Source organism: Notamacropus eugenii, assembly GCF_028372415.1.
Source record: "Notamacropus eugenii isolate mMacEug1 chromosome Y unlocalized genomic scaffold, mMacEug1.pri_v2 SUPER_Y_unloc_2, whole genome shotgun sequence".
NCBI classification, from domain to species: Eukaryota; Metazoa; Chordata; class Mammalia; order Diprotodontia; family Macropodidae; genus Notamacropus; species Notamacropus eugenii.
The window spans coordinates 242,825-314,913 of record NW_027325120.1 but is presented as its reverse complement, the minus strand read 5'-3'; the positions used below and the strand labels follow the sequence as shown (position 1 = coordinate 314,913).

The window sequence follows — 72,089 nt, the reverse complement described above, 5'->3', positions numbered from 1 at the left end:
ATGATTATCTCAAGAGATGTGGAAAAAGCTTTTGAGAAAATACGACACCCATTCCTATTAAAAACACTGGGGAACATAGGAATAAAGGGAACTTTCCATAAAATAATAAGCAGTATCTACCTAAAACCTTCAGGAAGCATTATATGCAATGGAGATGAGCTAGATATATTTCCAGTAAAATAAGGGGTGAAACAATGATGTCCATTATCACCACTATTACTCAGTATGGTAGTAGAAATGTTAGCTGTAGCAATTAGAAAAGATAAAGAAATTGAAGGAATAAGAATAGCCAAAGAAGAAACTAAGTTATCACTCTTTGCAGATGATATGATGATATACTAAGAGAATCCCAGAGATTCAAGTAAAAAACTACTTGAAATAAGAAACAACTTTGGCAAAGTTGCAGGTTAAAAAATAAACCCTCATAAACCTTCTGCATGCCTATACATTAAAGTACAACAGCAAGAGATAGAAAGAGAAATCCCATTTAAAGCTACGGTAGGCACTATAAAATACTTGAAAGTTTACACGCCAAAAAAAAAACAAACCCAGGGATTATATGAGCACAATTACAAGACACGTTTTGCACAAATAAAGTCATATTTAAGTAAGTGGAAAAACATCAGTTGTTCATGGGTAGGCTGACCTAATATACTTAAAATGATAATTCTACCTAAATTAATTGACTTATTTAGTGCCATACCAATTAAACTATCAGATACTTATTTTTTCTGGAGCTGAATAAAATAATATCAAGATTCATCTAAAAGAACAAAATATCCAGAACACCAAAGGGACTCATGAAAAGAAATGCGAGGGAAGGTGGCCTAGCGCTACCAGATCTCAAATTGTATTATAAAGCAAATTATCAGAACCACTTGGTACTGGCTAAGAAACAAAAGGGTAGACAAGCGGAATAGACTAGGCACTCAAGACACAGTAGGCAGGGAACATAGGAACCTTCTGTTTGATAAACCCAAGGACCCCAGCTTCTGGGATAAGAACTCACTGTTCGACAAAAATTGCTGGGAAAACTAGATAACAGTGTGGCGGAAACAAGGCATAGACCCATGCCTGAAAGCATACACAAGGATGAAGTCCAAGTCGGTACATGATCTAGGTATAAAGATTGATACTGTGAACAAACTGGAGGAGCAAGGAATAGTGTACTTATCAGATTTATGGAGAAGGGAAAAATTTTTGACTAAAGAAGAGATAGAAAGCTATTATGAAATGAAAGATGAATAATTTTGATTACGTTAAACTGAAAAGTTTTTGCACAACCAAACCCAATGCAACCAAAATTCAGGATGCAGTAAATTGGGAAAGAATTTTTACAATAATCTCGGGGATAAAGGCCTCATTTTTAGGATATATAGAGAACTGAGTGAAATGTACAACAACACAAGTCATTCCCCAATTGGTAAATGGTCAAAAGATATGAACAGGCAGTTTTCAGAGGAACAAATTAAAGTTATGAAAAAATTTCATTCATATGAAAAAATGCTCTAAAGTACTTAGAGATGCAAATCAAAACCACTCTGAGGTGCCACATCACACCTATTAGATTGGTAAACATGACAGAACAGGAAAATGATAAATGTTGGAGAGGATGTGGGAGAGTTGGAACACTAATTCATTGTTGGTGGAGCTGTGAGCTCATCCAACCATTATGGAGAGCTGTTTTAAACTATGTCCAAAGGAGTACAATAATGTTCATAGCCTTTGACCCAGAAATATCACTTCTAGGACTCTACACCCAAGAGATCATAAAAAAGAGAAAGGGTCCCATATGTACAAAAATATTTATAGCAGCACACTTTGTACTTGCCAAGAACTGGAAATCAAGGGGATGCCCATCAATTGGAGAATGGCTGAATAAATTATGGTATATGAATATAACGGAGTACTATTGCACCACAAGAAAATGATGGACAACAAGATTTCAGAGAGGCCTGGAGGGATTTATATTCTCTGATGCTGAGAGAAAGGAGCCGAACACGGAGAACTTTGTGCACAGCAACGACTCCAGTGTGCGACAGTTTTTTTCTGGTAGACTTGGAACTTTGTAACAACGCAAGAACTTAAAAAATTCGCAATTGTCTTCTAAGGCAAAATGCCTTCGACACTCAAAGAAAGAACTATGGAATTCATTAGCAGAGTGTAGCAGATCGTGTGTGTGTGTGTGTGTGTGTGTGTGTGTGTGTGTGTATTATGTTTTGATTTGTGATTTGATTTCTTCCATTTATTTTAGTTCATCTACATAGCATGACTATAGTGAAAATGTTTTCAATAGGAAAGTGTGCGTAGATCCTGTGTAGAATCGTATACCATCTTGCAGAGGGAGGGGGGTGGAGGGGATAGGTAGGGGGGAAAATATCTAAGTTTTATGGTAGTGATTATAGAGTGTCAATATAAATAAATAAATAAATTTTAAAAAATCAGCAATTCTTTTGCAGTCAGCATCCACAAACCTCTTTTCAGTTACCTTCAAGTGCTGATTCACTGGCCCCTTCTGACTCTCACTAAATGCTTGAGCTTCTTGACATGGCTCCCTGGTTACTCACAGTTGTTCTTCTGACCCTTAATAGATTTCCAAGAGGGTCCATTCAACTTCGTCTGTGACTCTCATGAAGTTTTCATTTTAACTAAAACGTTCCCCTTCACTCTTTTCCTAACCAGGCTTTAGTATTTGATTTAGTCAAAATAATAATTAGACCAATGAATATGACATTTTCTGACACAGCCTGTCACATTGCAAAATATGGACAAATTTGATAGTATTTCAAAGTTTCGTTGTCAGTCCTTGAATGTGCATGCTATGAAATAGGTAACAACTGTTCATATTAGGGAAATGAATTTCTGACAAGAAAGTATTTAACACAAGGCAGCATAATGGTAAATAAAATTGTAACATAATAATTTCAGAAATTCATAAACTTTTGTTCGTCTCAGAAAGTACTAGGAGTTTTATCTGAAAATAAGCCAAAACTCAAAGGTTATTCTCAAAGGTTTAATTGGTATTTTGCTATCAGAATGGAATGAAATATGAAGAGAATTGAAGTCTGTGATTTATCTTTAGAAGAGTTTGTCTGGTTACATGTCCAATAATTATATTGAACCTAGATACAACCTTAGCTACACAGCTAAAAAACTTCTGTTTCACCCACCCCCAGAAAAAATTAAACAGGCATAATTTCACTATAATGTAGGAAAATAAAATTCATGGAGAACAAAAGATTCACAAAAGGACTCAAGAAAAATTTAATTGACATTTTAGGTATTCTTATTCATTGAAACAAAAGAGTTGTGGAAGATAATAAAATGTGTTGTCTCTGTCAAAACACATGACTATGATCACCAAGGTAGGAATTTTTAGTGATTCCTAGGGAACCACTTTCTTCCCCCAAAAAACTAAAGACAAGGGTTTATGGAAATGGTTTTGTATTTCATGCCAAAGCTTGAAGGTATGGCTTGGTTGCAAAGAAACAATTGAACTAATTTTGGAGAGCACTTTGGAACTCTATTAGATACTACCTTGGTATTCCTGTGACCATTTTGAGCTAGAAATTTTGACTGTCCAGGCCACTCATTAATCTCTTTACTCCAGACAGTGGGAAGAGAAGTAAAGCAATTAAAATGAATAATTTCTAAAAAGTGTTATAATAGTTATTGTCAAAAAAACCTAGGAATTTTTTAAAAAATAAAATAATGCTATATCTCTGATCATAGGCAAGTCACTTAATTTTAAGGTTTTAATCAGTCACTTTAATATATTTTTAAAAAATCATTGGACTGGCAGAACCAAGATGTATCACCACAGACTTGCTAGAGCTTTGCCCCCAAGCCCCGTCTAATACATGTAAAAATCACTCTAAACAAATTCTGTAGCTGAGGAACCCACCAAATGACAGAGTGTAGCAAATCACCAGCCCAAGACAGCTTGAAAGTTCTCTAAGAAGTGTCTATCATGCCACGGTGGGACCAGAGCATACCGCAGTGTGAGTCATGGCAGCACAGACAGAACTTGAGCAGGACTTGGGGGGACTGAATCTTTGCCGTAGTGACAGTTTCCAGACTTCACGACCCCAAAACACTAAGAACAAATTGGAAAGTCTATGGGAAAAAAAAAACCTGCGGGACCAGTGTGACCGTGTAGAATATATTGCAAGCAGCCAGAAACAATTCAGGTATTATGGAAATGCAATCAGGATAACACAAGATCTATCAGATTCTACATTAAGGGATCGTAGGTCTGGGAATATGACATTCCAGGGGTCAAAGGAGCTAGGTTTTAAACCAAGAATCAGCTACCCAGCAAAACTGAGTATAATACTTCAGGGGGAAAAATGATCATTCAATGAAATAGAGAACTTTCAAGAATTGTTGATGAAGAGACCATTGGTGAATAAAAAAAAAATGACTTACAAACACAAGAAACAAGAGAAGCATGAAAAGGTAAACAGGAAATAGAAATCATAAGGAACTTACTGAAGTTGCTCTGTTTACATTCTTAGAATGAAAAATTATATTTGAAACTCTTAAAATTTTCACAGTATATAAATTACTGAAGGGATTAGACACATATTGCCAGAGGGCACAGGGTAAGTTGAGATGATATCTAAAAAAATAAAATTAAGGAATGGGAGAGGAATATATTGGGAGAAGAAAGAGAGAAATAGAATGTGGCAAATTATGTCACATAAAAGACACAAGAAAAAACATTTACACTGAAGGAGAAAAGGGGCAAGTGAGAGAGAAAGAGTGAACCTTACTCTCATCACTTTTGGTTTAAGGAGGGAATAACATGCAAACTTAATTTGGTATGAAATCTATCTTGTACTACAGGAGAGTAAGGGAGGAGATAAATGAGGTGTAGGGATGTTATAGAATGGAGGGCAAAAGGAAGAAAGGGGTAATTAGTATTAAACACTTTAGAGGTGGGATAGGGTCAAAAGAGAGAATAGAATAAATGGGGGCAGAACAGAGTGGAGGGAAACATAGTTATTCTTTCAAAATATGACTGTAAGGTATAACTTATATTGAATTGCTTGTCTTCTCAATGAGAGTGCGTAGAGAGGGAGGAAAGGAGAGTAGTTGGAATTCAAAGTTTTAAAAACAAATGGTAAAGATTGTCTTTACATGCAAGTGGGAACTCAGACACACAGGTAGTGAGGTATAGAAATTTATCTAGTCCTACAAGAAAATAGAGGGGATAGGGATAGAAGAAGGGAAGAAGGGAAAGCAGACAATGGGAAGTGCTAATCAGAATGCACACTGTCTTGGGGTGGACGAGGGGAGAGATGGGGAGAAAATTTGGAACTCAAAATCTTGTGGAAGTATTGGTTGAAGATTAAAATAGGTAAATAATACTTTAAAAGGCATCCATAAATTAACATGAAATAAAAGAGTATTAAAAATAAATCATTGGGATTGCAGCCAGGATGGCAGTGTGGAAGGACGGACCTACTCTTAACTGCACCCTGAAAGCCCATAAAATACCTGTAAAAATGATTCTAAATAAATTCTAGAACAGTAGAAACCATAAAATGACAGAGTGAAAGAGATTTCCAGCTCAAGGCAGCCTGGGAGACCGACAGGAAAGGTCTATGACACTGGGCTCGGAGCAGAGTGCAGCTCAACCTTGGCCCCGTGGTGTAGCAGGAAAGGGAGAAGTGCAAGCTTCAGGGCATCAACACCAGCTGCTGCAGTTCCCAGATCCCTCAACCCCCAAATGTCAGAGACAGCTTCAAAGGTCAATGAGTAAGTTCTTTCCCTGAGTGAGAAGGGAGAAAGATCCAGTTCTAGCCTTGGGCCCAGGGCAGCAGAAGTCATTGCATCCATTTTTGGAGCCCTCAGCCTAAAGAACCTGGGGGAATTGAATCGCTTATCTGGATCTCCACATTGAGTGGTGGCCTGAGGGGAAGAAGAGTGCTGGCATGCTGGAGGTTGAGGCAATTGTGGAAATGGAACCCTGCTAGCAGATCCTGGGCAGAAAAGCCTGTGATTGTTCTCAGACCAGAGCCCAGGCCAGTAGAAGAGTCAACTGATATCCCTTGATTCTGTCACCTTGGAGGAACTAAAAATTTACCCTTCACTTGACAAAGAACTCAATAGTCAAGTAACTGGCCGGGAAAATACTCATGAAAAGGGAAAAATAAGATTGTAGGAGGGTACTTTCTTAGTGAACAGCTATTTTTCTCCATCCTTTCAGTTAAGAAAGAACAAAACATACTATTAGAGGAAGGTATCAAAGTCAAGACTTCTTTATCCAAATCCTTCAAAATAAATTTGCAAGGCTCTCGGGCCATGGAAGAGCTCAAAAATATTTTGAAAATCAAATAAGAGCGTTGGAGGAAAAATTGGGAAGAGAAAGGAGAGTGATTCAAGAAAATCATGAAAAGCGAGTCAACAGCTTGGTAAAGGAGAAAAAAAGTTCTGAAGAACAGAATACCTTTAACAATAGACTAACTCAAATGATAAAAAAGGTTGAGAAAGCCAATGAGGAGAAAAATGGTTTAAAAAACAGAATTATCCAAATGGATAAGGAAGTTCAAAAACCCACTGAAGAGAGTAGTTCTTTGAAAATTAGAATGGAGAAGAGGGGAGCTAATGACTTTATAAGAAACAAAGAAATTACAAAAAAAAAAACCCGAAAAGACCGAAAAAATTGAAGACAATGTGAAATATCTCACTGGAGAAACAACTGACCTGGAAAGTAGATCCAGGAGACAAAATTTAAAAATTATGGAGCTACATGAAAAGTATGATGAAAAAAAGAGCCCAGACATCGCCTTTCATGAAATTATCAAGTAAAACTGCCCTGTTATTGTAGAAGCAGAGAATAAGATAAATATTGAAAGAATCCACCAATCATCTCCTCCAAGACATCCAAAAAGAAAAACTACTAGGAATGTTGTAGCGATACTCCAGAATTGCCAGGTCAAGGAGTAAATATTACAAGAAGCCAGAAATCAACAATTCGAGTATTGTGGAAATACAACCAGGATAACAGAAGATCTAATATCTTATACATTAAGGGATCAAAGGGCTTAGAATATGATATTCCAAAAGTCAAAGAAAGTAGGATCAAATCTAAGAATTACCTACGCAGCAAAACTAAACATAATACTTCAGGGGGAAAAAAGATCATTCAATGAAATAGAGGACTTTCATGCCTTTTTGGTGAAAAGACCAGAGGTGAATAGAAAATTTGACTTTCAGATACAAGAATCAAGAGAAGCAAGAAGAGGCAATCAGGAAAGAGAAGTCATAAGGGGCTTACTAAAGTCGAACTGTTTACATTCCTACGTGGAAAAATCATATTTGTAACTCTGGAGACTTTGCCAGTATTTGTGTAGTTGGAGTGATTAGAAACATATAAGCAGAGGGCACAGGTTGAGTTGAATAAGAAGGAATGATATCTGAAAAATAAAATGAAGGTGTGAGAGAGGACTATATTGGGAGGAGGAAGGGAGAAATGGAATGGGGTAAATTATCTCTCACAAAAGAGGCGAGAAAAAGCTTTTCCAATGGAAAAGAAAAGGGGGGAGGTGAGAGGGAAAGAGTGAACCTTACTCTCTTCCTATTTGGTTTAAGGAGGGAATAACATGCACACTTAATCTGGTATGAAAATCTATCTTGCACTACAGGAAAGTAAGGGACAAGGAGATAAGTGGGGTATAGGGGGGATGGTAGAAAGAGGGGCAGATTGGGGGAAGGGGTATTGAGAATGCATGGTGTCTTGGGTTGGGAGGTGGGGAGAGATGGGGAAAAATTTGAACTCAAAATCTTGTGGAAATGAATGTTGAAAACTAAAATAAATTAATTTAAATTAAACAAAAGAAAAATAACACTAATTAGGTATTTGGATCTTTATAGGGCTTAAACAACACCACAAATGCTTAAGATTGATTTGGGCTAAGAAATCTTTATTGTCAAGGGCAAGTGGACAAGAAATTTTAAGCACTTACTGTATTTCAGGCAATATGACAGTATTTTTATGACAATAACTTTACAAATTTTAAATCATTTTGACCATAGCAAATGTAGTGATTGGGTGCTATCATTATCCATATTTGATAGATGAGGAAACTAAGGATGATATATGTTAACTGATTGTCCCAGGGTGATACAGATAATAAATGTCTTGGGCCACATTTGAACTCACACGTTTCTAGCTTCAGATACTGCATTAAACACCCACAAAATCAGCAGTTTTGATTTTCGTTCAGCATTCCTATTTTGTTAATATTTTCTTTATTTCCATTAATAATTTTGACATAAGATGTCATATATTTTTATATTTTGCTATTCCTATTTGTAATTTTGGCATAAAGTAGGCAACTAGGTGGAACACTGGAAAGAGTAACATACCTGATGTCAGGAAGATCTGAACTAAAATCTTGTCTCTGACATTTACTAACTGTGTGATTCTGGAAAGTCACATAATGGCTGTTTCCCACAGTTGTCATAGTTGTAAAAAGGAAATAATAATAATAGTATCACCTAACTCCTAGGTTTTTCATTATAATGATATAATACTTGAAAAGCACTTAGTTCAATGTCTTCCTCTTAGTATTATACAAAATATTATTGCTGTTTAATTATAGTCATAATTGTTGTTACTATAATTGTGTATTATAATTTTTATTATTTTCTGTAATTTTATTAAGCAACTAATCATGACTTGTGGCTTTCTTTAACTGAACAACGTAAATAGTTCATTTTTATTTTATAGCTATTTTTTTCCTTTCCTTGTTAACTGTATTTAAGATAAAATTAATGACATTTAATAAAGGTAGGACTCATGACAAATTGATTAATGAATTAGAAAGATGTTGTCATTGTAATGTTATAATTCTTATAAAAAATAAGAAAATATCAAAATATAACCCTTCATTGAGGTAGAATCTGGAATGTGAATCAATAGGGAAAAATAGTAGCTCATGGAGAGTTGAATGATGATCCCATCTACATATAAGAAAGGTCAGGTTTCCGATTGCACTTTATGATTTGAGAGCAGTCTGTACACAACAGGAGTTCTTGATCATGAAGGAGATGTTTTCTATTTCTGATAGATGTACCTGAAACTTCCATTTTCCTCAAAACACATCTGACTGATTATCTCATTCTTTCCTATAGTCCTTTAAACACTGAAGTTTGCCCCCTTACAAAGTACATAATAAAACTAAATAAGAAAGCATCCTTGACCTCTATTTTTGTAACACAATTCCCTACTCTTGGGACTTGGAGGAGATAGCAGAGCAAAGTCCCAAGATCTCTTGTAACTGTATAGTGAAAGAACACCATGCCGACATTCTAAAGTAGGCAAAAAGAACTCCTGTTCGATATTTTTCCTGACCCACTGAGTCCAGTTGAATGTGGCTTCTCACAGTCCTTGCAATCAAAGTTTAAATAAATATTGAGAAAACACTTACATGCTTCACATGTATAGTTTTATGCCATCCCCCCTTTTTGCATTCTCCACTCCACTATTTCACCCAAGTAAATTCTTGGTTGACATGAATTTCTTAGTATGAGTCTTTTTTGGATATTTTTTCCTCATTTCCTGTTTATTTGGGGGTTTGGGAGCGTCTCCTTTTCGATATGAAAAAGGCAGCAAGTTCAACACAAAACACAAACCTAGGAAGTGGGAGGGGGAAGAGCCCAAGGTAGAAATTGCAGAAGTGGAAAAGATGAGAGAAACTGAAGGAAAGATTTTATGATGAGAAAGGAAATGTCCTGTTGCAGCTTCTCCCTTCTTTTGGAGGGAATTGACTTTTGGGGGGAGTGGAAGAAAAGTCAAATCCTCCCCAAATGAGGGAGTTTTGAGAGTTTAAACAAGTCTCACTTCTCAGACTGGGAAGGGTGAGTGGATCCCAAAATGAGGGGAGGAAAAAGAGTTGAGGGGGGAAGCCCACCTGGCAGAGTGAGGCACAGACCCCTCCAAAGAAAAATGACCACTTGGTAGAGAAACCAAAACTGGCGGGGGGAATAATACTGTCAACACTTCCCTCAGAACTGGGGTAGAGAGGGAGAGAAATAAAGGGAGGGGGCACCTGGAGATGTGACAAGTTGGGGAGTATCTGGAGATGGTAGTTACACTAGAAAGCCTGGCTCCCCCAAAGGGACTTTCATGAAATGGAACACTCCATTTCCTCCCTTCCCCTCTAACACCCACCAAGAGAACTCTCTCCACTAGGAATATAACATTTTGCTCCCATTCTTCATCAATGGAAGCCAAATAGTCCTGGACCTTTCCTCTTGGTCATCATTTTAGTTCAGGGCACTTAGTGGGCACAAAGGCCCCTAAACTGAAGCTCTGGGTTGGAGACATTTTGCTTCTTGGAGAGAAATCTGACAGTGGGGAGGAAAGAGTATATTACTGGGGTGACAAGTCATAAGGAACGAAAAACAGGACAGAGAGCTCAGCACCCACAAAGAAGAGAAAAATAGGATGGAGGCAAAAAAATGCAAACCTTAGAGGAAAAGAGTGATGGGGAAAGAATATTGGGAGAAATGAGAAGACTTGAGGTGGCAGAGTATATCCCATAGGCCTCCTCCTCTGCCTCCTCACCGAAATCCTCCTCCTCTTCAGCAGTGGCATCCTGGTACTGTTGGCACTTAGAAACGAGATCATTCATCTTGCTCTCAGCCTCGGTGAACTCAATCTCGTCCATCCCTTGCCCTGTGTACTAGTGGAGGAAGGCGTTCCAGTGGAACATGGAAGAGAACTGCTCTGAGATGCGCTTGAAGAGCTTCTGGATGGCAGTGCTGTTGCCAATGAAGGTGACAGACATCTTGAGCCCACGGGGTGGGATATCACAGAGCGCAGTCTTGACGTTGTTGGGGATCCACTCAACATAATAGCTACTATTTTTGCTTTACACATTGAGCATTTGTTCGTCCACCTCCTTCATGGACATTCAACCACGGAAAACATCAGCAATGGTGAGATATCGCCCATGACGAGGATCGCATGCTGCCTTCATGTTCTTGGCATCAAAGACTTGCTGGGTGGGATCAGGCACAGTTAGGGTACGGTACCGCTGGCTCCCACGACTGGTGAGGGGGACAAAACTAGGCATGAAGAAGTGGAGTCGAGGGAAAGGACCATGTTTACGGCCAGCTTGTGGAGGTCAGCATTGAGTTGGCCATGAAAGCAAAAGCGAAGTTTACCACTCATGGTAGTAGACACTAGATGTTTAAGGTCACCAGAGGTTGGTGTGGTCAGCTTGAGGGTTTGGAAGCAGATATCATAGAGTGCTTCATTATCAATGCACTAGGTTTCATCTGTGTTTTCTACGAACTGGTGGACAGAGAGTGTGGCATTGTAGGGCTCAACCACGGTATCTGAGACTTTGGGTGTTTGAACCACACTAAAGGTATTCATGATTTGGTCAGGGAACTCTTTTCGGATCTTGCTGATGAGTAGGGTACCCATTCCTGAGCCTGTGAGTGGGTTAGCTGAAAGCCTTGCAGGCAATCACAGCCCTCTGCCTCCTTTCGTACCACGTCCGAGACTGAATCCACTGGCTCTGCCCCCTCAGTACAGTGGTCTTTGACCCAATTATTGCCTGTCCCGTATTGGCCAAAACCTAAGTTGTCTGGCCTGACTATCTGGCCAAAAGGTACAGAACGAACAGAATATATTAACATGCTAAGAAGATTGCCTCTATCCTAAAGATCTCATAGTCTCATCGTGTAAAGAGCGAAGAAGCAAGTAAAAATGGGATAAAACTTTACAGTTAAATGATCCAATCGGTTGAGTGGTACACAGGACAAACCTTAGGCAATAGGGTGCTGGACTTAGATCCAGAAAGAGAAGACAGAGAAACTGCCTCAGACACCTACTAGCGTCATTTCACCTCCCTCAGTCTCAGTTTCCTCATCTCTGAAATGGATATTATCACACCTAGTTATCAAGATTTTCCTCCAACTTCAATGAGATAATATATAAAAAAATTTTATAAGGTTTGAAGTGCTATGTAAGTATTATCATGAATGGTGTTGCTGCTATTTGTTATTAAATAAGCCAAAACGCTAAGGAAGACTTACCAAAGCAATAGCTACCAAGTCATCATTACAGCCCAGAACACCTTCACAAGCATGGAAAGTTGTCCCTTTTACCATAAGACTCATCTACACTGTGTATACTGTGATGAGGACGCACATGTAGCAAGGAACAAAAGTAATGAGGACCTGCCCCCCCATATAACACAAGGGTATCATTATGTGGTACAAAGGTAGGAAGAAGAGATATCTCTAGTTTTTCTTCTCCCCACACTTCTCTGCAGGAGACTCTAATTCCTGGAAGGAAGTTGTGTCTCGATACTACTCTGCTCTTTTCAGAGAGAATGAATATTGGACTAGAATTATATATCTTTGCTCCCTCTAGGTCCTCAAGAATGACCTTTGACTGAATTCAAACCTCACAAAACAAATAGCCTTAAGAAAGAATGTGTTCTGTAAAACTTGGACTCAGTCCAAAGGCAACACCCAAGGACCTAGAAGATTGCGTGTGAATTTGAAGCCATATATTACCCACCCCTAGTCTAGGGGATGTAACCTTGTGGAAGCTAACCTCTAATCACTATGTCATTATTTTGTTGAAAGAAGCTCTGTATCCAAGTTCTGTATCTTTATCTTTTGTCCTTTTCTTTCTAAATACCAGCTTTAAAATGAACACACATATAACATTTGACAAAGAAAATCATTCATAGAAATCAATAGCAAAAGAGAAATCAGAAAAAGTAGCATAGGAGAATGAATATGCAGAGTGAATGAGTTCTCTCATTCGGAATGAAGTAACTCAACTTGACCGAGAGAGTTCTAGATTACACCCAGAAGGGTGTTGACTAAAGTCTCTAGAGTAGCAAGCTGGGGAGAGAAGGAGGATGGAGCATGCCGGCTCCTCTCATGTCTTCCCAGAGTCTTTTCCTGAAGCAGCCTAAAGTGAGGTTGATGTTATCCATCTTCCCTCTCAAAGGTGGAAGCCAGAAGTTCTCAAAGCCTGAAGTGACTTTAAACTTTAAGAGACCTCAAGGAAGATTCTTGAGCTTAAAGAAGGGCTGTTCAAGCCTGGAGAGCTCTTCCTCTCTCCTGTTCTTGCCTACTCAGCCCCACTGCTCACTCAGTGTAGGGTATTCAGGTCCCTCACTGAGAAGAAAGTCTCCAACCAATGAGCTTTGGCACTGAAGTTACAAGTTAACCTTGCCACATGGAGAGTCTAAATGGCTTCCCCAAGGATGAGTAGATAATCATTAAAAGGGATGAGTTTAAATTCATTTCTCTGACGCCAGAACCATCAATCATTATTGTATAACATTGCCTCTGCAGTTGTAATTGTCCCTTGTCCTATGTTCCTTAGACTTTTCAAAATGCTATTTGCCCTCCTTTAGATGCTCTGAAGGATATCAATGCCATTCTAAAAATGACTATAGAAATTAATACAATACTCAAGCTGTGGTGTGACCAGGGAAGAAAATATTGGACCTCTTACCTTCTTGGTCCTGGCCACTTCTCCTCTTTCAATATAGTTCAATAGTTACTTAGTGACGCTGTGTGTGTGTATGTGTGTGTGCATATAATATATAAGTGTGTAATTCTTATACATATTATACATATATTTGCACACATATTATGTAGCATATACATGGGACATGTAGATATAGCATATATATGTGTGTATGTGTGTGTATGATATTTCCCCATGTGAGAATGCAGAAGAAAAAAATGGCAAGCAACAGGGGAACTTCTTGTTTGGCAATATCTGCCACATTCTGTCAAGAGAAGAGACAGATCACCTTATATATTATTTGAAATTTAATTTTACATTCATATCCTTGTGCATCTCACAATGGATCTTTGCTTCCTTGACATCAATGTCTTAGCAATACTGTATCTTCTCCGACCCTCTTCCCCAGGACCTTATGCAAACCTAAAAGTACTAGACACAGAAGAAAGAGAACTGAGATTCATTCCATTTTCAGTTCTATCTCCAAGACTTATTAACTGTGTGAACTGTGAGAGCCAGGTAGCATTTTGGAGATTCGGCCTCCTTGAAACTATAATTTTTTTGAAATATCTACAATATAGGGGACGTAATATTTGCTTCACTGACTTCCCAAAAGTTTTAGAAGGAAAGTATTTTCTAAAATGCCTCATAGCCAACTTAACTTGGAAGAATTTTTGCTTCTTACGGGAAAAATAGGGAAATTATGAAATCTCTTCAGGAAGTTTAGGCTGGGACAGTCAGGATTCCATTTTTTTCCTCCTCAGATCTCGCTGAATTGGATAGCAGTTCTACTAACCAAATGATCTAAGGAATGAATTTCAGTGATGAAATACTGGGAATTGTCCACCTAGTGCAGATCATAATTGGAATTCTGGGAAACATTTTCTTCATTTACCATTACTCTTTTCATTTCATCACTCAGAAGAGGTGCAGAAGCATAAACCTAATTTTTACCCAAATATCCTTTGCTAATATCATGTTTATTCTTTCCAGGGAATCCCCACAGTAATATTTTCTTAGGAGGTCAATATTTTCCTGAATGAGGCTGAGTGTAAATCCTAAGGTATCTACAGAGAGTATTTAGGGGCCTTTCTCTCTGCAGTACCTGCCTCCTTAGTTGTTTCTAAGCCATTGGCATCAGGCCCAGTAGCCCAAAGTGGGCATTCCTCAAACTTAAATCCCCAGAATGCATGATTCTCTGCTGTGTTTTCTGTTGAATCTTCAATCTATTAATGGATATTGCTCTTCTTGTGTCTATAACTGATCTAAGACCGAATAGCACGAAGATGAAAGGCCAAGACAAACAAGGGTTTTTCTCTGTCCACCTACATGTCATAAATTCACTAAAACTAAAAATCTGGAAGCCTTTTTTATGATTTCATGTTAGTGATTTTAATGGTTTTTAACAGTAGATATGTGGTGTTTCTTCTCTACAGACACCACCAGCGAGTCCAGCACATTTATAGTATCAAAGTCTCCCCTAGGGTCTTCCCTGAAATGAGAGACATTAAAACCATTCTGATGTTGGTGAGCACTTATTTCTTCTTCAACTCAGCATGCTTGGCTCTTGCTATTTATGCATCTTTTCCTGGAGCAACTAGGCCCTGCCTGTTCTATCTCGCTATGTTTCTGTCCATGACTTTTCAAGCAATCAGTCCTTAGTATTGATCAGTAGTGAGACGTGAGTTTCTTGGGAATGCTGTTCCTTTCTTCAGGAAATGAAAGACTCATGTGCTACACCCATATCATGTCAAACACATATAGAACCACAAAACCAAAGATTTTGGAAGTAGGAGACCATCTAGTACAATCCCCTAGTGCTTCTGGAGACCAGGTTCAAGATTATTTTAAATAAGAAGGATTCTTCCCCTCACCAATAGATACATTATGAATGAGTAATTCAAACAAGAGCCACTGTGACTTTAGAAAGTAGGTAAGTGAATACACACTGAAAAGTGGTGACTCCTTCAGGTTGAGATCTTGAAAACTTTGATTAATGGCTAAAGATATCAAGTCATTCCCCTTCTCCCATGGGATCTTTTTAACCAGCATCCACACAACTGCCCACAAAGAGGGAGTGTCCTATGAAGATGATAAGACTGGTTCTCTTTCTAGAAATGCTATCTTAAATTTAAACTTAAATTTGGTCTCCTTAGTGAACTTGACCCTTCCTGGTCACAGTCATGTTGTGGCAAAAGGGTTTGCATAGCTGAATGAAACTATAAGTGGTACTATGCAGGGTTTTGCAGGACATACAGGTAAAAACTTGCTGGATTACAGAGAAATCGAAGGAGTTTCATAAAAACACCAATTTTGGCTTAATTGACTGTAGTAAAACATTTGACTGTGTGGATTACAACAAAATGTGTCAAGTCTTCAAAGAGATAGGAATTGCTTATCCTAATTGTTTCCTGAGGAACCAGTATGTGAGTCAAGAAGCAACAGTAAGAATTTAATATGGAACAACTCACTGGTTGAAGACTGGGGAAGTCTGTCTATTGTCATCTTATTTATTTTACTTATATGCGGAGGACATCATATGAAATATCAGGACAGATGAACCAAAAGCCATAATTAAGGTTCTTGGGAGGAATCTCAATCATCTCAGATATGCAAGTGATATCACGTTGATAGCAGAGAATGATGAAGAATTAAAAAATCTCTTGATGATGATAAAAGAGGAGAGTGTTAATGCCAGACAGAAGCTTAACATTAAAAAAAAAAACAACTAAGATTAAAGTAACCGGTGCAATCATTTTCTGGCAAGTGGAAGGATAATAAATCAAAGAAACGTCAGATTTTATAGTCAAACATTTCTTGATAGAGACTACAACCATGAAAGTAAGACACGGATTCTTTGGAAGGAAAGGTATGGCAAATCTGGACAGTATGCTAAAAAGTAGAGGCCTCACCTTGCCAAAAAAAGTCCCTATAGGGAAAGCCATGCTTTTTCCAATAGTAACGTATAGTTGTGAGAGTTAGACTATAACAAAAACAAACAAACAAACAAACTGAGCACTAGATCAATTTCCAAATTGTAGTGCTGAGGGAGCATTTTAAGAATTCCTGAGAAAGTAAGGAGACCAAATAACTCACAACTTCAAGAATTAATTCAGACTGTTAATCGTAAAGACAAATACTGAAGCTTAAATACTTAGGCCGCCTAATGAAAAGACAGGACTCATGGAAAAGCACTGTGATTCTGGGATAAATTCAGGGCATAAGGAAAAACGGACAGCAGAGGATGAGATGGATAAAGAGTGTCAAACAATGAACATGAGGTTGGACAGACGTCAGAAGATAGTGAATGATAAAAGGGGTTGGCATATTCTGGTCCATAGACTCACAAAGAGTCAGACATTACTGAGTGACTGAACAAAAGCAACAAAAAGCAGGTTTTATAAGACTGTCAATATCTTCTAACCTGAGAATAGCCGAGAAGGAAGTATGTTCATATTGAATTGGGAAAAATTGCTTTCTTAATATGGATTGATACCTGCTTCTCTGGTTGATTTAACTATATAGTTAAATTTATGGTTATTTCAATAGTCATGATTCATACTTAACTTACACTTAGAAAAATCTCAAAAAACGTTCTTCAGAAGAAATGTTACTAAACCACACTTACCCAAAATTCTCTGCTTCTCAATTTTGGACAAAAATTTACTTTTACATCTATCACTTAGAAATGTTATCTTATTACATCTAACCAATCATTCCAATTTGTCAATACTTGAATCACTCTTTTGTCATACTATATCATAAACGCCCTTCATAATGCCATGTCATCTTTAAACTTAGTGGACTGTGCATTTGTATTTCATCCAAATGCAGTTTCAGACACCAGCTGTATGACTCTCAGCAAGTTACTCACTGGCCGATTGTCTCAGTTTCTACAAATATAAATGGAAATGGAATGGAACATGAAAAATAAATAACATAACTTAACTTGCAGAACTGTGAGAGTCAAATGAGGTGATATACGTAAAACACTTAGCACAGTTGTTAGAGTATAACAGGTGGTGGAGAAATGCTTATTCGCTTCCCTTCAGTCAAAAAACTAATGAAAATTCTGGTAGCGCAAGTGCCATGCAACACCCGCTCTCAAGGTGAACATCAATTACTTCACTGAAAATCAATGATTCAAAAAGTTCCGTATTCGTCCAATTATATTCTCCTCTATTCTCCAGATACTCTATTGTGCTACTCAATGTTTTGCTGAAAGATTTTTATCAAATGTATGAATAAATTCAAGTTAAATTATTTAATTAATCACTGGATCTATTAGGACAATACTACTTTACTCCAACAATATATGTGTATATTTATTCAACTCATTCAGATCCTAATATTGCTACACTTCTTGAGTTTCTATAGCCCCAAAATTTACTATTTTGTGAATAACATTTTTTTATAATGAGGAGTTCTGTATTTCATAAGGTTGGTCCAACAGTATATTAATGGATCTGTTACTTACCTTGCTAGGACTTGCCAAAGTATATATATATATACAAGAAGTCATTGATGAAACATTGATGTAGGATAAAAATGAAGGGAAGACATACATTAAAACCAAGCAGGACCTTTCAGAGCTGTGGATAAGGGAAAATCTATCAGATCTGTGCATAAGGGAACAATTTATGACCAAACAAGAGATAGAAAGGATCACAGAATAAATAATGGATAATTTTGATTGCAATTAATTAAAAGATTTTGCACAAAGAAATCGAATGCAGCCGAGATAAGAAAGAAAGCAACAAACTGAGGGAAATGCTGCAGCTAATTTCTCTAGGAAAGGTCTTAGTTTTCAAATATATATGGAATGTAATTAAATTTATAAAAATATAGGTCATTCCCCAGAAGAAAAATGGTCAACAGATATGAACAGGCAGTTTTCAGAAGAAGAAATCAAAACTATCTGTAGACAAATGAAAAATGATCTAAAATTACTATTGATTGGAGAAACACAAATTCAAATAACTGAGTTACAACCTCATATCTGTCAGATTGGCTAATATAACCAAAAAGGAAAATGACAAATGTTGATGTGGATATGGAATAAATGGGAAACTAATGCACTGTTGATGGAGTTATATACTGATCCAGTCATTCTGGAGAAAAACTCAGAACAATGCCTAACAGGCTATAAAACTGTGTGTTTTACAAAAATATGGGATATTTGATATATTTGACCAACAAATAACATCGCGCGCACGCATGCACGCACACACACACACACACACACACACATACACACACACACACACACACCCCTAGTTGTCTGCATCAATTGCCCCTGTTCCTTTCCTTAGCACTATGATTGAGCAATGCGTACACTGCCACCACAAGTATAACAGACTTCCTGCTTTCCTCTCCACATCTTCTGGGAAGGGTGAGGAGGTTACAGTTGTGTGCTATTGCTTATTGCCATAGATTACTGATGTGAGTCTAGATGCGGGTGGTGGGTTCTCAGCTTGCAAAGATTGCAACAGCAGCAGCAAGGAAATTTCTGAGGGGATGCCAGAATACAAGCCTTGTCAGCTTTCTATTATTCAAAAATTTGATTATTCTTCTATATGTAATAAGACTTTGCTTTGTGCATATCTAGATAACTTAACACCAATGATCAAAACAAAAGGAAATGGGTCATAATGCAAAAGCAAATATGTAGAATATCCTTCTGATTTGAAGGGGGTAAATATTTCTTAAAGTGTTCACTTTACCACTTACAGAAGGCTAATCCTACTCATGTCTTTATTTGTATTTTTTTCAGTGTCCTGGAGGAGAGGAAATGGAGGCAAATCAGACGAGTTATGGCACAGTTGTTTTAGAGAGCAGGAGACCAGAAGGTTAACTGATACTTTTGCCTTATGTTACCTCTGACCAGCAAAGCAAAGTGACTAGGTTACCTATGGATATGATGCAAAGAAGCCATTGGTAGCCACAGAATGTCTCATAAAAAATAGGAGATTCTAAACTGTCCTAAAGCCCAAAATCCATTGTATAGTCTCTGGGAGAATTGAACTATGGAACATAATTTAAGGTGAGTTAGGAAACTCTCTTTCCACTACAGTACTCTGCCTCTCCAGGATGATGTGTCCTCTAGCTTTTTATGACTCTATTGACCCCTGGTTCTTCTACCTGTCTGACTGTTTTCTTCGTTTCCTGTGATGGCTCCTCAATAATATGCCCACCAATACGACAAAGAATTTCATCTTAGGCTTTTCCTTTTCTCTCTGCTTTTTCACTTGATGAATATATCGGTTCCATTAAATTCCCTTATCCTGTCTCCAAGCAAAAACAACAGTAATGATAGTAATAATCACTCACATTAGCATAAGGTTTCGCAGTTTAGAAAATGAGTTCATCACAAAACTATGTGCAGGGGTAGAAAAAGAATTAGGACATCGCTATTACCACCGGAAAAACTAAAACTGAGTGATTTGTTTGTTGTATTATTTTGTTTTATTTATCTCACAACATGGACATTATTCCTTCCATCTTCCTAGTACTTTCATATCTCACTCACAGAAACTCAGCAACCACACTGGTCGAATCTTTCAGTACCTGAGAATATATTTATCCTGGGCCAAATCATGTGAATTCATCAAGATGAATTATGTTCTTTCTTACTATAATTCATTATTTATCTTTCATATCAACTCCCTGTTTGCATGGGGTCTTATTTTTCTTCTGTCATTTCTAATGAAAATGTCCTTCCATTTAGCTAAGAAAAAGTAAACCAGTTAAGAAACCCTGCCTCCTCTGATGATGTCCATCATCGTTGTCCTTGCTACTTCAAAGAAAAATTTACTGATTTACCTTTTGAAACTTTTAGCACCAATACAAATTTTAAAAGCCTTTTACCATATTTTATTGTCACTTGCCTATCTTGGATCTATTGCATGCAGAAAACCTAGATGCCTAGGCTTCCTTTCCCTCCAGGTCCTGCTTTTTGTTTGCTAACTTTTATTTTACTTTCTCCTGGATTCCAAAACCATGTCCCTTATGCCAACAAGCTGTAATTGAATGTGTTTTTCCATCACTTTTCAAAGGGAATAATTGTTCACATCAACCCATTACACCCCAGGAAGTCTTCACATGCTCAGGGTAGTTACTCACCTAAAATATTAATGTATTCAAGCACTACAAATTATCTTCAATATGCTATAACCACTCTGCCAGAATTGGTTGCGAAGTTGTGAATTCTATGCATGCCATAGCTTCTTGGAGCAACAGGTTAGAGCTGGGAGGCAGGTGGACACTAAAAGTGGAAAGCAACCCTCACACCAAAGGTATTTGTCTTCCTTCACAACTATAAAGTCGCCCAAAATAAACTACAGGGTCTCCATCACCCTGTAATGCAGATCAACACAGAAGACCTGGATAGGCATAGAGACTTGCAGTATTGCAGTTGGAAGGGACATTCAAGGACACCTAAACCAGTAATTAAACAGATTCCTGAAAGTGAACTTCACGATCAGTGGATTATGAAGAAAAATTTGCTTTTGTCCACTCTAACCTCCTTTCCATATTTGGTAGTTCCATGAAAAATTTCAAACAATCACCCTTCTCAGCAGGAATTACGGGAACGTTCTTAGCCTTCTCTGATATTAATTTCTTTCTCTTTTAACTCCATTTCATTTATCCCTTTGAAACCTTATTTCAAACGTGCCTTGGCAGGAAGCACCTGTGCTTGCGATCTGTGTTGCTCTTTAACTTAGTATACCTCCCCATGTAATCTTGGCAATTTAACCTTCTGAATTTGCTAGTCAGAAACTTATCTTTGTTGAGATAGGATATACAGTATAGCTTTATTATTAATTAGCAGATGGACCAACAGTTTCAGGTGATATTCATCTTGAGGTTTCATGGTGTTAATAGATTTTTTCATAAAATGAACTAGTAATGGAAAGTAATAAAATTCCACGGGAAAGTGAGGACCAATCCAGGACTGTGGTGGCTCTAAAAATACTGCTTGAAAATAGGCTCAATTTAGAAAGGCAATAAGAATAAATATATTTCTTAAGTGTCTTAGAAATCTAATTTAAGACATTTTAATGTAAAAGGAATGAGTGGAGGTGATTGTAGATATATATATGTGTGTTTGTGTGTGTGTGTGTGTGTCCTCAAAGGTACGTACCAACAAATAAAACTACGAACAATAATGAGAAGTGAAACACGTAAGATTTCACAGGAGATAAATTCGTTGAAAACAATAAATAATAAAGCCTATTGTCTCACATATTTGTGCAGATAGACCCACAGGTTGGTCAGCATAGAAGAGAAACTGGAGGATCTAATGCACGGATATAAATTTAAACACATAGGCATTATTGAGACCAGTGCAACAGCAAGCCAAGTAGGATCTTTTGCTCTTTCAATTTTAGTCAAGTGCCTTTGTTTGAGTCTTGCTTTTGTTTGAATCAAATAAGAACCTGTGATTAGGAAAAATATGTGTATATATATATATGTATGTGTGTATTTTTTCATGCATATGTGTATATATATGTATGTGTATATTTAAATATATACGTATATATGTTTTGTGTATATATACAAACATATATATATGTACGTATGTGTGCACCTATATAGCAGAGAGAACAGTTTAAACAGAGCTGAGAGAAAAAAAGAGAAGTAGAGCAGAGAGAAAAGTGATCATGAATGGGCTAGGGGAACTTGCTTGTGGGGAGGGCTTGCAGAAAGCATGTTTGTGATGTTGGTACTCTGTCTATTGATCTGTGTTAACTCCTCAGACAAAAGCTCTGTTTGTAGTTCTGTATAAATTTCTCAGAAAGAAGTTCTATTTGTTGGTGTTTATGAGTTAATTCAAATGATGGTGCTGGTCCTGTGTATAAATATAATTCTAGCTCTGTTACGTTTTGTTTTCCTAGAAAGAGGGAAGAGTTTGGAGTGGAACAGTCCCCATAAGATGAGACAAGGAGCAGAAGCAGATAGTTGGCTGCCAGGAAAGAGCGAAGAGTGGTAGGACCATGGAGGAGGAGCCCACTGAGGAAGAACCATGGGGTTTGGAAGTCAGTCTCCAGTCAAAGTAAAAGAAAACTTTACTTGGACACTGTGTATTTAATAAGATTGTTTTTTACAGGGACCCAGGGGAGGATAGTGTGGTATTTTGAAAAAAGACTTTACTTGGATATTTGGTATTGATAAAGGATATTGCTGTTTTTATGGTACACACACACACACATATACCTACATATATATATGTGTGTGTGTATACATATATATGTATATAGAGTTTCAAAGACTCTTGAATATATATATGGGTCTGTGTGTGTCTGTGTGTTTGTATTGTAAAAGCAAGGACCCTGACCTACAGAGCATAGCCTCGTGTACAAGTTCTTTGATCTGTTTTGTTGAAAGGAAAGGCAACTTTTGAGGGGTCAAAAATCACTTTCAGCAAGAACATATATTATTCATTGAGCTCAGGGGGGAAAATCAACACTCTGATCTTTAGAGAAAATACAGAGAAAGCAAAATCAACAGACAGTGCTTCCAACTGCCTGACATAAACAATGCATACATCACAGATCAACAGACAGATCCAACTATCTCACTATTACTTACATACATAATTACCAGAGAGAGAAGCACTAACATTTGGGTTTTCAAAGTAGGGAGGAGAGCTCCTTAGTGGTTTCCTACACTCTCTTCTGGCCAAACAAATACTTCCAATGAGTAAGCCCTGAAGTAAAACATCACATCAGAATATTTATACATGTTTTCAGAGCCAGAGGGCATCACAACCTTTTAGAATCAGTGCCTCATTAAAAAAAGGTGTTGAACTTCCTGTAACTCTTCCCAGACCCATTAATGGTTAGGGAAGATCTTCTCTAACCACATTATTCACTCAGAGGAACTTGATTATGCTAAAACAAAAGGAACCAAAGATCCTACTTTGCTTGCCACTACATACATACATATATACATACATGCATATGTATATACGTTTGTTTTACTTAAGGGTGGTTAAATGAATGTTATGCTTTACTTTGTTGAACAATGTAAAATTATTTTTTGTTAAATATAGACGTCATTATACTGTCAGATTGGACACTTGAAATCATTGACAGCAACAGTCTTCAATTGTCAGACTGTGATTGACTTTACAACCAGGAAGGATAAAACCTAGGTGGGCCCACTTTGTCTCCTCTCACTCTCTTTTGAAGCCCTTACAATACGATATCTTATCTAATTCCACTAAATTAATTGTCTCCAAAGTTAAGAATGATCCCTTCGCTGACAAATGAAATGGCCTTTCCTCAGTGCTCAATCCCTTTGACCTCTCTGCAGTCCTCGATAGTGTTTATTATGTTCTCCTTGATACGCCCTTACTCTCTACTCTCTATGTTTTCAGGAAACCATTCTCTCCTAATTTTCCTGCTACTTTTCTGCTTGATCCTTTTCTCTCTTCTTTGAGGAATTCTATTCCAGATCATCTCCTCTAAGTGAATATGTGCCTAAGGGTTCTGACCTAGACCCTCTTCTCTTCTTCTTTAATACTTGATAATCTTATTAGTTCTCAGGAGTTTCACTACCTTCCCTCTGCTAATGTTTCTCAAAACTACCTATCCTGATCCCATCACTCTGCCCATCTCCAATCTTCTATTTTCCAGGGCCATTCAGGCATCTCAAACTTGATGTCCAATACACTCTTTAAACACAATATGTGCAAAATAGAAGGTGTTCTCTTTCTCCTAAAACCGCTGACTTTACCTTTAACAGAAGAGAGCATCACCATCTTCCCAGTCATTCAACATCAAAATTTCAGTCATCCTGGATTTTTCACTATCATTTATACTCCTATACCCAAAATGTTTCAAAGATCTTTCCAAATCATTTTTACAATACCTTTGGAATATACTCCTTCTTTCTTTTGACACAACCACCATTCAAGTGTAGGACGTCCTCCCTTCATGTATGGATTACCCAAATAACCTACTTTTGAATCAGTCAAGTCTCTTCCTGTTCCAAGTCATCCTCCATTTAGCCACTAAAGGGATATTCTAAAAATTAGTCTTTTATATCATGCTCCCTACTCAATACATGCTTTTGACTTCCTACTGCCTCCATGAATAGCTGGACTGCCTCAAGGATATTCATATCCTAGTTCCCCCCAATTTGTGGTTTTATTACACCTTACTCCCTGACACAGACTCTCCAATCCAGGTATAATGGTCTCCCAGCTTTCCACAAATGAGGCTCCCAAGAAATCCATAACTCTGCTATGGCCATTTCCTTCAGTTGTCTTACATATCTAGAATGCTCTTCATTCTCTTCTTGAACTACTGATGTTTCTGGATTCCTTTAAGGCCCAATTAAAATCTCACCCTCTTAACATAGAAGTACCATATTTCAATCTGTATAACAAAACAGTAATGAAAACAATCTGGATTTGGCTAAGAAAGAGTGTGGTGGGTCAGTTGAATAGATTAGGTAGACAATGCAAAGCATTTAATAAACATAGCAACCTAGTGTTGGGCAGCAAGGTGCCTCAGCGAATAGAGAGTGCAGACAGGAAGACTCATCTTCCTGAGTTCAAATAATCTAGCCTCAGATACTAACTGTGTGAATCTGAATGTCACTTAACCCATTTTGCTTCAGTTTCCTTATCCATTAAATGAGGTGAAGAATAAAATGGCAAACCATTTCTGTATCTTTGACAAGAGCCCATTATTTGACAAAATTTGCTGGCAAAAGCAGAAAGCAGTTTGGAGGAAATGAGGTATAGACCAGCATCTCACATTCTATGCCAACATTAGATCAAAATGGGCTTCATTTCCTTCTTTGGAAACTATTTGCATAGTCATACTTCAAGTTTGTTTCTTTTCAACATATTATTTGACTCAATGTTGATTCCTTCTGATGTCCTCATCTACCTTACTGATGTGGTCTTCCCCTTAACTTTCACCTCTGCATTTATTTAAGACAATTATTTGCATTTTCCCTTCATAATATGTTCTACCAGTCATTTCTTAGAGAAGAGAAAAGAGATCATGATAATGATAGCATTTGAACAGCCTTTTAGTTTTTGCAAAGGGCTTTATAAATATCAGAGGCTCAGCAATATAAATGACTTGATGAGTTTTTATCGAGGTATTATGTGTCTAAGGCTACATTTAAACTCAAGTTTTCCCGATTTTATGCCCAGTCGTCCGTGCATTTAGTCATCAAGTGTCTTATAGGTATCTGAATGTAATCTGACTTTACTTTCTTACAGAGCAGTATATCAAGTTCCCAAATGATATACACCACTTTATTGTCAGCTCCTTCGTATAACATTTTGTAGCTAAGGCCTGCTTGCATTTAGAAATGTTTATTGTCTAGGGTTAAAAAGATTGTCTAGAATCTAGTTTCTGCCAGATTGCTTTTCAGTTTTCCCAGAAGCTGCAAATAATGTGTCCTTACCTGTTAATTTTTGGACCTAGACTCAGGAAAGTTTGAGTAAAAATCAGAGTCAGACACTTATTAGATGTGTATCCATGGATAAATCCCTTAACTTGTTTCTCTTAGCTTCTTTATTTATAAAATGGGAATACTAATGCCACCTTCCCATTAGAGTTGCCACGATCATAAAATAAGATAATATTTCAAAGTTCTTCACATGCACTAAAATTCTGCAGAATTTCTAGATAACAACAATAAACAATAACAACCACAGCGAATTACCATTTATTATTAACCACAGCAAACAATAACCATAATAAGAAATTAACTAAATTGCTGTGCTCAATTTCTTCTGGATGTTATGCATCTAATATGTTCTTCTAATCAACTATTACATTGCTGTATCAATACCAAATAAATTGAATGGTTACTACTGTTGCTCTTCCTCCTTTTAATTTTCTTTTTCGATTATTTCCCTTGAAATCTCTCACCAAATTTCTTCTTCCAAATAAAGGATGTTATTTTTGTAGTTATTTAAAATAATTATTTTTTAATTTAACTCACATGGCACTAAATAAATCTGTTTATGCAGTACGACAATTTAATTATTCTGTTTTGCAAGGTCAAACATAAGCAATATCCCTTCACTTATGTATCGTTAATACTATAATAATGTCCATACAATTTATGTAGATGTCTGAGGAAACTGAATCTTAAATATTTTTATATATTCTCTAATGACTCTAAATGAAAGTTATCCTTCCCCTTCTTCCTTGCATAAGAACAAATTAAATGTAATACACTCGTATCTACTAAGGGCATGGACTCTCAAGGTAATTGCTGACTTTCTCACAAATACTTTATATCCCTAATCTTTAAGTTATACCAAATGCTGAGTAGATTGTCTGATCTTTCTAGACAAAAAGGGGGGGGGGGAGAAGCTTTCTCAGATAATAAGAGGTCATGGAACTTGACTAGCCCAAATAGCAGTACTAAAAATTCTGCCGAACATTTGGGGAATTGTAATTGAAATTTAAATGGGATGATCTTTCCCATTCATTAACAGACCCATGTGATCTGTTTCAGTCAAATGAAAGCCTAAGTTACATGAGCTTGAGTCACATGAAGCCAGTGGTCGGAGAAGTTTGCTCATGGGTTGGAGCAGGAATGATGGAACAGGAAATCTTGGAGCTAGAGGAGAGATGAGAGGAAATTTAGTCAAAGAGCAATCAGAGTTAGGAAAGATGCACTTAAGTAGGCTGCTGGCTAGCATGGGTGAAAGACCTTGTTTGTGATTTTGTTTAAGGGAACCTGCTTGTGATTTGTTAAATGGAACTGGTTTGTGGAGAGACTAGCAGGGGGAAGTCTTGGAGATGGTTTTGTCCTCTACATTGTTACTGCATATTTGGCTTTCTGCTATCTGAAAAAATATTTTGATTCAGTCTTTCTTGTGGAGAGTTTGTTGTGTTTTTAGATTCAGAATTGTGTCGGGATATTCATGTCCACCACAGTTACTGTAAAAATATTGCACTGATAACAGCGATGGAATCATGAAATATCAGAACTCTATTTAGAGGCAGGAAGGCTTTGGAGGAAGAAATTGATCTCCCAGGGTGGGAGAATTTGCTTTATACCTCTCTAGCTAGAGAATGAATGGGCTAAAAGCACAGGGCTCTGTAAAAACAGTGAACCAAGGCTACAGAAGGAAGAACCCAGAGACCTAGAAAGATGTTTGCAAAGAAGAACAATATAACCAGGGAAAGAAATGGCAGAGGTACGTAGAAGAGAATGGGCATTGTTAACAAACTATAGAATAATATGTAAAAGCAGGTGCAAGTGGCTAGAGAAGAATACTCAGAAGGAAAGTGAATTGGCTAGTTTGCATAAAAAGTTTTGATGCTGAAGCATTCTAAATTTCCTATAAAAGAGCAAGCTAGAAAGTCTCAGATCATAGAAGTAATAGCTGTTGTTAATTTAGCTTATGAAAAGAAGAAAAAATGTATCAAGAGAATGAATCTGTGGGTGGCTTCTCAGGCAGAATCAGAACAGGAGAATCAAGCGTGTCGATGAAACTCCAGATACCAGGGGAGAAATTGATCCCTGTAATGGGACCTCTTGGGACAGAGACAGCTCTATTTCCAATTCTAGCAGAAAGTCGCTATGGAAGAAGAGAAATTTGTCCCTTATCTCAAGATTTTGGGCCCCATTTCTTTGAGGGGGACTGATGGAGTGCTTGTGCTCAAGCCCTACCCTGAGATATTGTTTTAAATTCTTATCTTCTGTTATTCCTGTTAATGTTTTGTTGATACCAGTTGCCTAACCAACCTATTCAATTAATACAAAAGATCTTGGGGCCCCATATAATAATCTTTTTTTTCAGTAATAGAACAGCTGTTTATTTCCTCTACACAAAAAGAATATTAAACACACCCAAGACGCACAAGCATGTACTGAGATCAAAACATAAAATAATCAAAAATCTTTTTCCAATTATATGTTTGAAACAAATTTAAAAATTTTTAAAATAACTTTTGAGTTACAGATTTCCTCCTCTATCCCTCCTCTTCTCTCCCCACATTGAGCAAGCAGGCAATTTGAAATAGGGTATACATGTGCAGTCATGCAAAACATATTTCAAGGTCATTCGTGTTATGAAAGAAAACAGACAAAAAACCCCAAGAAAAATAAAGTAGAAGAAAAGTATGCTTTGATTTGGATTTAGACTCCATCCGTTTTTTTCTGCAGAGATGGACGGCATTTTCCATCATGAGTCCTTCAGAACTGTCTTAGATCATTGTAATGCTAAGAATAGTCAAGCTATTCAAAGATGATTATCATACAATATTGCTGTTGCTATACGCAATGTTCACTTGGTTCCACTCATTTCACTTTGTATCAATTCATGTAAGTCTTTCCAGTTTAGAAAAACATAAAGTAAGTATTAGCAATAATATAGTTACTGCTATCAGGTCTGGGGAGGTGATACTTGAAGCACCATGGCATGGTGCTGTTTGAAGGAGTCCTGAATGATAATTTTACATTTCTTTTTTTTTTCATTCGTCCAAATATTTTCTCTGGGATGTTTCTTTTAAATTAATTAATTAATTTAACTTTTAACATACATTTTCACAAAATCTTGGGTTCCGAATTTTTCCCGCATTTCTCCCCTTCCCGTACCTCAAAACACCGAGCATTCTAATTGCCCCTATCACCAGTCTGCCCTCTCTTCTGTCATCAATCCCTTCCCTTGTCCCCATCTTCTCTTTTGTCCAGTAGGGCCAGATAACATTCTATACCCCATTGCCTGTATTTATTATTTCCTAGTAGTATGCAAGAACAATACTCTACAGTTGTTCCTAAAACTTTGAGTTCCAACTTCTCCTCATCCCTCCCTCCCCACCCCTTCTCTTTGGAAGGCAAGCAATTCAATATAGGCCATATCTGTGTAGTTTTGCAAAGGACTTCAATAACATTCGTGTTGTATAAGACTAACTATATTTCCCTCCATCCTGTCCTGCCCCTCATTGTTTCTATTCTCTCTTTTGATCCTATCCCTCCCCAAGAGTGTTGACTTCAAATTGCTCCCTCCTCCCGTTGCCCTACCTTCCATCATCCACTCCACCCTGCTTATCCCCTTCTCCCCCACTTTCCTGTATTGTAAGAAAGGCTTTCATACCAAAATGAGTGTGCATTTTATTCCTTCCTTTACTCGAATGTGATAAGAGTAAATTTCATGTTTTCTCTCACCTCCCCTCTTTTTCCCTCCACTAAAAAGTCTTATGCTTGGTTCTTCTTTGAGAGATAATTTGACCAATTCCATTTCTCCCTTTCTCCTCCCATATATTTCTTTCTCACCACTGAATTTCATTTTTTTAAGATATGATCCCATCCTATTCAATTCACCCTGTGATCTGCCTCTATGTGTGTGTGTGTGTGTGTGTGTGTGTGTGTGTGTGTGTGTATTCCCACCCACTACCCAGATACTGAAAAGTTTCCAGAGTTACAAATATTGTCTTTCCATGTAGGAATGTAAACAGTTCAACTTTAGTAAATCCCTTATGACTTCTCTTGGCTCTTGACCTTTTCATGCTTCTATTCATTCTTGTGTTTGAAAGTCAAATTTTCTTTTCAGCTCTAGTCTTTTCATCAAGAATGCTTGAAAGTCCTCTGTTTCATTTAAAGACCATTTTCCCCCTGAAGTATTATACTCAATTTTGCTGGGTACGTGATTCTTGGTTTTGGTCCTATTTCCTTTGACTTCTGGAATATCCTATTCCACGCCCATCAATCCCTTAATGTAGAAGCTGCTAGATCTTGTGTTATCCTGATTGTATTTCCACAATACTTGAATTGTTTCTTTCTAGCTGCTTGCAATATTTTCTCCTTGACCAGGGAACTGTGAAATTTGGCCACAATATTCCTAGGAGTTTCTCTTTTTGGATCTCTTTCAGGCGGTGTTCTGTGGATTTGTTGAATATTGATTTTGGCCTCTGGTTCTAGAATCTCAGGGCAGTTTTCCTTGATAACTTCATGAAAGATGTCTATGCTCTTTTTTTGATCATGGCTTCCAGGTAGTCCCATAATTTTTAAATTGTCTCTCCTGGATCTATTTTCCAGGTCAGTTGTTTTTCCGATGAGATATTTCACATTATCTTCCATTTTTTCATTCTTTTGGTTTTGTTTTGTGATTTCTTGGTTTCTCATAAAGTCATTAGCCTCCATCTGTTCCATTCTAATTTTGAAAGAAGCATTTTCTTCAGTGAGCTTTTGAACCTCCTTTTCCCTGTGGCTAATTCTGGTTTTGAAAGCATTCTTCTCCTCATTGGCTTTTTGAAACTCTTTTGACAATTGAGTTAGCCTATTTTTCAAGGTGGTATTTTCTTCAGCATTTTTTTGAGTCTCCTTTAACAAGGTTTTGACCTGCTTTTCATGCTTTTCTTGCAACTCTCTCATTTCTCTTCCCAGTTTTTCCTCCACCTCTCTAACTTGATTTTCAAAATCCTTTTTGAGCTCTTCCATGGCCTGAGCCCATTGAATATTTAATTTGTCTGCTTGGGATACAGAAGACTTGACGTTTATGTCTTTCCCTGATTGTAGGCATTGTTCTTCCTTATCCGAAAGGAAGAGAGGAGATATCTGTTATCCAAGAAAATAACCTTCTATGGTCTTATTTTTTCCCCTTTTCTGGGCATTTTCCCAGCCAGTGACTTGACTTCTGAGCTTCCTCTCCACACCCACCTCCCCTCCAGATTCGCCCAGACAGCTCTTGGGGTTCTGAGATTCAAATGCTGCTTCCCAGCCTCAGGGCTTTGGAGAGGGGCGGGGCTGCTATTCAATGTGAGATAAAGTTCAGGTTCTTAAGTGAGGGCAGGGCTGCCACACGGGGATCAGTTCCCTCATGGGGTTTATGCGGAGACATTCAACAATGGATCCTAGCTGCTGCCTGCTTTGGGAGCCCCTGTCCACTGCCGCCTCCACTGCCGCCTCTGGAGGGGGCCTGAGTTATGAGGAAACCCCACTCCCCTCTTGGCCACCCAAAAAGACTCTTTCATTGCTCCTGCGTGGCCGCTGGAGATTCTGTCCCTGAAACCTGCTCGGATGTGCTTCTCTGGGTGCCACGTGGCCAAGGCAGGGCTGGTCCCTGCTCCAGGTCCAGTGCGCGATGGACCTTTCGGGTCAGTTTTTCAGGTCTCTCTGGAACAGAAATCTCCTCCCCTCCATTGTTCTGTGGCTTCTGCTGCTCCAGAATTTGTTGGGAGTTCTTCTTTACAGGTAATTTATGGGCTGTGGGTTTGGAGCTAGCTTATGTGTATCTTTCTACTCCGCCATCTTGGCTCCATGTAATGGTGATTTAAAAGAGATAATCTTTCCCATTCATTAACAGGCCCATGTGAACTGTTTCAGTCACATGGAAGCCTACGTCACATCAATTTGAGTCACATGGAGTAGATGGTGGGAGGAGTTTGCTGAAGGGGTGGAGCAGGAAGAGTGGAACTGGAAGAAGAAGAACTATAGCAAAAATGAGAGAAAATTTGAGCAGAGAACACTCAGAGCTAGGAAAGTTTCAGGCAAGCAGGCACTTGGCTAGCATGAATGAAAGCTTGCTTTTGATTTGCTTAATGAAACTGATTTGTGGGAAGCCTGGAAGGGGGAAAGTTTGGGAATTGTGTTGTCATCTACATTCTTGTAGAGTACAGATTTTTGTTACTGTGATGTATTTGACTTCCTGGAGTCTGAATAAATGCTTTGGTTTTGTCTTCCATGTGGAGAGTCTGTTGTATTTCTAGATTCAAAATTGTGCTGGGATATTCATGGCTGCCATCGTCTCCCTTGGCATTACAGAAATATATTCATCGTCTGCTTGGAATCGTGGAAGATCTGATGTGGAGATTCAAAGCCCTATTGCATGTAGATGAGTAATCAGCAGGAGGAAATATCGACAGATCCAAAGGATCACATAGAAGCAACTTGGTCCAGACAAGTTGGGAGTACAGAATCCATCCTTAAAAGATTTTAACTCAGCATTGTACCAAGGCCATTGTACACATTACATTCAACATTGGAATTCACCAACAAATTTCCAATCAATTTAGAAGTTCTCAGAGAAAGTTTACTTCGATGCAATAAGGAAATGATAGTCAGCAAGGGTGCAACATTCATTCCTTGATGCTAATGTTCCACATATCTAACACCTGAGAGAGGTGATGGTGACTATCATCATCTAGTGTTTTTTCTTTCCCTTCTAGGGAAACAAAAATTTGTGTCAGCAGTTTTTCCTTTCCAGCTTTAATCAACTGACTTAATTGCATCTGAATTAAAGACCCATTATCTTTTAAGCAAAAAATAGAGAAGGCTACATAAGGAATTAATATATTGCTCTTAGTTCAGTACACCCCTTGGTGACAAATACAAAAACTCTAGTGGAATTTCTACCACTTCCTAATTTGGGTCAGAGGAGAGGTTTAACATAACAGTCACTGGCCAGGAAGAGAATAAAAGGCAGAACACAATGGAAGGAAGGAAAATGTAAAAGAGAGAAAAAGAAAGAAGTAAGGAAGAGAAGAGGAAAAGAAAAAAGAAAAGAAAAAGGAGGAAGGAGTAAAAAGAAAAGGGGAAGGAAGATAGGAAAAGAGGGAGGAAGGGTTGGAAAAAAGGAAAAGATGGAAGAAGGAAAAAAAATTAGCAGTTCTCAGAAAAGAATAGGTGTATAATGCAGAGAAGAACAGAAATTGCATACTCTGTCCTTCTCATTAGAGATCCACCAGGAAAGGCTGGCCTGCCATTCTGTCTGGGATGTTGTCTAGAGTACTCTGCCTTCCATTTTCTCTCTTGAGCTACTTCGAGAGTAGAAACTGTTTCCTTTTGTCTGTCTCCCAGGTCCTATCCCTGAACTGGCATCTGGTAGGAACAAAATAATTTCTGGTCGAATCGAGATTGGATTGAATGAACCACACTGCCCCGTCAGGCATTGGCATAGCCTTCTACAGCCAGGAGAAAGTCTCCCAGGACCTGGAAGGGAACTAGCCATAGCCAGAGCTGGGCTGGTCCGGGCAGGGCCAGGCAAGCCCATAAAATACCTGTAGAGAGGGACTGTCAACAAATTCTGGAACAGCAGAAGTGGAGAACAACAGAGTGGAGGAGATTGCCAGACCAGGGTGACCAGAAAGGAAATCTCTGTTGCACCAGATGTGTAACGGATACCAGCCCAGCCCTGAATGCCCAGTGTGCAGCTCGTAGGCATCCCTCAGGAGGGTATCTCCAGGCACAGTATCAGTGGTGCGCAGATCCCTCAACTCACAGGTGCCAAAGGTCAGTGACAAGGTTTTTTCAGCTGGCCAGGAAAGGAGAAGGACATTCCCAGAGATCTGGCCTTAGACAAAGGTCACAGAGACTACATTGGGCAGGTGGCAGCACTTCCCACAGCAGCCCCTATAACAGCCCACATCCACTGTAGGAACAAAAAAAACCTTGGGGGCACTGAGTAGTTGATTCTTACCTCAGCTCTGTGTAGAGACCCTGAGGGAGCTGATTTTTATCTCACACTGAATGGCAGCCTTGCTCGTGCAGCTTATCTGGATCTCAGCCCCCAGTGCTGGAGTGGTGAAACTGGAGGCCAGGTGACTGTGGAGATTCTGGGCACAAAAAAATCTTTTCCTGCACCCAGACCAGGGTACACACTTGATTGTGCCACCTTGGAGGAACTGAGATCTTACAGATTCCCAGAGTATACCCAACACTTGACAAAGGACCCAAAAGTCAAGTAACTGGTTGGGAAAATGCCCAAAAAAGGAAAAAAAATAAGACTACAGATGGTTACTTTCTTGGTGAACAGGTATCTCCTCCCATCCTTTCAGATGAGGAAGAACAATGCTTGCTATCAGGGAAAGATATAAAAGTCAAGACTTATGTATCCCAGACATCTAAAATAAATATCCAGTGGTCTCAGGCCATGGAAGAGCTCAAAAAGGATTTTGAAAAATCAAGTAAGAGGGGTGCAGGAAAAATTGGGAAGACAAATGAGAGAAGATGCAAGAAAATCATGAAAAGCAGGTCAACACCTTGCTAAAGGAGACCCAAAAAATGCTGAAGAGAATAACACCTTTCAACATAGACTAACTCCATTAGCAAAAGAGGTTCAAAAAGCCAATGAGGAGAAGAATGCTTTCAAAAGAGAACTAGCCAAATGGAAAAGGAGGTTCAAAAACTCACTGAAGAAAACAATTGTTTAAAAATTAGAATGGAAAAGATGGAGGGTAATGACTTTTTAAGAAACCAAGAAATCACAAAACAAATCCAATATAATGGAAAAATGGAAGAAAATGTGAAACATCTCATTGGAAAAACAACTGACCTGGAAAATAGATCCAGGAGAGACAATTTAAAAATTATGGGACTACCTGAAAGCCACGATCAAGGAAAGAGCCTAGACATCATCTTTCATGAAATTATCAAGGAAAACTGCCCTCGTATTCTAGAACTAGGAGGTCAAATAAATCTTGAAAGAATCCACCAATCACCTCCTGAAAGAGATCCAAAAAAATAACCTCCTAGGGGCATGGTGGTGAAATTCCAAAATTCCCAGGTCAAGGAGAAAATATTGCAAGTAGCTAGAAAGAAACAATTCAAGTATTGTGGAAATACAAGGAGGATAGCACACGATCCAGCAGCTTCTACATTAAGGGATCAAAGGGCATGGAATATGATATTCCAGACGTCAAAGAAATTAGGGCTAAAACGATGAATCACTTACCTAGCACAACTGAACATAATTCTTCAGTAGAAAAATGGGCTTTCAAAGAAATAGAGAAGTTTCAATTATTCTTGAAAAGACCAGAGCTGAACAGAAAATTTGACTTTCAAACACAGGGATCAAGGGAAGAATGAAAAGGTAAACAGAAAAGAGTAATCATAACAGACTTACTAAATTTCAACTATTTCCACTCCTACGTGAAAAGGCAATATTTGTAACTCTTGAAACTTTTTTCAGTATTTGAGCAGTTGGTGTGATTACACACACACACACACACACACACACAGAGAGAGAGAGAGAGAGACAGAGAGCAGAGGGTAAGTTGAATAGGATGGGATCATATCTTAAAAATTAAATTTATGAGTGAGAGAGAAATATATTGGGAGCAGAAAAGGAGAAATGGTATGGGGCAAATTATCTCTCATAAAAGAGGCAGGTAAAAGACTTTTCAGTGGAGGGAAAAAGGGGGAGGTGAGAAAAAAACATGAAGCTTATTCTCATCACATTCGACTAAAGGAAGGAATAAAATGCACACGCATTTTGGTATGAAAACCTATCTGACAACACAGGAAAGTGGGCTAGGAGGGGATAAGCAGGGTCAGGAGCATGATGGAAAGGAGGGCAATGGGAGAAGGGAGCAATTAGAAGGCAACACTCTTGGAGAAGGACAAGGTCAAAGGAGAGAACAGAATAAATGTGTAGCAGGATAGGATAGGGGGAAATATAGTCAGTCTTACACAACATGACTATTATGGAAGTCATTTGCAAAATTACACAGATATGGTATATATTGAATTGCTTGCCTTCCCGAATGGGATGGGTGGGGAGGGTGGGAGGAAGAGAAGTTGGAACTCAAAGTTTTAGGAAAAATTGTTGAGTATTGTTCTTGCATACAACTAGGAAACAGGAAAGACATTTAATGGGATATAGACATTTATCTTGCCCTACAGGACAAACAAGAAGATGAGGATAAAGGAAGGGAGGAAAGATAGAAGGAAGGGCAGATTGGTGATAGGAGTAATTAGAATGCTCAGCATTTTGGGGTGGGGAAGGGGAGAAGTGGAGAGAAAATTTGGAACTCAAAATTTTATGGAAATGAATGTTGAAAACTTAAATAAATTAATTTAAAAATAACAACAAAAAAAGAAATTACATACTGTGTCTCTCACCTTTGCAAATGAAGTGTATTGTCCATGCATATACATTTCTATAGACTTGTTCCAAAAAATAACAATGAAAACCTCAAGGCAAAATTCCCAATGGCCCTACAAATGTCCGCTTAAAAGTCCTGAGCTGTTCCCCGTTAGCAAAATGCTTCAGCAATTTGAAAAAGAAATCTCTAGACTTAGGAATTGTACTTTATATTGAAAATCATGCTTGGATCTTTAGGACCATCTTAGAAATTAGTGTGATCTTAGGTTGAAATAAGAGCTGTCATGAGAAAATGAAGTATAAAAGAAATAATAACCTCAATACTTGTGCTGGGTGAGACAGTGACTACTGATATCATGAGAAGACCTAGCTAGTCTAGTATTGTTTTCCTTATAGTTTTGCTTTCAAATAGAATGATCTTTGCATTAAAAATGACAGGGAGGAAATTTACCCAGAGAAAGTATATTCACAATGTAAGAAATAATACATAGTAAAAGAGAACATAGCTAACATTGATGAATTCATATGATTTGGACAAAAGCAATTGTATTCATAAGAACAGGAGAATATGTCTGAACTGACTGATGTGATTGATGATCAACTGTGAGTGACATTTGAAAGAAAAAACAAGAAACATGGGTGGGGTACGCTAAGTTGGGGAAGAGAAAATGCTGCCCTGATTTTGATAAACAGAGGGGAAAGTCTTCTACATACCTGCTAGTGAAATTGATTTGAATTCTTAAGGAAATTCTAGGAAAAGGAAAATTAAATTAAATTCTCCTCCTATCCATGACCCTTCCTACTCACTTATGTTTAATGAGTCTCACACAATGAGAACGAATGGCTTTCTACATTCCAAAAAAATTGATCATTACACAAAGGAAAAAACAGAATCTTTCTCTTCCTCTGCAAGTAATAGCTGTCCATATATTGAATGGTGGCAAGCTGAAAAGCCCATGTACTTCGGCGTCAGACGAGCAGAGTACAAATTTTTATTCTAATATTTATTGCTTGTTTAATATTGAGGGGGGCACTTTTACTCCCTTGGGCTCATTTTCCTCATTTTAGGAAGAAAAAAGTTGGACCAACTAACATCAAGGATTTATTCTTTCTCTAGAACCTATATTTGTTCTCTGTACTGAGGTAGGAAGGTAACTGGGTTTGTGGCCCAGGCTTCTCCAACCAAAGGACTTGGTAATCCATGAAAGCAGGTTAATTCTTCCATTTTTCTTGCTAGAGTAAGGAAGTAGACAGCCAAGGAATATGAAGTTTCTTCAAGGTATACTAAATGATCCGCTATTAAAAGAGTAGGAAAGTTTGACTGGATTTTAAGAGTTGGCTAATACTGAGAAAATTTATGCGGAAATTATTTCTGCTGTTGTGAAAATCATTGTGATGAAAACATTTTAAAGTAATTTCTGAGAAAGCTTGATGTGTACATGCACATTTAGGATGGTTCTTAGGAAACTGCCTGGTGTCATTTACATTTACAAAAACTTCAGTGTATGAAGAGTAGGAGGGAAGAGTAATTAAAAAAAAATCAAAGGCCTGGCCAAAATCAAAACTCAATCATTGCAGTGCTTTCAAGGAAATCAGATACTGGGTAAAGAAATAGCCAATATATGTACTAATTGACCTCTATGTAAAGAACTTTGGAGACCGCTCTACAATATGGGAGATTTGAATGAAGCTTTCAGATTTCTTTAAATAAAAAGCTTTAACAAACTAAGCCAGTAGTATACCTAAACCCCCCAAATTCAAGTACGAATAGCTGTAAATAAAAACTTTAAATGAATTCTTAAATGAGGAGACCAACGAAAGGACTGGGTAAAAATAAGTTTTGAACCCAAGGCAACTTAGAAGGTCAACAGGAAAGGTCTGTCTCACTTGGGTAAGAAGGGAAGCACAACCTAGTGCAGGTGTCGTCTGGGCAGATCAACAGCAGACCAATATCAGACAATCCAGTGAAAGAGGTCCTGATTCAAAGAGAAGGTCAGTGGTAAGGCCCCCAAATTCCAGCACAATAGGCCACTGACAGGCATCCTGACGCCCTGGTGCAGCAAACCAGTGGCTAGGCCCCATGGTTTAGGTGCAATCCAGAGAGAAGGATTACAGCAGAGCAGGGCATATATGATGTCTTGAGCTCCCATCACAACAGTACAATAGCAAGGTCCCACATCCCTTGTGTAAGAAGCTCAGAATAGCGCCCTTTCTGCATGAGGAGCAGACCCGAAATATGAAGCTCACAAAATAGGCTGGAAAATCATTTTTAAAATCTGACATTGAAAATACTATCGTGACAGGGAAGATCAAAGCACAAAGTAAGAACAAGACAACAATGTCTAAATGCCTACATGTGAAACCTGAAAGAAAATTTTGAGTTGGCTTCAGGTACAAAAAGAATTCTTAGAAGATCTCAAACAGGATTGAAAATAATCAAATAAGATAAAAGAAGAAAAATAAGAAAAGAATTAAGAGGGATGAGAGAGAATGATGAAAAAAACAGTTTAGAAAAGAAAGTACAAAAATTTTAAAAAAATGTACAAAAACAATTCCTTAAAAAGTAGAATTGGCCAAATGAAAAGAGAGTGCAAAAGTTCACTGAAAACTTGAATTCAGGAAATGAAGTTAATAACTCTACAAAACATCAATAAACAAAGAAAACTCAAAAATGAAAAAAAATAGAAGAAAATGTGAAATTTCATTGCAAAAAATGAGTGACCTGGTGTATCGCCAAGGCAATATTCACACCACTACTGGTGACTATGAATGTGCCAGCGTAGTTCTCAGTCTCCAAGTATGAAAGACACTCCATATAGAAAGCATAAGAAAAACATTTATTTAAACACCAGAAAGCCAAATCCCAGAATCAGAAAGCAAAATCCATCATGGTGACCAAGAAGTTAATAAACGTGATCACAGCAGGGGGCAGCGCCATTCTGAAAGCTCCCCTCCCCCAGCCAGGGGCTTCTCATTCTCAATTGTCACAATGTGTCAGTTGGACCTGTGTCAGTTCGCCTGTGTTCTATCCCCTCTGACCTGATCCCACTCACTTCCTCCCGATTCTGTTCCAGTCTTCGTGTTCTGACTCTTGAGCAAGCTCCTCCCACCACATGTGACCTAGGCTTCCAGGTGATTTAAACAGATCAAATGAGCCTATTAATTAATGAGAAAGATCTTTATCTTTAAGTTACTGTTACACCTGGAAATAAACTCAGAAATGATAACCTAAGAATCATTGGCCTACCTGAAAGCCAGGATGAAAAACGAAAAGATTCTGTACATCATATTTTAAGAAATTATACGAAAATACCTAGCCTTTTATCCTAGAACCACAGGGTAAAACAGAAAGTGAAAGAATCCACAGATTACCTCTGGGAAAAGACTCCAAAATGAAAACTTTGGGGAATATTATGGCCAAATCCCAGCACTCTTAGATCAAGGAGAGTATACTACAGGTAGTCCGAAAGAAATAGGTCAAATATGATGGAGTCACAGTATGAGTAACGCAATAATTGTCTTGAAAGGATTCTTGATGAGAAGATGATAGCTGAATGCAAAATTTGACTTTCAAATACAAGACTGGAGAAAAGCCTTCTGCTCCAACATCGTTTCTCGCCCATCCCTGGCCCCCTTTCAGCTACAGATCTAGTTTTCAGCCTCTGGTTCACTTTGGGCCCCAGCTCCAGCTCTAACTCCCAGATCGAGTACCTGGGCACCACACTATAGCTAGTTCCTTCTCCAGATTATTCTCTGCCCGCCCAGGACTCAGGCTTCTTACTGTGGCCTGCACAGGGTCTCTAGCTGCTGGGTATCTGCTCCGTCCCGACCTATTACGAGCCTCTGGCAAGCAAAGAAGTCTATATCCACCCCGTGCATAGTACCCTGACCTTCGAAAACATAACAACTCCATGGCTAGTCACCTAACTCCAGTTGTTTATGCCTGACTCTGTGACAAGAACACGCCCCCAGGATGGACAATAGACCCGCGTATCCAGACTGGTGCGCACAACCCGCGTCACACTCTCATCAAGACTGTTGGCATGCTAGCTGGAGATGAAGACACCTACGAGATATTTGTTGAGCTTTTTGACCCAGTGATCCAAGAAAGACATAATGGCTATGATCCTCAAACAATGAAGCATACCACAGATTTGGATGTCAGTAAGATCCGAGCTTGTCACTTTGAGGAGAGGTATGTATTATCCTCAGGAGTCCAGACTGGCCGAAGCATCAGGGGACTCAGTCTACTTCCTGCCTGTACAAGGGTTGAGTGACAGGAGGTGGAACGAGTTGTAGTGGATGCACAGAGTGGCCTGCAGAGTGCCCTGGCTGGACAATATTAACGACTCAGTGAGATGACTGAGGCTGAGCAACAGCAACTTATTGAGGAACACTTCCTATTTGACATCCCTGTATCTCCTTTGCTGACAGCAACAGGAATGGCCCGGGACTGTCCAGATGCTCGAGGAATCTCGCACAACAATGAAAAAATCTTCTTGATCTGGGTGAATGAGACAAATCATACATGGGTCATCTCAATGGAGAAGGGTGGCAACATGAAAACAGTGTTTGAGAGATTCTGCCAGGGGCTCAAGGAGGTGGAACATGTAACCCAAGAACATGACTGGGAGTTCCTGTGGAATGAGCGTTTGGGTTACATCCTGACTTGCGCTTCTGATTTGGGAACTGAATTTCGAACAGGAGTACATATCAAACTGCCGTTGTTAAGCAAAGACAGTCAATAAGATCTTAGAGAACCTAAGGCTACAAAAACATGGAAGTGGTGAGGTGGACACAGCAGCTACAAGTAGCACTTTTGACATTTCCACCTTAGGTCAGCTAGGCAAATCAGAGGTGTAGCTGGTACAGTTTGATACTGATGGTGTCAACTATCTAAATGACTGCGTGTGGCCACTAGAGACAATACAGGATGTTCGTATGCCTGTACCCATTGTCAACACCAAGACTCAGCTTTCCAATGACCCTTAGATTCTCCGAAGCTCTCAGATAATTACTCATCTAATACCATCTCCTACCAACTGTGAATCTGACCCGTGACCCAATAAAAACCCTCTTGTTAAAAAAAAAAGCATGAAATTTTTTTTTTTTTGTACAGAAGGTAGAGGAGGTAAGGGGAAGCACTTGAACATTTCTCTCATCAGAATTGGTTCAAAGGGGGAGTAATATACACACTCAGTTGGATATAGAAATCCAACTTATAAGGAAAGTAGAAAGGTAAAGGGATTAAAATAGTGGAAAGGGACTGATAGAGGTGAACATGGATTGGGGGTTAAAATTCAGAAGCAAAACACTTCAGAATGGACAAGGTAAAAGGAGAGGCAAGATTAACAGATAAAAAAGAGGATGGAGGGAAAAAACATTGCAATCAGTACTGTGAAAAAATGTAATTTTTTTTCTAATGAAGACATCATTTCTCAAATACATAGAGAACTGAGTCAAATTTATAGAAATAAGCCATTCTGCAAAATATAAAGGATCAAAAGATATGAACAGTCAGTTTTCAGATAAAGTGATTAAAATTATCTATAGTCACATGAAAAAATGGTCTAAATCAACTTTAATTGGAGAAATGCAAATTAAAATTACTCTGAGCTACCATCCCAGTCCCATTACATTAATTAACAGGTCGGAAAAGGAAAATGACAAGTACCACCTTCTACATGATACCTTAATCTATTTCCTCAAGGTTAGTCCCTAACCAACCTACCACATATTTATCTGATTTTTCTTTGGCGTATGTGACTGTTTCGACACATTTATATATGATTCTCTCACCTTCCACCAATAGAATAAAAATTTCTTGAGGCTAGAAATTTTTTACTTTTTCTTTCAACCATGATTATATGTGAACCCAGTGCCTGACACATATTAGGAGGTTAATAAATGCCTGATTGATTACTTGAGGATAAATAAAGGAAAAGGGAAGACAAGATGTGAAGATGTTACATCATGAAAGGATTGTCACTATTCTTAATCATTAAAATGTAACACTCATATTTGATGGCACAATCAAGGTTAAGAACATCCTTTGGGAGACCTGAGGCAGCAGCCAGCAGAACATTGGAGCAATAGACCAGGGTGAGAGACCAACAGAGCCGAGTGAGTGAAAGCCTTTGAGCCACAGCAGCTCCTCAGACTTTTAGCCTCCAGACTAAACATCTGTAAGTCACCTACCTGAACTCCCAGGAGCCAGGATGGCAGAGAGATCAGTAAATGCTCTCTCTTCCCCCTTCATGACCTCAAAGAACCATAAAATACTTCCCTAGAAAAATCCTGGATCAGTGGGAAAAGCAGAGGGGCAAATAGTCTCATAAAACCTGAGGCTAGGAAAATAGCTAAAGGAGATCCCTCCTACGGTGGCAGAGGCAAACCTGAAGGAGAGGGGTCACATGTCAGTGGAAAATCACGCTAGGACCAAGGTATACCTCAGCACTAGGAGAGGAGCCTCAGGAGGAGTGGAAACTCCGACTAGGTTATAGGTGTGCCTCAGTGTTCCAGTGGAAACGAGAAGACAATAGGGCAGCCAGGATCACCAAGCCCTGAGATTGCCTTTGCCTCAGCTGAGTTGAGGAGATCTTCCAGGACCAGATCACCTCTCCCCCATGCTTCACAAGCTAGCCCCAGGAATGATTCAGGGAAACAAAAACCAAAAAGATAAAAAGGCATCTGCCCTTAACTTTTTCACACCAGGTCAGCTCAACACCAAGTCCTATGGCTTCTAACTGAAAGAACCAGAAGCCACAAAACACAATCGCTATCACGAACAGGAAAAAGCAAAACAAGGGCAAAAAAACCCAAAAGACTGCTTCTATGGGGACAAGGACCAAAGAAAACCAAAGAGTCCAGTAGTGAGACTGTACTCCCATCTGAAACTTCAGAAAGGACCACGAACTCCTCACATGCACAGATAGTTCTCCTGGAACAGTTGACGAAGGAAATAGCAGAAAAACTGGCCAATGATTTTAAAAGTATGAAACAGAATTCACTGATGAGAACATCTCTGTAAAAAGGAAAATTGAACAAATGGACAAGGAAGTCCAAGAACTAACTGGAGAAAATAATTCCTTAAAAGGAATAATTGGACAGATGGAAAAGGAGATGCAAAAGTTAACGGAAGAAACCAATATGATAAAGATAAGAAATGGGCAGGTAGAAACTAATGACTCTATGAGACAGCAAGAATCAGTCAAACAAAATGTAAAGATTGAAAAGATAGAAGAAAATGTAAAATATCTAATTGGAACAACAACTGACCTGGAAAATAGATCCAGGAGAGAAAATTTAAGAATAATTGGCCTGCCAGAAAGCCACGATGAAAAAAAAAAAGATTCTGGACAATATCTTCCAGACAATCATCAAGGAAAACTGCCCACAAGTGCTATATCCAGAATGTAAAACAGTCATCGAAAGATTCCACCATTCACCTTCTGAAAGGGATACCAAACTCAAAAGCCCAACATATTCCAACACTATGAAGTGAAGGAGAAAATATCACAGGCAGCCAAACAGAAACCACTCAAATATCAAGAAGCTACAGTCAGGATCACACAGGACCTCGCAGCTTCTACATTAAAAGATTTAAGGAATAGGAATATGATTTTCTATAAGTCAAAGGAACTGGGACTACAACCAAGGCTCAACTAACCAGCAAAATACAGCATAACATGTCAGACAAGGAGATGGTCAATGAGAGGAGTAAGGGATTTCCAGACATTCCTGACAAAAGCTCTAGAACTTAATAGAAAATTTGATCTCCAAATGCAAGTCCCAGGAGTCACAAAAAGGTAAGCAGGGGGAAAAAACAAAAACTTGTTACTCAATTTGGGCAAACTGTTTACCTCTCTATAAGGGAAGATGATACCTGTCAATCTTGAGAATCGTATACCTATTATGAAATATAAAAGGAATGTACATAGAGGGAATGGGTATAAAGTAAGTGAAGTGATGATAAAAATATGATTTAAGCATGCATAAGGATTGTAACAGGAGGTATGAAAGGAGGAAGCAGAAAATGATAAATTATATCACAGGAAGAAATACAAAATTATAGTAGAGGGAAAGAGAGGAGGGAGAGGAGTATTGTTTGAGAGGTACTCTCATGTGATTTGATTCAAAGAAGGAATGATAAACTTAATTAAGTATATAATTCTTACTACCTCTATAGGCAGTAGGAGGGGAAGGGGATAGATAGAAGAAGGGAAACTAAAAGGGAGGGAAGAAGCAGCAAAAATAAAGGGGAGTAAAGGGGAGGAGGCTAAATTAAGGAAGAGAAGGCTGCAGGAGGTGCTGGTGAAAAGTGAAAACTATTGAGGGGGGAAAGGAGATGGGAAAACGAAAAGCACAAATGGTGGGAAAGAGAATGGAGGGAAATACACAGATTGTAATCGTATCTGTGAATATGAATGGAATGAACTACTCCATAAGACGGAGACAGAGAGGAGAATGGATCAAAAGGTATAACCCAACAATATGTTGTTTACAAAAAACACATTTGAAACGGGGGAATACACACAGGGTGAAGGTAAAAGGTTGGAGAAGAACATATGGTGCTTCAGCTGATGTAAGAAAAGCAGGAGTAGGAATCCTAATCTCAGACAAAGCAAAAGCAGAAAAAGATCCAATCAAGACATAAGGAAGGAAAATATATTCTGCTAAAAGGCACGATAGACAATGAAGCAAAATCATTACTAAACATGTATGCTCCAAATAGTATAGCATCCAAATTCTTAGAGGAGGGGTTGAGGGACTTGCAGGAAGAAATAGACAGCAAAAGTATACTAGCGGGGGACCTCAACCGCCCCCTCTCTGAACTTGATAAATCTGACCTCAAAATCAATAAGAAAGAGGTTAAGGAGGTAAATAAAACTCTGGATAACGTACATTTGATAGATCTCTGGAGAAACTGTAATGGGAATAGGTAGGAATATACCTTTTCCTCAGCAGTACATGCTCCATATACAAAAATTGACCATGTACTAGGACATAAAAATCTCACAATTCCGTGCAGAAAGGCAGGGATAGTCAGTGCATACTTCTCAGATCATAATGCAATAAAAATTATGTGTAAAAAAAGACCATGGGATGATAAACCAAAAAACAATTGGAAACTTAATAATCAAATCCTAAGGAAGGAGTAAGTTAAAGAACAAATCATAGAAACAATCGACGACTTCATTTAAGAGAATGACAATAATCAGTCAATCTACCAAATCTTATGAGATACTGCAAAAGCAGTTCTTAGGGAAAGATTTATATCTTTGAGTGCCGACACAAATAAAATAGAGAAAGAGGAGATCAATGATTTGGCCAAGCTGCTGAAAAAGCCACAAAAAGAAAAAATTGAAATCCAGAAATAAATATCAAATTAGGAATACTGAAAACCAAAGGAGACATGAGTCAAATTGAAATGAAGAAAACTATAGAATTAATTAATAAAACCAATAGTTGCTTTTATGAAAAAAGCTAATAAAATTGATAAATCGGGGGGTGGAGCCAAGATAGCAGAGTAGAAACACACAAATACGCCAGCTCCGAACCCACAGCCGATGAAATATCTGTAGTAACGAGCCTCCAATAAATTCGGGAGCAGGAGAAGCCACAAAATAGTGGAGCGGATAAGATTTCTGTTCCAGAGGGACCTGCAAACCTCTCGCAAAAGGTCCGTTGCACTGCGGACGAGAAGCCCAGCCCAGCCCTGCACCGGCTCCAGCACCGAGAGGAACAGATCCGAGCGAACTTCAGGGATGGGATCTCCAGCGGCCGTGCGGGTCCCTCCACCCACAGGTGACAGGGGTCGGTGAGAAGGTCTCTTTGGTGGGTCGAGAAGGGAGTAGGGTGCCCCCATACTCAGGCCCCCTTGGGAGGCAACAGCGGAGGCGGGAGCAGACCGGGGCTCCCCAAGCAGGCAGGAGCCTGGATCCATTGTTGAAGGTCTCCGCATAAACCCCGAGGGAACTCAGCCCATGAGGCGGCCCTGCCCCCACCGAAAGCCCTGGGGCTGGGAAGCAGCATTTGAGTCTCAGACACCAAGCACTGGCTGGGAGAATCCGGAGGCCAGGTGGGTGTGAGGAGAATATTCAGAGCTCAAGTCACTGGCTGGGAAAATGCCCAGAAAAGGGAAAAAAACCAAGACTATAGAGGGTTACTTTCTTGGTGAGCAGGTTTCTCTCCCCTCCCTTCTGATGAGGAAGAGTGGTGCTCACTATCAGGGGAAGACACGGAAGTCAGTGCTTCTACATCCCAGCCCACTCAATGGGATCAGTTCTGGGAAAAGGTCGTAAAGATCCCAAACAATTTTCAAAATCGTGTTAGAGAGGTGGAGGAAAAACTGGGAAGAGCAATACAAGACTTGCAAGCTAAGTATGAACAACAAATCAACACCCTGCTAAAGGAGACCCAAAAAAATGCAGAAGAAAATAACACCCTGAAGAATAGGCTAACTCAATTGGCAAAGGAGATTCAAGAAGCCAATGAGGAGAAGAATGCTTTCAAAAGTAGAATTAGCCAAATGAAAAAGGAGATCCAAAATCTCACTGAAGAAAATAGTTATTTCAAAATTAGAATGGAACAGATGGAGGCTAATGACTTTATGAGAAACCAAGAAATCACAAAACAAAACCAAAAGAATGAAAAAATGGAAGATAATGTGAAATATCTCACTGTAAAAACAACTGACCTGGAAAATAGATCCAGGAGGGACAATTTAAAAATTATGGGCCTACCTGAAAGCCATGATCAAAAAAAGAGTCTAGACATCATCTTTCATGAAATTATCAAGGAAAACTGCCCTGATATTCTAGAAGCAGAAGGCAAAATAATTATTGAAAGAATCCACCTATCACCACCTGAAAAAGATGCAAAAAGAAAAACTCCTAGGAATATTGTGGCCAAATTCCAGAATTCCCAGGTCAAGGAGAAAATATTGCAAGCAGCTAGAAAGAAACAATTCAAGTACTGTGGAAATACAATCAGGATAACACAAGATCTAGCAGCTTCTACATTAAGGGATCAAAGGGCATGGAATAGGATATTCCAGAAGTCAAAGGAATTAGGACTAAAACCAAGAATCACCTACCCAGCAAACCTGAGTATAATACTTCAGGGGAAAAAATGGTCTTTCAATGAAATAGAGGACTTTCAAGCATTCTTGATGAAAAGACCAGAGCTGAAAAGAAAATTTGACTTTCAAACACAAGAATGAAGAGAAGCATGAAAAGGTAAACAGCAAAGAGAAGTCATAAGGGACTTATAAAAGTTGAACTGTTTACATACCTACATGGAAAGATAATATTAGTAACTCTTGAGACTATTCAGTATCTGGGTACTTGGTGGGATTACACACACGCACATGCACACGCACACACTCATAGAGACAGAGTGCGCAGAGTGAATTGAATAACATGGGATCATATCTTAAAAAAAATGAAATCAAGCAGTGAGAGAGAAATATATGGGAGGAGAAAGGGAGAAATGGAATGGGGCAAATTATCTCTCATAAAAGAGGCAAGCAAAAGACTTTTTAGTTTGGGGAAAAAGAGGGGAGGTGAGTGAAAAACATGAAGTTTACTCTCATCACATTCCACCAAAGGAAGGAATAAAATCCACACTCATTTTGGTATGAAAACCTATCTTACAATACAGGAAGGTGGGAAACAAGCGGATAAACAGGGTGGGGGGGACGATGGAAGGGAGGGCATGGGGAAGAGGGTACAATTTGCTGTCGACACTCACAGGGAGGGACAGGATCAAAAGAGAGAATAGAAGTAATTGGAAGCAGGATAGGATGGAGGGAAATATAGTTAGTCTTATATAACACGACTATTATGGAAGTCATTTGCAAAACTATACAGATTTGGCCTATATTGAATTGCTTGCCTTCCAAAGGGAGGGGGTGGGGAGGGAGGGAGGAAGAGAAGTTGCAACTCAAAGTTTTAGGAATAACTCTCAAGTACTGTTCTTGCCGGTAGAAAATAAGAAATACAGGTAAAGGGGTATAGAAAGTTATTTGGCCCAACAGGACAGAGGAGAGGATGTAGAGAAGGGAAGAGAGGAATGATGGAGAAGAGAGCGGAGTGGAGATGGGGGCAATTAGAATGCTCGGTGTTTTGGGGTGGAGGGAGGGGACAAGGGGGGAGAAAATTTGGAGCCCAAAAATTCTGTGAAAATGAATGTTAAAGGTGAAATTAAAAAAATTGATAAATCTTTGGTCAATTTGATTTAAAAAACAGAAAGAAAAACATCAAATCACTAATATCAAAAATAAAAGGGGTGAACTCACCTCCAATGAGGGGGAAATTAAATCAAAAATTAGCAATTACTTTGTCCAACTTTGTTCCCGAGATGGATGCGTATTTAACGAAAAAAATAATTTCCCAGATTAACAGAAGAGGAAGTTGAACACCTAAACAACCTCATTTCAGAAAAAGAAATGGAACAAGCCATTAATTAACTCCCTAGGAAAAAATCTCCAGGGCCAGATGGATTGACCATCGAATTCTATCAAACATTTAAAGAACAGTTAATTCCAATATTATATATATTATTTTTTAAAATTAGGGAAGAAACAGTCCTCTCAAATTCTTTTTATAACAAAAATATTGTTGTGATACCTAAATCAGGAAGAGACAAAACAGAGAAAGAAAATTAAAGACAAATTTCTCTAGTGAATATAGATGTAAAAATTTAAAAAGAGATTTTAACAAAACGAATACAGTATCTTATCATGAGAATGATACATTATGATCAGATAGGATTCATACCAGAAGTGCAGGTCCGGTTCAATATTAAGAAAACTACTAGCAATATCGATCACATCAACAAAACTAACAAGAACCACATGATTATCTCAATAGATGCAGAAAAAGCTTCTAACAAAATACAACACCCATTCCTGTTAAAAACGCTGGAGAACATGGGAATAAAAGGAACTATCCATAAAATAATAAGCAGTATTTACCTAAAACCTTCTGCAAGCATTATATGCAAAGGTGATAAATTAAATGCATTCACAATAATATCAGGGGTGAAACAAGGATGTCCATTATAACCACTGTTATTCAATATGGTACAAGAAATGTAGCAACTAGACAAGTTAAAGAAATTGAAACAATAAGAATAGACAAAGAAGAAACTAAGTTATCAGTCTTTGCGGATGATACGATTATATACTTAGAGAATCCCAGAGATTCAAGTAAAAACTACTTGAAACAATAAACAACTTCGGCAAAGTTGCAGGCTATAAAATAAATCAAGGTAAATCATCTGCATTTGTATATATTACCTACGAAGTCCAACAACAGGAGATAGAAAGAGAAATTCCATTTAAATCTAGGGTAGACACTATAAAACATTAGGGAGTTTACCTGCCAAAACAAACTCAGGGACTATATGAACACAATTACAAGACACTTTTCGTACAAATAAAGTCAGATCTAAGTAAGTAGACAAATATCAGTTGCTCATGGGTAGGCCGAGCCAATATAATAAAAATGACAATTCTACTTAAATTAATTTACATATTTAGTGCCATGCCAATTAAACTATCAGATAATTATTTTGTGTACTTGGATAAATTAATATCAAAATTCATTTGGAAGAGCAAAAGGTCCAGAATATCAAAGGGACTAATGGAAATAAATGCTAGAGAAGGTGGCCTAGGGCTACCAGATGTCAAATTGTATTATAAAGCAGCAATTATCAAAATCACTTGGTACTGGCTAAGAAACAGAAAGGTATACAAGTGGAATATTCTAGGTATTCAAGACACAGTAAGCAATCTACTGTTTGATAAACCCAAGGACCCCAGCTTCAGGGATAAGAACTCGCCGTTCAACAATAACTGCTGGGAAAACTGGATAACAGTGTGGTGCAAATTAGGCATAGACCAATGCCTGACACCGTGCACAAGAAAAACGTGCAAATGAGTACACGATCGACGTATAAAGATTGATTCCATGGACAACTTGGAGGAGCTAGTAATAGCCTATTTATCAGATTTATGGAGAAGAGAAGAATTTTTGATTAAAGAAGAGATAGAAAACATTGTGAAAAACAAGACGGATAATTTTGATTACTTTAAACTGAAAAGTTTTTGCACAAGCAAACCCAATGGAACTAAAATTCTGAGGGAAGTAGTCTATTCGGAACGAATTTGTACTGCTAATCTCGGAGATAAAGCCTCATTTCTAGAATACATAGAGAAATGAGTAAAATGTAGAAAAATACAAGTCTTTCTCCAATTGATAAATGGTTAAAGGACATGAGCAGGCAATTTTAAAATTAAGAAATTAAAGATATCTATAATTATATAAAAATGCTCTAAATCACTTTTGATTAGAGAGATGAGAATAAAATCAGCTCTGAAGTGCCACATCACACCTATCAGATCAGCAGTCATGACAGAACAGGAAGATGATAAATGTTGGAGAGAATTTGGGAGAGTTGGAACACTAATTCATTGTTGGTGGAGCTGTGAGCTCATCCACTCATTCTGGAGAGCAATTTGTAACTGTGCCCAAAGGGCTACAAAAATTTACATACCCTTTGGTCCAGCAATATCGCTTCCAGGATTGTACCCCCAAGAAATCATAAAAATGGGAAAGGGTAACACATGTACAAAAATATTTATAGAAGCACTCTTTGTAGTGGCCAAAAAGTGGAAATCAAGGGAATGCCCATCCATTGGGGAATGGCTGAATAAATTATGGTATATGAATGTAATGGAATACTATTGCACTATAAGAGATGACGAATAGGAAGCCTTCTCAGAGGCCTGAAAAGACTTGTATGATCTAATGCTGAGTGAAAGGAGCTGAACCAAGAGAACTTTGTGCACTGCAACAACCACAGTGTGAGAGGGTTTTTTTCTAGTAGGCTTGGAACTTCCAGCAATGTAAGGACTTATGAAAAAATTCTCAATGGTGTTTTATGGCAAAATGCCTTCCACATCCAGAGAAAGAACTGTGAAAGTTAATCGCAGAATGTAGTAGATCATTTGAGTGTGTGTGTGTGTGTGTGTGTGTGTGTGTGTGTGTGTGTGTGTGTATTATGTTTTGGTTTGTTATATGATTTCTTCAACTCATTTTACTTATTCTACACAGCATAATTATAGCGAAAATGTATTCAATAAGAATGTATGTGGAGATCCTATATAGAATTGTATGCCGTCTCGCAGAGGGAGGAGGTAGGTGGGGGTTAGAAAATCTAAGTTTTCTGGTAGTCGTTGTAGAACGCTAAAAATAAACAACATTAATATATTAAAAAAAGAATATCCTTTGGTGAGTGGAATAAAAAAGTATTCCATGGTAATTGAAGAGATATAGGAATTGGGAAGTTAGGTTTCTTGACGGAATATAATGTAGATTAATACAGAGAAATGAAAATGAATATTGGCCAGTTAAAATAAAATTGTAAAGCAAGTGTCCTATTGAAATCACTTTGGAGGACCTCAAGAAAGACAAGACTTCTAGGGGCTGAGGTTTGACATAATTGAAGTGTAAATACCTCCATCCCAACTCTGTTGATTTTGTTGATTCAACAAACAACAGGCAGACTCTGGAGGCAACTAAAGAATTTTCACTTTATGGCATCAAGAACTTTAATCTCATGAACTTTCAGTTAACAGCGTGGGATTTAGATGGATTTGTGGATGAAGATAAAAGAATTCCCACTTTCTAGATGCCACACCTAGTGCTTCTAGCTCCAGGCATCAGTTGTGGGCAAGGAAAAGTATGCATATTCCTGGAGAATGCAGTACCTCAGACAGGAAGAGAATCTTCAGGACAGCATGGCTAGTGGCCCTAAATATCGAGGAGAAGAGGAGTACCTGAGGTTGGACCACAAGGTAAAATTCACAAAATAACAATTAAGGAAGACACACACTTGATTACAATTATAAGCTACTAAAAATAAAAAAAGAAAAGAAAAGAAAAATTAAAATGAGTAAGCAAAGGAAAAAGAACCTGACCATAGTAAGATACTATGGTGTAAAAGACAATCTGTGTCTCATAGATAGAGGAAGATATTGAGGTTAAAAATAGTCATTTCTAGCCTAAAGAGTAATGCCAAATGGTAAAAAACCCAAAAGGAGTTCTTGGGAAAAGTTAGTAATTAAAAAAAGTAAATTTAGGGGGAAAATAAAACCAATCCAAGAAAGGTATGAAGAAAAACTTAACCAAATGGAAAAAGAAGTTCAAAAATCTTGAGAAAAGAAGTAACTTCTTGAAAACGAATTGGGCAAGAAAAAATGAATGGCATTTAAAGACACCAAGAAATAACAAAACCATGTAAGAAATAATAAAATGTAACCCATTTAAAATAACTCGAGGCATTATAAATTACTTGGGGGTACACATGCCAAAAAATACCCAGGAAATATACTAACAAAAGTATACTAAAACAATGTTTAAAAAATAAAGTTACATTTAAATGACTGGATTAGATTATTTTGTTTCCAATTAATTTTTGGTTTATCTTTCCATAGCCTTTTATTACATATAATTTTTATTGCGTTATGACCTGAAAAGGATGCGTTGATTGTCTTTGCCTTTCTGCACAGAATTTTGTGGGTTTATGCCTGAGACCTTGATAAGTTTTTGTACATGTGCCACGTACCGCTGAGTAAAATGTATATTCCTTTCTATCCTCATTCAGTTTTCTCCAGAGATCTATCATATCTACCTTATCCAGAGTTTTGTTTACCTCCTTAACTTCTTTCTTGTTTATTTTGAGATTATATTTATCAAGTTCAGAGATGGGGAGGTTGAGGTTTCCCACTAGACGAGTTTTGCTGTCTATTTCTTTCTGCAACTGCCCCAACCTCTCCTCTAAGAATTGCGATGCTCTACCACTAGGAGCGTACAAGTTCCATACTTATACTGCTTTACTGTCTATGATGCCTTTTAGCAGAATATAACTTCCTTCCTTATTTCTTTTCATTAGATATGTTTCTGATTTACTTTGTCTGAGATTGGGATTGCTACCGCTGCTTTTCTTTCATCATCTGAATCACAATATATATTCTGCTGCAACCTTTTCCCTTAACCCAGTGTGTATCCATCGTTTCTACTGTGTTTTGGAAACAACAAATTTCGGATTATGGCTTTTAATCTATTCTGCTATCTGTCTCTGCTTTATGGAAGAGTTCATTCCATTCACATGCACAGATATGATTGCAATCTGTGTGTTTTTCTTCATCTTCTTTCCCACAGTTTTTTACAGACGCTTAAATAAAGGCCTATTATCTCATATCTGTAGTGGAAATTGAGCAATATGATTTGGGCTTTTCAGAAAAACAAGATGTTTACTTCTGATAATTTTCACATTTCTCTATCATTGCCTTCCTTGGCCAATTTAAACATTTCTTGGGGTATGTGTGGAAATTTTTGGCTTACCTAGGACCTCTCAAAATGCTGCTGTGACAAATAATATAAAGAAACTAATGAACTATCAATTGTGGACTGATTGTAGGAATTTGGAAGTATGAGTATTAATAAAATATACTTCACTATCCAAAAGAGTAAAGCTGATGAGTACAGAAAGGCATGAGAAGACTAGTATGAATTGCTGGGACGTGATTCAGTACCAGGAAGGAAACAGTATATAGAAAGGTTATAACAAAGTAATTGGAAATATCATAACCAAAAAATAATAAAAACTGAAAGTTTTCAAGTTCTTAAGATCAAACTCAGTACCAAAGAAAGAGAAGCAAAGAGAATTTTTTCTGCTCCTTTTTAGAAATGAGGTTGTAAGGATTTTGGATATGACAAATAGCTTCAGACAAGCACCACCTTCCACATGATATTTTAACCCATTCCACCATTATTAGTCGCCAATTGAACTTTCATATGTATTTCTTATTTTTTTCACATACACAACTCTTTCCATACATTTATATATGGATGTATTGGATCTCTAACCTTCCACAATTTGAATATAAAGTCCTTGAGAACAGATTATTTAAATTTTTTTCACTATCCTTCTGTGTGGACCAAGTACCTGGCACATGGTGAGAACTCAATAAATGTCTGACTGATTTCTTGATTGATAAGGGGCAAGGTGAGATAAAATGTGATATTACATTGTAACAGGGAAGTGGAGCAGTCATTTGAGATGATTAGGGCAAGGTTAGGGACATTTCCTGGTGGGATAGAGTAAAAAAGTAGGCCATGCCAATTAAAGAGATTTAGGAACTGGGAAGTTAGATTTCTTTACAGAACATAAACATAGGTTCTGATGTAGGGAAAGGGGTTGAGAGGAAGAGGATTAAAAAGAGTCCCAACCCTTCAGATACACAGTGTCTTTCCTGATCTTCTTTCCAAGGTCTTAGTGTTACTTTTCTATAGAATGTGGAAACTTAGACAATGAGCACAGTAGATCTTCAGTTCCTAATGTAGAATCAACCCTAGTTTTTCCTGAGGTTGAACTTGACACTTGATTTTTTTTCCATTAGAAAGGATACAAAATAAGGAGAATACAGGGAGAGGTATAACAGGAAAACCTAATAATGTTAATTGGACAAGGGAGACTGAACTATAATTAAGGGTGCACCTCAACTAGAAGCTCAATTCACTAGCTTAAGAGTCCTTATTGTTTCTCCGTGAGAGTCATCTGATAGGTCCTCATTTCTTCCCTACTCTCCATCTGCTTATTGAAGCTGCACTAGAGATTCTAAATAAACAAGGGGTTTTGTACAAAGGAATGCACACCAGGGACACAAGTTAACTTTCTTTCAGACAGTTCCCAGATAGGCCAGGAAAACTGTCATTTCTCTGCACATGGCATTATAATTAAGACCCTGGGAGGAAATAAGCTCAAACTTCGCAGTCTCAATAAGTTCAACCCTGGCCCTGCCCTCTAGCAAGAAACAAATACAACCCCTCCCACCTCAAACACTGACTGCTGCTATTTTGCTGACTGATCTGTTGAGAGAGACCAGCCACGTAAGTGACTGTACCTTGGTACCAGAAACAGAGACTCTGAGAACTGGAAAGTATCTTTAATTTAATGAGGACATGCTTAGAGTGAAGCCCAAGGTCATGCTGAATGCATAATGGAAGAGTCAGACAATCAAAAAACAAAGTAGGTACATCAAAGTAGGCACATATCCATGCACAAGTCAGTGTGCTAAGTGTGGGGAGAGAAAGAAATAAAAAATATCCCTGCTCTCAACAAGTTCAAAATTTGATGGGATAGACGACAAGTAAATAGTTATATACAAATACAATATAAGTTGATTTGGAGATTACGTCAGAGAAAAGGCACTTAAAATATGGATAACTGGGGAAAATTTCTTCCAAAAGATGAAGCTTTGCAAAGACTTGAAGGAAATCAGGTGAAGCCAGGAGGTGGTGATGAGGAAGAAGTTTTGAAAATGTTAGAGGCTGAGTGACTCAAGACAAAGGAATCCATTTTTCTTGGATCTCTTAGGAGTTGGGCTAGAAATAAATCCAATAAAATGATAAGGAAAGAGAACAAGTCCCACTTGCCAGCCGGGAGTAACATTTTACTTCCTCCAGAAGTGGCTAAAGACTTCTCAAATCTTCCTGTTGTAGCCCTGTTAGGGTTTCACGTAAGATGTGTCAAGGGATCAGTTCAGGGTAAAATTAATGGACATTAGATTCCGAAACGGATGTACTTTGTCCGAAAAGACACATATATGGCAAATCTTGATTATGTTCCGATGAGAAGATGGGAATGGGCTATTACTACATGGTCTGAGGAATAGGATTTCTGTCGTGAAAGCGAGACTCTGTTAATAGACAGAGAAAATATCTACTGAATAATGACCTGTCATAGTATATTCAGGGTCTTGAGTTGTTTTTGATTTTTGAAAGGGGTATGCTAATAAAGAGCCAAGTATAGTTTGAGAAGGGACGAAAATATGTGGCAGAAGAGCAAGAGTGCTTTTGCCCCTTGTTGACCTTGATGAGCCCAGACAATATCTCCATAGGAAAACCCTGAAACAGTGGGAGCAGCAGAAGGGGTAAACATAATCTCAGCCTTTGAGGCTAGAAAGATTGCTAAGGAGGGTTCCTCTTGCTGTGGCTGAAGGCGACCAGTACAGGTTCAGACCTGTCCCAGACAACCCCATCTCTAGAGACTGGGAGAAGTTCCTGAGGTGCAGGGAGGTGAAGTCAGCAACTATCAACACCAGGACCCCAAGGCTGCCTCAGAAACCCAGGAGAATCAGGAAGACACTAGCTCAGATAGCTGAGCTTGGCAATGCTCTAGCTCACCAGAGGGAGACCGCCTGTGTCCAGACCATCCTTCTCCTTCCCTTAACTGGCTAGCTCCAGGGTAACTGCGAGCAAACCCAAAAAGATGTCACCTGGCCTGTGCTTCTCAACACCATCCAGCTCAGCACCAGGTAAGCTGCAGCATTTTAGCTTCTAGCTGAAAGAACAAGAGGCCACAACACGCAAAGCCTCAAGTTTCTGGTACAAGTATGGCAGGACAAAGCTGCTTGTGCCACAGACACAGAGATCTACTTTAAAAGCCAGGAAAAGGGATATTATCAGAAGTAAGAAGCAAAGCAGAAAAGAAAAGACCATAGAATGTTTCTATGGGGACAAGCACCAAAACACAAATACCAAAATGGTCAGCTTTAACACTGTATTCCCATATGAAAGTTCAGGAGGAAATATGAACTGATCTGAAGCACAAAGTGCTTTCTTGCAAGAGTGCTGGAAGGATTTTAAAATCCAAATCAGGAAAACAGGGGGAAAAACTGACCAATGACTTTAAAAATATGAAAAAAGAAATCACAGAAGAATTTAAAAGGACAAATGGAAAAGGAAATACAAAACCTAATTGGTGAAAATAACTCCTTAAAAGGAACAATTGGACAGATGGAAAAGGAGATGCAAAAGTTAACTGAAGAAACCAATTTGATAAAAAATAGAATTGGGCAAGTAGAAGCTAATGAATCTATGAGACATCAAGAATCAGTCAAACAGAATCTGAAGAATTAAAAGACAGAAGAGAATACAGAATATCTAACTGGAAAAACAACTGACCTGGAAATGAGATCTAGCAGAGAAAAATTGAAGGGTTTTTCATCTACCAGAAAGCTATGATAAAAAAAAAGAGTCTGGACAATATCTTCCAAGAAATCATCAAGGAAAATTTCTGAGAAGTCTAGACGCAGAGGACAAAATAGTCATCGAAAGAATCCACCATTCACCTCCTGAAAGGGACCCCAAAATAAAAACACCAAGGAATACTGTTGCCAAATTCCAGAACTATCACGTGAAGTACAAAAATAGTTCAGGCAGCCATAAAGAAGCAATTCAAATATCAAGAAGCTACAGTCAGAATCGCACAGGATCTTGCATTAAAAGATTGAAGGAATTGGAATAGGCAAAGGAGCTGGGACTAAAACCAAAGACTAATCACCCAGAAAAGTTGAACGTAATATTTCAGGCAAAGAGTTGGACACTCAATGAAATAAGGGATATCTAGACCTTCCTGATAAGAAGACAAGAACTCAATAGACAATTTGATTTCAAACGCAGGTCTCAATAAAAAGGTAAACAGAGAAACAAAAAAACTTACTGCACAATATGTGCAAACTGTTTACAGCCCTATAGAGGAAGATGATATTTGTTAATCTTGAGAACTGTATACTTATCATGAAATATAAAAGGGATATACACAGATAGAGGGAATGGGTATAAATTAAATGATGTGATGAAAACAAATGTGACTTGAGGGAGTAAAGGGATGGTAATGGGAGGGGGCATAAAAAATAAATTTCATTACAGGAAGACCCCCAAAATATATTAAAGTGGAGAAGCAATGAGGGGCAGGATAGAATGGAAGGAAATATAGTAAGTCTTACACAACATGTCTATTATGGACGTCATTTGCAAAACTACACAGATATGGCCTATATTGAATTGCTTGTTTCCCCAAGGGAAAGGGTGGGGAGGGAGGGTTGAAGAGAAGTTGGAAGTCAAAGTTTTAGGAACAACCGTCGAGTATTGTTGTTACCACTAGGAAATAAGAAATACAGGTAATGGGGTATAGAAAGTTATCTGGCCCTACAGGTCAAAAGAAAAGATGGGGACAAAAGAAGTGAGGTATGTTAGAAGAGAGGACAGATCGATGATAGGGGCAATTAGAATGCTCAGCGTTTGGGGATGGGGGGATGGGACAAATGGGGAGAAAATTTAGAACCCAAAATTTTTTGGAAATGAATGTTAGAAGTTAAATAAAGAAGTAAAAAAACAAAGGGATTATAGAAAGAAAAAAAAATCCTTTCATAATCTACTCCCAAATTGCAATTCTAAAATCTTACCCCAAATTATAATTTCCAATTTCTAGTCTAAATTCATGTTCCAAGTTCCATTTCCATATTTAAATTTCAATTCCAAATTCACATCCTAACTTTTTATTCCAAAATATACTTTCAAATTCCCAGTGAAAATTCCTTTTCCATATTCCAATTACATACTCAAATCTGAATTCCAAATTAAAATTCCGCCTCCAAATACCTCTTCCATCATCTACTTCCAAACTCCAATTCTATATTCCAATTTCAAATTCCATTTCCACATTCCAAATCCAAATTCTAATTCTAAATTCCACTTTCCCAATTCCAATTTTAAATTCCAATTCTGAATTCCACTTGCAAATTACAATTCGAAATTGCAATTCTGAATTCTTATTCCAAATTCTAATTCTAAATTCATATTCGAAATTTGATATTCTAATTCCAAACTAAAACTCTAATTCAAAATTCCAATTACAAATTCAAATTCAAGTTTCAAATTCCAACTCCAAATTCCAATTTCTAAATTCCACTTTCAAATTCCCCCTCCATAGTCTAGTGAAAAGTTGAAATACCAAACTCCTATTTCAACTTCTAATTCCAAACTCCAATGTCCTATTACAAATTTCACATTCCAATTAAATACTAAAACTCTAATTGAAAATTTTACTTCTAAAATCTTAATCGAAATTCTAATTTCAAATTCATTGCCTAGAATCATGTTGCAAATTTCAATTCTATACTCAAATATCAATTTCAAATTCAAATTCTAGCTTATTATTCCAAATTCTACTTTCAAATTTCAAGTGAAAATTCATGTTCCTAATTCAACTCCCATACCGAAATTTCATTTCCATATTACAATAGAAATTCTACTTCCAAATTTCTCTTTCATTATTCACTTGAAAATTCCAGTTCCAAGTTCCAATTCTAAATTCCACTTCCTAATTCTAATTCCCAATTCATATTCGAAATTTCACATTCAAATTCCATTTGAAAATTGTAATTCGAAATTCCAATTCTAAATTCCACTTCCAAATTCCAGTTCCTTATTCCAATTCCAAATTCCTATTCCAAATTTCACATTTCAATTCCATACTAAAATTCTGATTCCAAATTCCAATATTATCTTATTAATCCAAATTCTACTTTCAATTTCCAATTGTACACTCATGTTTAAAATTGCAAGTCTATTCTCAAATTTGAACACCACATTAAACCTAAAATTCCATTTCCAAATTCCTCTTCATCAGTCTAATTACAAATTCCAATTTCAAACTCCTAGTTCATGCTCTAATTCAAAAATCCAGGTTCTATTCCTATTTTCACATTCCAATTAAAGGCTAAAATTACAATTCCAAACTGTAAATCTAAAATTGTACCCCAAATTCTAATTTCAAATTTTTATTCTAAATTCACCTGGCTAAATCCATATGTATACTCAAATTTCAATTCCAGATTCAAATACTAACTTAATATTGCAAATTCTACTCTCAAATTCCAAGTGTTAATTCAAGTTCCAAATTTCAAATCCATACTCAAATGTCAATTCCAAATACAAATTTTAACTTATTATTCCAATTCTTCTGTCAAATTTCAAGTGTAAATAAATATTCCAAATTAAATAACCATTCTCAAACTTAAATTCCATATTAAAATTGTAATTCCACTTCCAAATTCCTCTTTCATCATTTACTTCCAAATTCCAGTTATAAATTCGAAGTAAATTCTACTTCCAAATTCCTATTCCAAACTCGGATTCCAAATTCAAGTTCTGAAATCTTATCCCAAACTCTAACTTGAAACTCATATTCCAAGTTCCATTTCTATACACAAATTCCTATTGGAAATTCACATATTTACTTATTATTCTAAACTACACTTTGAAAACCCAAGTGACAATTCATGTTCAAAATTCGATTATCATACTCAAATTTGAATTTCACATTATAATTGACATTCCAATTACACATTCCTTTTTATGGTCTATATTTAAGTTCCAATTCTAAATTCCTCTTCCAAATTATAGTTCCAAATCCCAATTTCAAATAAAATTTTCTGAATATCTCTTCCAAATACATGTTTTTCAAATTCCTACTGCACATTATTATTTTAAATTCCATTTAAAAATTCTAATTGCACATTTCGCTTCTCAATTACTGTTCAAAATTTGTATTTAAAATTCCACATTCCAATTCCATATTAAAATTTTAATTCAAAATTCCAATTTTGATTCCACTTCCAAATCCTACTTCCCAATTACAATTCTAAATTCCACTTCTAAACTCCTCTCACAAACTCTATTTCCAAATTGAAATACTAATATTTTCTTCCAAATTCTACTTTCAAATTCCCAGTCTGAATTCTTGTCCAAATTTCATGTCCATACTAAAATTTCTATTCAAAATTCACATACTAACTGACTATTCTAAAGTACAGTTTCAAAACTCAAGTTAAAATTCATGTCCATAAATACATTTTCACGCTCAATTTTGAAATCAAAATTAAAATTGAAATTCCACTTCAAAATTCTTCTTTCATGGTGTAAATCAAAGTTCCAATTCTTAATTCCTCTTCCAAATTCCAGTTCTATTTTCTTTTTTATTATTATTATTTTAATTAATTAATTTAATTTTTAACATTCATTTTCACAGAATTTTTGGGCTCCAAATTTTCTCCCCCCTTGTCTCCTCCCCCCACACCAAAACACCAAGCATTCTAATTGCCCCCATCTCCACTCCATTCTCTTCTCCATCATTCCTCTCTGCCCTTGTCTCCATCCTCTCCTCTGTCCTGTTGGGCCAAATAACTTTCTATACCCCTTTACCTGTATTTCTTATTTCCTAGCTGCAAGAACAGTACTTGCCAGTTATTCCTAAAACTTTGAGTTCCAACTTCTTTTCCTCCCTCCCTCCCCACCCCCTCCCTTTGGAAGGCAAGCAATTCAATATAGGCCAAATCTGTGTAGTTTTGCAAATGACTTCCATAATAGTCGTGTTATATAAGACTAACTATATTTCCCTCCATCCTATCCTGCCTCCAATTACTTCTAATCTCTCTTTTGATTCTGTCCCTCCACGTGAGTGTCGACCTCAAATTGTACCCTCTTCCCCATGCCCTCCCTTCCAACGTCCCCCCCCCCCACCCTGTTTATCCCCTTATCCCCCACTTTCCTGTATTGTAAGATAGGTTTTCATACCAAATTGAGTGTGGATTTTATTCCTTCCTTTAGTGGAATGTGATGAGAGTAAACTTCATGTTTTTCTCTCACCTCCCCTCTTTTTTCCCAAACTAAAAAAGTCTTTTGCTTGCCTCTTTTATGAGAGATAATTTGCCCCATTCCATTTCTCCCTTTCTCCTCCCAATATATTTCTCTCTCACTGCTTGATTTCATTTTTTTAAAGATATGATCCCATCCTATTCAATTCACTCTGCACACTCTGTCTCTATGTGTGTGCGCATGTGCATGTGCATGTGTGTGTGTGTGTATTCCCACCCAGTACCCAGATACTGAATACTTTACTCATATTGTCTTTCCATGCAGGTATATAAACAGTTCAACTTTTATAAGTCCCTTATGACTTCTCTTTGCTGTGTACCTTTTCATGCTTCTCTTCATTCTTGTGTTTGAAAGTCAAATTTTCTTTTTGGCTCTGGTCTTTTCATCAAGAATGCTTGAAAGTCCTCTATTTCATTGAAAGACCAATTTTTCTCCTGAAGTATCATACTCAGTTTTGCTGGGTAGGTGATTCTTGGTTTTAGTCCTAGTTCCTTTTACTTCTGGAATGTCGTATTCCATGCCCTTTGATCCCTTAATGTAGAAGCTGCTAGATCTTGTGTTATCCTGATTGTATTTCCACAATACTTGAATTGTTTCTTTCTGGCTGGTTGCAATATTTTCTCCCTCACCTGGGAATTCTGGAATTTGGCTACAATATTCCTAGGAGTTTCTCTTTTTGGATCTTTTTCAGGTGGTGATCGGTGGATTCTTTCAATATTTATTTTGTCTTCTGGTTCTAGAATCTCAGGGCAGTTTTCCTTGATAATTTCTTGAAAGATGATGTCTAGGCTCTTTTTTTGATCCTGTCTTTCAGGTTGTCCCCTAATTTTTAAACTGTCTCTCCCGAATCTATTTTCCAGGTCAGTTGTTTTTCCAATGAGATATTTCACATTATCTTCCATTTTTTCATTCTTTTGGTTTTTTTTTTTTGTGATTTCTTGGTTTCTCATAAAGTCATTAGCCTCCATCTGTTCCATTCTAATTTTGAAATAACTATTTTCTTCAGTGAGATTTTGAATCTCCTTTTCCATTTGGCTAATTCTACTTTTGAAAGCATTCTTCTCCTCATTGGCTTCTTGAACCTCCTTTGCCAATTGAGTTAGCCTATTTTTCAGGGTGTTATTTTCTTCCGCATTTTTTTGGGTCTCCTTTAGCAGGGTGCTGATTTGTTGTTCATACTTAGTTTGCAAGTGTTTTATTGCTCTTCCCAGTTTTTCCTCCACCTCTCTAACATAATTTTCAAAATTTTCTGAGCTCTTTTGGAGCTTTACCCAGGTCTGATCCCATTGAGTTGGCTGGGATACAGAAGTCCTGACTTCCGTGTCTTTCCCTGATGGTGAGCACCGCTCTTCCTTATCAGAAAGGAGGGGAGGAGAAACCTGCTCACCAAGAAAGTAACCCTCTATAGTCTTTGTATTTTTTTCCCTTTTCTGTGCATTTTCCCAGCCAGTGCCTTGAGCTCTGAATATTCTCCTCACAACCACCTCGCCTCCGGATTCTCCCAGCCAGTGCTTGGTTTCTGAGACTCAAATGCTGCTTCCCAGCCCCAGGGCTTTGGGTGGGGGCAGGGCCGCCTCACGGGCTCAGTTACCTCACGGGGTTTATGCAGAGACCTTCAACAATGGATCCGGGCTCTTGCCTGCTTGGGGAGCCCCAGTCTGCTCCCACCTCTGCTGGTGCCTGCTGATGGGGCCTGAGTCATGGGGCCTCTGCACTCCCCTCTCGACCCACCGAAGAGATCCTCTCACCCACCCTTGTCACCTGTGGGTGGAGGGACCCACTTGGCTGCTGGAGATTCTGTCCCTGAAGCCTGCTCGGATCTTCTCTTCTTGTCACCGGGCGGCCGCGGCAGGGCTGTGCTCGGCTCCCAGTCCGTGGCTTGAAGAACCTTTTGCGAAATGTTTTCAGGCTCTGTGGAACAGAAATCTTGTCCGCTATGCTGTTATGTGGCTTCTCCTGCTCCCGAATTTGTTGGCAGCACTTTTCTACAGATATTTCATGGGCTGTGGGTTTGGAGCTAGCATATTTGTGTGTTTCTACTCCGCCATCTTGGCTCCATCCCCCAGTTCTATTTTCCAAACAGAAATTCCAATTGTGAATTCCTATTTAAGATTTCTATTCGAAATTTCACATTCCCATTCCATATAAAATTCTAATTCAAAGTTCCAGTTCAAAATTACACTTCTAAATTACAATTCCACGTTCTAATTCTAAATTCTGTTTCTAAATGCCAGTTCCACATTTAAAATCCACAGTCCTATTCTAAATTCCTCTTTCAAATTACAGTGCCCCCTTCCAATTTCACATTCCGATTCTGAATTCTCATTCCAAATTTCTATTTGAAATTTCACATTCAAATTCCATATTAAAATTCTAATTCAATGTTCCACTTCTAAATTCCAGTTCCAAATTCCAGGTCCATATTCCAATGTCAAATTCCAAATCTAAATTCCACTTCTAAAATGCAGTTCCAAATTCCAATTACACCTTCCAATTACAAATACCACTTCTAAATCCGAGTTCTAAATTCCAATTACACATTCCAATTCTAAATTCCAATTCCAAATTCTAATTCTAAATCGTGCTTCCAAATTCCTATCCCAAAATCTAATTCCAAATTCAAGTTCTAAAATCTTATCCGAAACTCTAATTTGAAATTGGTAGTCTAAACTTGTGTTTCAAGATCCATTTCCATGCTGAAACTTCCATTCCAAATTCACATACTACCTTCACATTCCAAATTGCCCTTTGAAAACCAAGGGACAATTCATATTGAAAATTCCATTTTCATACTCAAACTTGAAATTCAAATTAAAATTCCACTTCCAAATTCTACCTTTAAGATCTAAATCACACTTCCAGTTCTATATTCCTCTTCTAATTTCCACTTCGATTTTGTAAACCCAAATTCCAATTCTCAATTCCTATTTCAGATTTCTTTTCAAAGTCACACATTCCAGTTTCATACTAAAATTCTAATTCAAAGTTCCAGTTCTAAATTCCACTTTTAAATTCCATTTCCAGTGTCCACTTCCACATCTAATTCCGAACTCTACTTCTAAATTCCAGTTCCAAATTACAATTCCACATTCCAATTAGAAATTCCAATTCCAAATTCAAGTTCTAAATTCCAGTTCTAAATTGTACTTCCAAATTCCTATTCCAAAATCGAATTCCAAATTCAAGTTCTAAAATCTTATCCCAAATTCTAATTTAAAATTGGTAGTCGAAACTCATGTTCCAAGTTCAATTTCCATGCTCAGATTTCCATTCCAAATTCACATACTGACTTATTACTCCAAACAACACGTTCTAAACCAAAGTGACAATTCATGTTCAAAATTCCACTTTCATACTGCAATTTAAATTCCAACTTAAAATTGAAATTACATTTCCAAATTCCTTTTTATGGTCGAATTGGAAGTTGTAATTCCAAATCTTTTTCCAAATTACAGTTCCTAATACCAATTCCAAATTCCAATCCACCATTCCACTTCCAAATTCTTGTTCGAAATTCAAACCCCAGAGTCCTGTTTTAAATTCCTCTTCTAAAATGCACATCAAAATTCCAATTACACATTCTAAGTCTGAATTCCAATTCAAAATTTGTATTTGAAATTTCACATTCCAATTCCATACTAAAATTCCAATTCAAAGTTTGAGTTCTAAATTCTAATTCCAAATTCCTGTCCCAGATTCCAATTTCAAATTCCAATTATAAACTGTACTTCCACATTGCTATCCCAAAATCAAATTCCAAATTTCAGTTCTAAAATCTTATCCTGGACTCTCACTTGAAATTGGTACTTTAAAATCATGTTCCAAGTTCCATTTCAATACTAAAATTTCCATTCCAAATTCACATACTAACTGATTATTTCAAAGCACACTTTGAAAACCCAAATGAAAATTCATGTTCATAATTTCATTTTCATACTCAAATTTGAATTCCAAGTTGAAATTGAAATTCCCCTTCCAAATTCCTCTTTGATGGTCTAAATCAGAGTTCCAGTCCATAAATCCTCATCCAAATGCCAGTAGGATTTTTAAAATAGAAAATCCAATTCTGAATTCCTATTTCAGATTTTTATTCGAAATTTCACATTTTACTTCCGTACTACAATTTGAATTCAAATTCCAATTCTAAGTTCTACTTCCAAAGTACTCTCCAAAACTCTAATTCCAAATTCCAATTCTGAATTCCTCTTTCAGATTTCTATTCGAAATTACACCTTTCAATTTCACACTAGAATTCTAATTCAAAGTTCCTCTTCTAAATTCCACTTCCAAATTGAAGTTCCACATTCCAGTTCTAAATTCTACTTCTAAATTCCAGTTCCAAATTACAATTCCACATTCCAATTCTAAATTTCAATTCCAAATTCCTGTCCCAGATTCCAATTTCACATTTCAATTTTAAACTGCACTTCCAAATTGCTATCCCAAAGTCCAACTCCAATTTCCAATTCTAAAATCTTATCCTGAACACTAATTTCCAATTCCTAGTCTACATTCTTCTTCCACGTTCCATTTCCATGCTCAAATATCAATTCAAAATTCACATACTAACTCATCATTCCACACTACACTTTCAAAACGCAAGTGACAATACACGTTCATAATTACATTTTCATACTCAAATTTGAAATACAAATTAAAATTGAAATTCCATTTCCAAATTCTTCCTTTAAGGTCTAAATGAAACTTCCAATTCTTAGCTCCTCTTCTAATTTCCAGTTCGATTTTCTGATCCCAAATTCCAATTTTCAATTCCTATTTCAGATTTCTTTTCAAAATTACAGATTCCAATTCCATACTAAAATTCTAACTCAAAGGTGCAGGTCTAAATTCCACTTTTAAATTCCATTTCCAAATTCCACTTCTACACTCTAATTCTAAATTCTACTTCTAAATTCCAGTTCCAAATTCCAATTACACCTTCCCATTCTAAATTCCAATTCCAAATTCCAATTCTAAATCATGCTGCCAAATTCCTATCCCAAAAACTAATTCCAAATTCAAGGTCTAAAATCTTATCCCAAACTCTAATTTGAAATTGCTAGCCTAAACACATGTTACAAGATCCATTTTCAAGGTGAAACTTCCATTCCAAATTCACATACCACCTTCACATTCCAAATTACCCTTTCAAACCCAAGTGACAATTCATATAGAAACTTCTATTTTCATATTCAAATTTGAATCCCAAACTGATACTGACATTGCACTTCTAAATGCTTCATTTATGTTTTAAGTCAAACTTCCAGTTCATAATTCCTCTTCCATATTCCAGTTTGATTTTCCAAACCCAAATTCCAATTCTGAATTCCTATTTCAGATTTCTATACGAAATTATACCTTTCAATTCCATACTAAAATTCTAATTCAAAGTTCCACTTCTAAATTCCAGTTCCAAATTTCAGTTCCACATTCCAATTCCTAATTCTCCTTCTAAATTCTAGGTCCAAATTACAATTCCACATTCCAATTCTCAATTCCAATTCCAGATTCAAGTTCTAAATTCCAGTTCCAAATTCCAACCGTAAATTGCACTTCCAAATTTCTATCCCAAATTCAAATACTAAAATATTATCCCAAACTCTAACTTGAAATTGGTAGTCTAAATTCATATTCTAAGCTCCATTTCGATACTCCAGTTCCAGTTGCAAATTCACATACTAACTCATTACTCCAAACTACACTTTCAAAACCGAAGTGAGAATTTATGTAAAAAACTGCATTTTCATACTCAAATTTGAATTCCAAATTAAAATTGAAATTACATTTCCAAATTCCTTTTTATGGTCTCATTGGAAGTTCCAATTCCATCTTCCTCTGTTGGGCTCCTTTCACCTAATATCTCCTTGGGTAGAGGGGATTGACCAGCAAAGCCCTCTGTTCCCAGAAGCAATAAATGAGGCGGGAGGCAGTCTGTGAGGCAACTCGATTTATTCAGCTGAGAATCAGGTTTATAAAGGCTGTAACCACAATCGCATGTAGGCTGCGCTCATCCCATTACTTCACCACCTCATAAGGTACCAACATCCTTGCACCCAAATCAAGTAACGAAGCTTATCTTGTTCCTGAAGTTGGTTCCTGAGTTCCCAGACCCAATTGCCAGTTTCCTGCAAAGAACGTCAGTATCTTCAAGAACACCCGTTTCCAGGGTCATGGAGAGCTTCTGCCAGGGTTTCAGTAAGCACAAGTCCCACGGGAACAGAATTTGCCTCAGCTATGGCCTTGATCACTGGACTCGAACTCCCCTTAGCTCTCTACATCTGCCCCTTTTTGTTTAATGTAAATGCAGATACCGAAGTTGGGTATTGGGGGCATGAAAGAAAGTCATCTGGGAATAGGCAAACCTCACAATGGGAGGCCCACAAAGGGGCAAGAAAGAACTGGTACAAGCAAGGGCATAGTGGACATGAGGCAACGCACAAGCAATCTCCAAACCACATTCATATTTGTCAGCTATTCAGTCTACCTCTGTAACATGAGGGGAAAAGTATCCCCGAGTTTGCCTCTTTCTCCCCACCTTCATAACTTGGTCAGGGTTACAAGGTAGAAAGAGAGAGGAAGGTCTATTTTGATTTCTTGTCTTTCTCCCCACCTTCACATCCTGGCCAGGGTCAGCAAGAGAGAGAGAATCGCTCCAGCAAGTTTCCAACGACTTCCAAAACCGCAACCTCTTTTTAAAACTACAGAGAAACTACAGAATACAAGATATGTTTCTCAAGAACTCTGTCCCACATTTCATAGTATCATTGTCTGCGGCCACCCCTGTTAAAGGGCATAGCTGACCCTTCAATCTCTTCTCTGCATTGATCTCGTGTCCAGATCGTGTTCACCCACTTCCCGTAAACGTCAGGAAGAACACAAGGGCGATGGTCCTGCCTCAGGCGCCATCGGTTCTTGGCATCGCAGGTGCGGTCCCACAATGTCATCCGAGAGTTCCAGGCCTCCCTGCAAGTTCCCCGTCATGTTTATTTGGTAAAGTGGACTTCCTACACAGCATGACGTACGTTGGCCAAGGCACTGCTGAGAGTCTTGAAATACAGTTTGAAAAGAAAGGGTAACAGACACAACAGTAGCAATACAGCGAGAAAACCGGAAACAATGGGAGAGAGTATCCTGTCTGCCCAAGAGGCGGGGTAAGCTTCTCAAGGAAATTGATGATATCTATCGATTACAGCAAGAGCAAATCGTGGTCCTTCCATCCCCTTAGAGTTTTATTTCTTTCTACAGTAAGATGCTTTTTATACTCGTCTGGATGTATATGTGAGTAGGTTTCCAGAAATAGCCCTGTTTGTTTTATACAATCAGAACTGTACAATTACAACACATTAGGTTGAACAAAGCATCTTCAAACAGTAAATTGGGACCCCATAAAAAGGCATATCCTCCTCCCAAACAAGCTCACAGCCACATCCTGTGCTTGCCTTGGTATGACTCTGGGTCTGCCTCAATGGGTGTCCTTTACAATGCCGTTTTCTTCTTTTTAGCGGGGACCACCTAGGGGTAATGCATTGGTATCAGGTCAGCCTTAATAATAGTAAGGGCTTTCTTTAAAGCATGCATAACATATCGTATCAACGTTGGGATGTATATCACAAGGAGGAAGAGAAAGAGTAATTGGGCAAGGATATGTACCAGCCAGGAGGGGAGCAAAAGGGAGTGTCTGTTAATCCAATTAATAAGATCATTAGTAATGATGTCAGAAAAGGTAAAGGTGTCCGCAAGGTGTTGGATTTCTGCAAGGCACTTTGATAATTCCTCTATTTCCCTTGTCACATTCGCTGCCAAGAATGCCCCTCTAAATCGGCTTTTCTCTTTGGCAATTCACAATGGAAAGAAGAATTGGGGGCATTGATTGGGAGTGGGGTTACACATAAGGGGGAAGTGCTGAGATGAGCTTGTGGAGGACAAGTTGATCGCCTAGTTTTTCTACTAGGGCTGATACAGTTGCTACATCGAACTGAACCCCGCGATTAATATTCTCCTGCAGCTTAACGGCGAGGGATGTACTTTGCATGAAAGCTTGGAATTTGGAAGCGAAGTAACTTATCTGCATTTGTAGCTGTGTGATTTCGAATTGTTGAAAAACTGAGAGTGCTAGATTGGCCAGGTCTAGGAAGGTATCTATAAATTCTCTCCTGCTTCTTTTCAGGAACTGGGTAAGGCTACACCAAGCTCTATCAGAGGGGTACTGGTTCCAAGGGTTTTCAGACTTCAGTGGAAGGAATAAATATGAGGGTCTTTTGACTAGAAGAACGTACCAATCTCTATATCTGGAGGACAAATGGGTTACTAAGGTGCTATTGCTAAAGGAGGTATGATATTAATGGGAGAGAGAAGTTGAATTGGTCAAACTTATGTTGATTTGGGAGATGTTACAGGCAACAACCCCATACCCAGCAGGGGTTCTCAATTGTCCTGTGAAAGTGTACCAGAATATGTCACAAGAGGAATTGTGGGCCCTACTCATGCTAAGGCCAGCCCCAAACAATGTGCACCATACTGCATAAGGGTAATCTCTACATGGTACAGTATATGGGCAGGAGCAAGAGATCACTGGTACATTCACGCCCCCTAATGCCAAACCTATTTTCGAAATATCTAGGTGCTGGGCTCGATTGTGGACGGAGCAGGAATCTGTGTATAGGTTTGATTACGGCGTTTTTGGTTCCAGAAAACTAAAAGGGTGTGGTTGTCCTCTAAATGGATGCAATCAAAGAGACCCGTGGAGCAAGTCGTGAGAGGGGCCCACATTCGGGGCTCTCCTGTACCACATCGGGGGAAGTCATGGGTAAGGTTAAAACGCGCGAATGTGGGTGAAACTATCCCATTGTGAGCGGTTGTAGGATAGAGGTGCACAATAGTTACCCTGGAGAATGGATATTATTTCCACCTTTTCCTTTGTTGGGTGTCCACCTGTATGAATATGGTGTACACCAGTAGAGAAATTGGTGGGTATTAGGGGAAAGCAAAGGGGAAGGGAATTAGTTGCTATGGTTGTATTATCAAATAAGCAGATCGGCCGGAAATGGTTCTATAAAAGCCTGAGATTTGGGTCTCTGCAGTGCTAAGGGGCTTTCCCCCTGGCTCCCCAGTAAGTTTGGTGGTGTTACCTAAAAGGTGAAATTTCGGTGCGGTCTGGCCCCATGACACCCCCTTAGCAGTCGGTGGGTGAGGAACTAAGGCCCAAGTCCATTGTCCTTGGTAATCAGTCTCATTCTGTTTCGGGTCGACTAGCTGTTTCCATTCAGTCACCATCGCGTGGGTGGCTGGGAGTAAAGACAAGAGAGCGAGTGCCCCCAACAGCTGACTCATCGCGATTCCTCGGCCTCACCTTCTCTGTCCCCTCCTTCTTCTCCTTTTTGTTCTTTTTTGTTTTTTCCTCTTTTTGTTCTTCTCTTGGGGTGTCTGGACAACTCCACATCTCTCTCGTTCTCCGAAGTGGAACCCAGATGTGTTCTCCACCATCTGTAACGAGAGAAACATACCCTGGACCCCAAATGTTAACCCTATGTGGGCCATGCCACTTTCCTCCTTTGTCTTTCCGCAGGACTTTCCCCCCATCCGGTTTAGTGGCCCATGGCGATTTTCGGGGTACCTCTCAGTCACTTGGCCACGTAAAATGTTTCATAGCCAGTGTATGTTCTGTATGTGGAGAGATTTTTAGAAAATTGTGTGTATATAGTGCTGTGTCCAGTGTCCAGTGCTTGCGTGATTCCTCCCCTGTTATTTCGGGGTGAACTTTACTAAGTTGTTCTCCTTAGTGTGACAAGCAACAGGAAATGTCCCCAGCTGCCGAGGGGGCCCGTCAAAGGCCGCTTTGACTACCCCGTATATGTAGAAGTCCAGATCCCCCAAGATGTCCCGGGGAGGAATCTTCAAAAGTGGTCATCTGTTGTCCTATCACCTCCCATTTTTGTGCGTCTATCCCTGTATCATATGTCCAGGGGGACACCATAAGAATATTTTGTACAAAGCTTCGGCTTTGTTTCAGCGTTATTTATATCCCCTGTCCCTTCACTAACTTATATATAATGCGGACAAATAAGTCCTTCTCTGTGGGCTTAATTACGGGAATGGATACCTCACAGCCGATGTCTTCCCACTACTCCCCGTAGCGAGGCATTCAGAGGGTCTTCTCGGTTTCCCAAGGACTGGCTTTCCTCAA

The 72,089-nt window shown here is 38.1% G+C and overlaps 2 pseudogenes; one reads left to right on the top strand and one right to left on the bottom strand.

Annotated features, from left to right (window-relative positions):
* Positions 1-10,428: 10,428 nt before the first annotated feature.
* On the bottom strand, positions 10,429-11,446 carry LOC140516983 (tubulin beta chain-like; annotated as a pseudogene).
* Positions 11,447-39,045: 27,599 nt separating this feature from the next.
* LOC140516990 (creatine kinase U-type, mitochondrial pseudogene) lies at positions 39,046-41,324 on the top strand (annotated as a pseudogene).
* Positions 41,325-72,089: the final 30,765 nt, after the last annotated feature.